The 60,948-nt window shown below is 43.3% G+C and overlaps 1 protein-coding gene across 2 annotated transcripts; it reads right to left on the reverse strand.

Moving 5' to 3' along the window:
* Positions 1-6,369: 6,369 nt before the first annotated feature.
* LOC139530182 (fibulin-1-like) lies at positions 6,370-56,304 on the reverse strand. 2 transcript variants are annotated; one of them, XM_071326352.1, is made up of 17 exons: positions 56,073-56,283; positions 45,834-45,942; positions 43,912-44,044; positions 41,064-41,214; positions 40,642-40,710; positions 40,439-40,531; positions 40,149-40,286; positions 39,605-39,742; positions 38,760-38,903; positions 38,315-38,440; positions 37,505-37,630; positions 34,882-35,001; positions 34,599-34,730; positions 34,202-34,325; positions 24,392-24,537; positions 23,552-23,689; positions 6,370-7,219 (listed from the first exon to the last, which is right to left on the reverse strand). In XM_071326352.1, the coding sequence occupies exons 1-17, from the start codon at positions 56,125-56,127 to the stop codon at positions 7,080-7,082; spliced, it is 2,082 nt and encodes a 693-aa protein (XP_071182453.1). In that variant the 5' UTR covers positions 56,128-56,283; the 3' UTR covers positions 6,370-7,079. The 2 variants fall into 2 exon arrangements, with proteins under 2 accessions (XP_071182453.1, XP_071182454.1); XM_071326353.1 differs by lacking the exons at positions 6,370-7,219; positions 23,552-23,689; positions 24,392-24,537 and adding an exon at positions 27,195-27,953 and having other exon boundaries at positions 56,073-56,304.
* Positions 56,305-60,948: the final 4,644 nt, after the last annotated feature.

Below are 60,948 nucleotides of genomic sequence, written 5' to 3' on the forward strand. Positions count from 1 at the left end.
GGAACAGACTACATCAAAACGAAACGAACATCCAAACAGTCCCGTATGGTGCAAACCTAACACAGATACGGAAGACAATCACCCACAAACAAACAGTGAGAACACCCTACCTAAATATGACTCTTAATTAGAGGAGAACGCAAAACACCTGCCTCTAATTAAGAGCCATACCAGGCAACCACAACCAACATAGAAACAGATAACATAGACTGCCCACCCAAAACACACGCCCTGACCATAAACACATACAAAAACAACAGAAAACAGGTCAGGACCGTTACAGTGGACTAAGTTTTGTAGACTGTACCCTTTGCCAAAATGGCATTGTTTAGGCGTGCAAGCGCGAATTGAGTTATTGCACATGCACATATATACAGTAGGTGTTCCCTAATGTATATATGCAAATACATGCTAGAACGACCCAATAGGATCTCGCTAGTCCGTGCTTGGCTCTGCCCACCTCCTTGCTTGTTCTGGCCACTATGCTTCCCTTTGCTCCCTTTCGGAAATGACAGGCTATGGTGTTTCTTGGGTTAGTTATACAAATCATTGCCTATACCTCTTTAAAAAATCAGGTGCAAATTTTTCTGGCATATGGAGCGCGATAAATTAAGTATTGTGTGTAGACGCAGCTCCGAACACCAGCAATGTCTCCACACACTAACACACAGTTAGCTACAATTTATTTCAAGACATTTTGCTAGATTAGATTGCCTTAAAAGACATCCAGTAATTGTAGCTTAAGCAAGCTTCTCAACTAGATGTCTGGTTAAGTAGCTGGGTAGCCATCTGGCATAGCTAGCAACCTACAAGTGAGCGATGAAGCTAGCTAAGAAAGCCTGCTGAGTGAAAAAAATGACACTAAAACAGAGGACATGTGCAAGAGGCACAGAGGTAGGTCAATTGGCACTTGGTAGCTAGTTATTGGATGTTGTTGTGGGCCAGTGGCGGTTCTAGACCATTTCAACTGGGGGGGCCAAGCTGGGGCAAGTTGAACTGTTAGAGGGGCCAGTTACATTAGACGTTATTGTTGTCATATCGTTTTCTTCACTGCATTGCAGGCATTAGAGGGCAAAATACCATGTTCATAATCATCATCGTTGCCACTGTCTAATAACGGATGTAAAAAAAGAACGATAGCTAATTTTTGCTATGTAAAAATGATTTCATACTCCACAAGGGGGTCCAAAATTGTTTTTACAGGAGCACTGGCCCCCCCTGCCCCCCCCTCCCCAGAACCGCTAGTGTTGTGGGCATAACATTTCCTGCTATGATTTTCAGGAAACCATTTCCTCCTATGTTATATGTGTATTGTGTGTGGGGGGGTCATTCTGCCACTCCCTAACTTTAGCTGCGATGACACCCCTGCTGGGTGAACTTGTGTATAAGCTGAGTATGTGGATAAGTTTGGAACTTGGCTGAAATGAAGTCTTCCCTCTTATTTCGTACTCCCTCATCAGTTATTATTACCATTAGGTTTAGTGAGTGATTTGATAATTCATTACTGGGTGTGATCCCAGTCAGTCAGTGTAAAGTGCTGATTGCCAGTGTCAGGTTCTGTGGGCAGGTGGCCTAAACTGTACAAGTTCAAAATAATTACACGTCTGACAACACTTATCAAAACATACAGTGTACTGGTTTCCTTGTAACCAGATTCCAAAACAGCATGGTGACTCCCAGGTTATGTACGAAATGGCACCCTTCTCCCTATATTGTCCACTACTTTTGACCAGACAGCTCAGTGGGTCTGCAGTGGGAGGACAGTAGGGTGTGTGTACGCAGCCACAGACAAAGCAACACACTCTCACACAGACACAGCAAACTCTCAAGTTGTTTTCACTACAAGAAAAACTCAAACGTTTAGGGTCAAATGGTTGGTGATGTCAGAGGAGTCTTAGTAGAGGCATGGCGGGGCTGTCGCTAATGCGGCTGGTTTTATAAACCCTATTCTCATAGGATTCCTTAACGGGCAAAGTGCAAAAACGTACATAGTAATCTGCTGTAATGGAGCAAACTGTAGTTTCCTCTCAAAAGATTACAGTTGATCAAGACCTATTCAATATATTGAGTCTTGACCTTTAACTCAGCAGACTTGTAAGGTGAGGCCTTGTGATAACTCTACAGTTGTCAAATTGTGAGTTGTTTCTGTGTCACAGATCAATTGAACCAAAGATCAATAGTCGTTTCATTTATATTCATAATTACAAATATACTATGTGGCCTGTTTGACTGTCAACCTCAGAATGGGCCTCCATGCTGCTTGCCTGGACACACACACACAAAAAAGCCTTTCACATTGTAAGAGCTCTGGCTACAGAGAAAAAATACTTTTGAATTCCCATTATTGCCTATTTACAAACCTCGCCGCCAGTATGTCATTTGGCACATGATTATTTTCTTCAATAAACAATGTGCTATTATTCTTATGAAGAACACATTTGTTTTAAATGTCACCCCGAGCAATAAAAGAAGAAAAAATATGTGTCTGTAATGAATAGAGTCATGCTAAAGCCATCCATCCTCTCATCCCATCAACCCATATGAAAAGCGCCACTTTACAACCTGATGTCACTATCTATTTTAGGGTCGTTTGCAACACTATGAGGTACTCAGACCGTCTCCTATCCATCTTTCCCTCCATATGATATGCATCTAGTTAAGCTCTGCGGACGTCACCGTGCGTCTCTCCTCCCAAAATAAGGAGTAGCGGTATGGTGTTCTTTTCAGGAGCTACAACAACAGAGAGACTGTGCTCTGAATTTTCATGAGTACGGCCCGACTCCCTACTCCCCGATGTGATTGATCCAGTGTGTACTCTGGCATCAGGGTGAGTTCAGCACTGGTCATAGGGTGGTTAAGTCTGGAGCAGTAAGTTATGGAGGGTCACAACTTGGGTGTTTTATGTTGTTCTTTGGGGTCAAGGTGGAGCCCGCTGGGTAATTGGTCCACTGTCTCTGCTTCAAAACCACAGAGAGTTTCATTGATCATATGAGAGGGGATATTGGGAGTGCCATGGCCAGGTTCCATGAAGGCCTAAAGAAAGGAATTAGCACAAGTTGTGTTGGGTTGGTTTTCCACCATGGTGAAGCAGTTCAGTCCTTGTTAAAGCAGTCGCAGTAGACAGAGAGCTGTGTAAAGGAAGTGTTGTGTTGTATGTGTCTGCCATCTATTGGACTACTGTGAAACACCAAGTAGAAAACCAAAGAGAAGATGGGTGTAGTGCATGTGCTGTACTGTAAGTTTAGTTAAGAATGTAATTGAAATTGATGTGTTAGATGACTTTTACTCCACTCAGGTCTAATATTTACTGTATGTTACATAAATGATTGCAGGTTTACATACATTTCTGAGTCAATACAACTACAGTGAATAGGGGATCATATCACTCGGTGTCAGTCACTACACAAAAGTTGCGAGGAATAAACATGAATAAGTGTCAACCAAATTTTGACAATTAACCTGTCACCTTCAGAATGGATGAAAAATTACTGTAAGGTCATGTAAATGAAATATATACTACATGACCAAAAGTATGTGGACACCTGCTCGTCGAACATCTCATTCCAAAATCACGGGCATTAATATGGAGTTGGTCCACCCCATTGCTGCTATAACAGCCTCCACTCTTCTGGGAAGGCTTTCCACTAGATGTTGGAACATTGCTGCGGGGACTTGCTTCCATTCAGCCACAAGAGCATTAGTGAGGTCAGGCACTGATGTTGGGTGATTAGGCCTGGCTCGCAGTCGGCGTTCGAAATCATCCCAAAGGTGTTCGATGGGTTTGAGGTCAGGGCTCTGTGCATGCCAGTCCAGTACTTCCACATCAATCTTGACAAACCATTTGTGTATGGACCTCGCTTTGTGCACAGGGGCATTATCTTGCTGAAACAGGAAAGGGCCTTCCCTAAACTGTTGCCACAAAGTTGGAAGCACAGAATTGTCTAGGATGTCATTGTATGCTGTAGCGTTAAGATCTCCCTTCACTGGAACTAAGGTGCCTAGACAGAACCATGAAAAACAGCCCCAGACCATTATTCCTCCTCCACCAAACTTTACAGTTGCCACTATGCAGTCAGGCAGCTAGCGTTTTCCTGGCGTCCGACAAACCCAGATTCATCCGTTGGACTGCCAGATGGTGAAGCGTGATTCATCACTCCAGAGAACGCGTTTCCACTGCTCCAGAGTCCAATGGCTGCAAACTTTATACCCCTCCAGCTGACGCTTGGCATTGCGCATGGTGATTTTAGGCTGAAGTGTGGCTGCTTGGACATGGAAACCCATTTCATGAAGCTCCCGACAGAACAGTTCTTGTGCTGACGTTGCTTCCAGAGGCAGTTTGGAACTCGATAGTGAGTGTTGCAACCGATGACAGACGATTTTTACGCGTTACACGCTTCAGCACTTGGTGGTCCCATTCTGTGAGCTTGTGTGGCCTACCGCTTCGCGGCTGAGTCGTTGTTGCTCTTAGATGTTTCCATTTTACAATCACAGCACTTACAGTTGCCCGGGGCAGCTCTAGCAGGGCCGAAATTTGACGAACTGACTTGTTGGAAAGGTGTCATCCTATGACGGTGCCACGTTGAAAGTAACTGAGCTCTTCAGCAAGGCCATTCAACTGCCAATATTTGTCTATGGAGATTGCATGTCGGTGTGCTCGATTTTATACACCTGTAAGCAACGGGTGTGGCTGAAATAGCAGAATCCACTAATTTGAAGGGATGTCCACATACTTTTGTATATATAGTGCAGATGAGGGTAGGACATTGGCATTCTAGTAGTATCCATCTAACAGCAACATTTTTGTGTTTTCTGTAATGAGAAACAGTGGTTTATAACCTTAAAAAAAAAAAATACCCCAACATTTATTAAAAGAACTCACTTATATCCTATAACATATGTTGCGGTGGTAGCCAGGGTTGGCCGCCAGGAAAAAGCGGGAGCAGGCGAGTGCAGGAGTCAGCCCCAGCACGTGCCTCCGTGGGCCCTGGTGTCTGTCCTGGCTCCTGCCACAGCCTCTCCTCCTCCACTGAGCCCTCCAGGCTGGAGATCAGGTCACCTCAGTCCCCATACCGCTTTCCTTCTTCCCCCAGAGCCAGACACCACCATGACAACTCACACAGAGAGCCCTAACCACCACAGTGCCACAGTAGAGTACATAAACAAACAGGCCAAACCAGTCCACACAGGTCTTCTCTGCTGCTCTGCCATTATGTCGACTCATCAGGCCCACGCTAGCTGGTTAGTCATAGGAGCTTCCAGTGTAAGGCAAGCAGCTCGTCTTGGCTTTGCAGAGGGAATCTGGCGAGAGATGTTTGCTCATTTGTCCCCACACATGTATGTGGTTTTGTAGTGCAGCAGTGCAGGGAGTAGTGACTGCTGCTCCAGCCTTTCCTGAATGTCCATATTATTCAGCTTGTTGGAATCTGTGCTGTCCTCCTACACACTATACTCTGCCCAGTACAGTCTGTACACGCTGTCACACTGTCCATGTTCAGCTATACTTAGCTACTCTCACACGTCGACCCAATGTGTCTGTCCTATGGTCCTTCAAATAATCCCCACGTCAGACAGTTGGTAATGTCCTTCCAGATTGGCTAATTGCCTTTACCTCCGTGGGTATGTCTTTACAGATGCTCGTCTAACCATCATAGTATTGTCATCTATTTCCTTGTTTGCACACACACACACACACACACACACACACACACACACACACACACACACACACACACACACACACATTCCAAATATTCCTTGTTTCCTTTTCACATCTGACCACAGGTCTGACCTCTTGGCCTCTATTTTATCAAATCAAAGTGTATTGGTCTCGTACACAGATTTGCAGATGTTATTTCAGGTGCAGCGAAATGCTTGTGTTTCTAGCTCCAACGGTGCAGTAATTCCTAATAAATACAAAAAATAACAATAATCCAGGGAATGATCTCCTCAGTACCTTTAGAGCCGTCCGTGTAGACAGGCTGGGCTCCTGGTGGATGTCACTCCTTCCTCCATTGTCTGAAGCATTGGAAAGCTCTGCCTGGGCCTCAACCACAGGGATGATTACAGCCCCATCGTTAGAACAGTACTGACATCTGCTCCACTAACAGCGTCTCATGTCCACTAGGCTGACTTAGTGGGAGTAGAGAGAACCGTTCTGGTTCAGTGACTAACCTAATTAGGGCTGTGGTTCCTGGTTCCTAGTGCCTATGTACCCTTTCACTCTCCCCTGACTCACCCTTTTTTCTGCACTCTCAATCACTGTACCAGAAATGACTTCTGTCCCACTTTTCCTCCAAATGAACACAAGTTAAATTCATCAACCAATCTGAAGCTTTCACTCACCCGCACGCAAAGAAAAGGCTTCACAGGTAAAAACAAGATGGTTTATTTAGTACCGTAACACCTTTCGCAGTGTATAAAGTAAGAAAATGAAATGTAATACACACCATGAACCAGGGTAAGTGTTACATTCAACTGTTAAATCCTTCAATGGTTTTTCACATCTCCATGTCTACGCATGCACTTTCAATTCACAATCACATTCTACTGTCTTCAGCATGATAGCATGCTTACATTACATGATACAGTATATGAGTCTTCACATCAAGCTCTGTATGCCAGATGCATGCATCAACTCATGGCTTGGCTTGTTACATCAATTCCTATTACATGTAAACTGACAGGGAAGTGTGCCTTAGTTTCATACAATAAAAAAGCGATTAAGCAGCTTGTGGTCTGTTTATCTTAATGGAAATGGAACGAAAATTAACAAAAGTTAGTTACAATGTGTTGTGTTGGGTTTGTCAGGAATGACTTGTATTACACCTCCCAATGGTGTGCATGCACATCCTTATAGTTAAACACCTAAATAATCTTCCTTTTCTCCTCCACGCACTCAGAATTCAAATTTCTCTTCATGTTAGGACGGTACGTTATAGTACGGTGGTAGTACTGTGTGGTAGTAATGTGTAATTGGTAGTACTTTGTGGCTATTATGTGATGGTGCTGGTAGTACTGTGGTAGAACTGTGTGGATATGTGTGGTGGTGGTGGTGGTGGTGGTGGTGGCGTGTCCTAAACTCAGAACCAGAACTCGGAAACGAAGATGTGGACATTGACGATGTTCCGATGAGACACCACCCCAGAGGTGACATAGTTCATAGCCAGCTTCAACACCATGTTTAGCGAGCCAATCAGGGGCTTCACCTGTCGGACGACACCTAAGGGAGACACAGAGGGATAGTCAGAGAGTGAAGGGTACCAAACGTACTGGGTAAGGAGGGTGTTATGACTGGCCATCAAGTTAGCTTTATTAAAACAGTTTTATTTAGTTAGCAGTCGTCCTTACAGGGGATAGGAAACCTTTCTCTACGTTTTTGCATTCCTACTCGTAACATACTGTATGGAAGTAATAGGCCCATTCTAGTTCTATCTCGGGACATTCTAGAATGAAAAGTGGCAGCAGGGATGGATCGATGTTGTTTTCTTCTCATCATGTGCAGCAATAGTATTACTGGAGCCTGGTGACGTGCTGACCTCATATGATGAGAGGAATGTCAAACTTATTCATGTGAATCGGGTTTTTATTTCTCTCCTTCATCCCTCCCTCCCTCCATCCATCCACCCGTCCCCACCTTCCTCCCTCCAACCGCCAACCTCCCCTGGAGGACAAGCAAAAGAGACACTCTCCTATCACGGTAACAACGTGGGGAAAACACACCACCACTGCTTTAGACCGAGACTCAAGAATGACCGAATGCACATGGAATTTGTTGGAAGCTCTTTTTAAGTGAACATGCGATTACAGGGCGAAAAACGCCAGTGTTTATCCAGGCTGTCAGCAGGCCCTTTCTCTGCGGAGGGCTGGTGACATTTTAGCTCAGTCCTGTTTGAACAGCCATCGCCCAGCGTGCAGCCAGGCAGCACAATCACTGCACTGTCCTTTCACTGTTGTCTTTCTCTCTATCTATCCATCTCTCTGGTTCTCTCTCAACGGTTTCTCACACAGAGAGACAGGTATTAGATGAAGTAGGTATTGGTCTCATAATTCAAAAATATATTCAATTCAATGCGGTAAAGTATATCAAAAGTACAGCATGATGAATTATCTTAAATCAAATCAACAAGATGTCACGCCATCACTCAATGTGACGCATCAAAAGCGTTTGTACCACAATTGTCATAAACCAGTGAGAGACATTTGGTCATGGGTATTTCCATGTTAAAAGCCCCATGAGCACTAACATATGAAGTTCATATGAGCACATCACATTTGATGTCAAAACGAAAGCTAGAGAAACTAAGGCTTTTATAAATTTTTCTACCGTTTCCATCCTAAAAATTTGGAATATGCGAAGGCTTTGACTTCTGGTCAAACAGATGGAAAAGGGGTCTTAGAAAACAGAAAAAGTCTTAAAAGGTATTAGAATACATCAAAACACAATAATGTTGGAGTAAAGACCCTACCAACTAATATCAACATTTTATATTTACTTTTGCAGAAATTATTTGCCATAAGTTTACTAAATATTGCCTATTGTCTTGTCATTACAAAATCAGTAACATAATGACTGCAACTGAATTGGCTACAGTGGGAATTCATTGTAGTAACAAACCACAGTTGGGTCACCTACTACTGTCCTCCCTTCCACTGGCATTCTGTTATGTCCGGTCCGGACTAACCAAATTTGGTCTTGTTTAGAGGTGGAGCTCATTCAAATAATAGCCAGTGTGTATAATAATACCCAAACATGTAAAGGAAGATGTAAAAAAAATTCTACCATGAAGAGAAGGACATTCATAATTATGCATTTCTGTATAGTACAGATCAAAGACCCATGATTTCATTCTGTTACCATCAGTCTGTTAATGGGTGTTAATCCACTTCACTTACAAATGTAGGATCTTAATTTGACCACTCTTTCGTTGCTGAGAATTTTCCTACACAGAAGGAAATGTAAACTTGTAGTGTATTTGAGGTTTAAAAAGGTTTCTAAAGTTTGTAATTTCTACATTGAAATTTCAGACTTGATTTGCCCATTAATTATAATCCACATAATTCACATTTCCAGTTGCTGCAGGATTATTTTCCTGCTGTAGCAAACTGTCTCAAATTAAGATTCTACATCTGTATTATAGTTCAATAACCAAAATAGATTTTTTTCAAACTTAAGGTGTTATATCATAGCTGGCACCCCATTCTTTCTGCAGATATTTAAGAGTTTTTGTTAAACATGGTCACATAAAAAACAGGGAGATTTTACCGTCCATCTGTTACCAAACTTTACATCTGCACTGTTCTTCGAGTAAATGTGATTTTGGAAACTGTTCTGTCTAAATAAAAAGTATTCCTTGTGCATAGAGTTGCATGGTTTGTTTAACTTTGCAATCAATGGTTTTTGTTTGGCATACTTTTAAAGTGAAAAATCGGAGTCTCAGCATCATCCTGTTTCCGTGGAATTGCCCTCATTCTCACCACAGGGCAAACAATGAAGATCAAGGGTGAGCTGGTTGCTGCAAATGTCCTCTGGGGTGGACACTGGCATGGTGTGGGGTTAGAATCTAGACCCTCTCTAAAACGCTAACATTATTTTCTCTTCTCCTCTCTTGCCTTCTCCCTGTCTCATCTTCTCCTCTTCCTAAGGGGGCCTGCCTGATGTTTGTGGCACCCTCATTGAGGCCCGCGAGGGTAAATTAGTCCCATGTGTTGGACGACGGGAAGCGGACTGGTCTGTCACGCGATACAGCCATGAAGGCAGGCAGGCATTCCTTCAGGGATCCATCTTTAGGCGGCAGCAAGAGAAGCTCAACCAGAGTCAGTCTTACTGAGCCTCCCCTCTCGTCCCCTCTCCCCTCATCCTTCTCCCAGTCAGTCTGGATCCCTGCGGCCACACAGAAGATTCCAGAAGATTCCAGCGATAAGCGCCTGAAGAGTGTGGAATAGGGCCCTTCTTACCAGGGTTGCCCCCTTGTTTTGGTGTTTTGGGACTCTGTTGCGTAGTGACACAGGGCTGAGGGGCTGAGGGGAGCGGGGCGGGGGTTTTATTGTTTCCAAACCGTCAGCTCCATCAGAGAGAAGGAACCTCTGTGTGAACTCAACGACAGTGCTGCAGCACTAATGTTCAGAAAAATAAAGGACATGGAAAAACAGATTGGGGCTTTGCGTATATGAAACAATTATTATCATCATCAGCAAATGGAGGTGGCATGCTGTTCAGTTATACAAGTGCCAAATATTCACTCAATACGGAGAGATAATGTAGACATAAAGTTGACTGAGTTTGGGAATTGATCCACTGCATGTGAGTAGTTGACATACAACAAGATATACTACCAATGCAATATGTGCACTGTGTGCAATGCATGAGAAGAAACAGAGTTCATGAAGTTCAAATTTGCTCATGTAACTTCGAAGTCAATCAGTTCACAGGGTTCAATATTGGATGAACTAGAAGACCCAATCAAGGCGAGCGAGAGCGAGACGAGCACAATGAAACATACCATTCATTATAAATACAGTATGGAGCACCACAATACGGCATGGATTTCACTTTCACAATAGCCCTGTTTTATTGGGAGTAGAGCAATTGTCTCAGATCATAAATGTGACCCGAATCCAATGGAGGCTCCAAATGTTTTTCATTACAGAGGTCAGCTGGGGCCAAGTTTGCTGCTGCCGCAAACAAAATGTCTCAAGGACAAATGAAAATCAGAGGGACAAACAAGCGAAATGTTACATTATTTTAAATGTACATGATATAAAAAATACACTAGACAATGTAGGATTCAACTAAATGTTGCCATGAGCATCCACAGTCAAAACTCCTCAATATCTAAATGGCATTGCACAACTATGTTACGTCTGTAGGCGTCTCACGGCTTTCTCAGGTACTGTGCTCAGTTCTACTGTCAGCAGCTTACATGTAGTCACTGATCAGTGAGGTGCAGCAGCTGAGTCCCTTGATTGGCTCAACACAGCTCAGCAAGTGGCAGAGTGATGTAGTGCATGCAGTGTGTGTTCCTCTTAATGATCCCATGTTTTAATTGCGCAGCTAGACCAGCCAGATGTTACCCCTGAAGAGGCTTGTATGAAGCCTTATAAGGGCTCTGTGCTTCAGCATGTTTCACATCCACAGCACACAGAGTACTGTATCCTCCATGAAGACAAGGCATCTACAGTGACAGCTGGAGCTCAACATACTAGCTATGAACCTGAGGTTCAACCAAACCACCACAACCACATAATCATTGCAAACATTTCACTCAGTCACGAGCTGTGGTGAGGTGAAAACCTCAAAGCTACCAGGTTTTACTTTGATGCAATCATATCATCAGTACCTGAGGTGTAGGCCTTTACACATAAACAATAAAAAGACCAGATCTCTCACTGATATCATCTCTCCTCTACTTTGTGTATCTAGTACATTCCAGGATATGATTGTACGCCTACAGTACGTCTGAAAGTGCTCTGCTCTGCTATCCCTGGGAGTGCGTTGTTCTGTTCCTCTGAGGTAGTATATCTGCCGCAGGGTGCAGAGGTGACCCCACCATGTTCCAACCTCCATCAAACACACAGCTGCACAAACCCCCTGTTCCCCAGAACATTCCGCCACACCATAAAATAGCCTGTAAGTAGAAAAAAGCATTAACACTAGAGGCGCAGAGGCAGTCATTTTGACTGCATATGAATTTAAAATTGAAATATCTCTTCAATTTTTTAAAGTCATGCTGCCCTCCTTCCTTGAATTTTCCTAAATAAGTATATTTAACACACATATGTTGTTAGAATTTAGATATCACCATTGGTGATTGTAGCATGTAAATCTTGGTGGGGCAAAATAAAGCCACTACACAACACTAAACAACACATTAACAATGAAAGCTCATACAATATTCAATGATTCCTTTTCTCTAAAAACAGGTTATAGGCAACACCAAGTCAGAACAGTAGGCGAAATTAAGAGGGGAAAATATACCAAATTATTAGGCACATGGGCTACTAACAGCTTACTAGACAACATACTCCTAGTATTATTTTCGTAGCTACAGTATACATAACCCCCCCGGCATATTTCATCATTTATGCAGCAGCATACAAGACATTTTTGGACTCACCTTGTTGTGATGTGCTCACTTGAATTGGAAGGTGGCGAGGCAGTCCTTCGTGGACAGATTTTGTCATTAAACTTTGCCATTGTAACGTCCTGACCAGAGTTATTATGTGTTTTGCTTGTTTAGTGTTGGTCAGGACGTGAGCTGGGTGGGAATTCTATGTTGTGTGTCTAGTTTGTCTGTTTCTGTGTCCAGCCTAATATGGTTCTCAATCAGAGGCAGCTGTCAATCGTTGTCCCTGATTGAGAATCATATATAGGAGGCTTGTTTTGTGTTGGGATTTTGTGGGTGATTGTCTTCTGTCTTTGTGTTCTGCACCAGATAGGACTGTTTTCGGTTTTCACATTTATTGTTTTGTTGTTTGTAGTGTTCACATATTCTTTATTAAATTATGTTGAACACTAGCCGCGCTGCGTTTTGGTCCTCTCCTTCATCCCAGGAAGAAAACCGTGACAGTCATCAAAGTCTGGCATTCTCTGGATTTATGGTGCTATCAAGACCACTGAGAACTCGGAAAAAACAAGGTTGAATCATGATGAAGTCAGTGATCTTCAGGTCGTAGCGCTTGAAAGAGGCCCGAGTTCCCGACTTACAATTCCGATTGGATGATTGTTTTATCCTGAGTTCCCAGTTGTCTTGAACTCACTGAAGTCAGATTTCCCAGTTCCAAGTTTACAGTTGTTTTGAGCGTGGCAAAAATCTTGCTGGATTGACAGTATGGCCAATGTTGAATGTTTATCATTTCAAACTTGGAAAACAGACCCTTAAACCCAGATTTGGGACCACACAGACACTCCACTGAACAGCAGGCTAGTGATTGCTTTGCCATGCTTGCAGTTAGCCACTGATTCCTTCCAAACCACTCATTGTTGAATTTACTATTTCCAACTTATTGTGTAATGTGTATGTCCAATGAGCACCGATATGTTTCATCTACAATTTATTTTCATTATTTCTCTTCATATGACAAGGATTAAAGAAGATTTTCCATAGATTGTCGACTTGATTCATGATGATGACTGTTGGCTAAGATTTTGAAAGTATCAGTCCAATCAAAGCTGCTGTAGATATAACGTGGTGTGACGTAATTTTATCTGTGGCCAATGACCTTGAGCCTTCTTGCATGGGCACTTCTAATGTATCTCTATGGCAGCACCCAAGAGGCTTGAATTTTCAGAGCTCTACCCTTAGATTTGGCGGTGACGTCGTGTCCCCATGAGTGAGAGAGCCAATCAAGGCGCAACTAGAGAACATTACCAGCCCCTACGCTCCGTATTTTCCGCTGGCTGCACCACCACCAGAGAAAGCACTGAGCTGTCTGAAACACCTGCCTTTTGGAGCGACCTTACTCAAGAAAGCAGAAAAGATAACGTTTGTTAACTCAATGATTATTATATCTTTTTTTACATTGTTTGCAAACAAATATTAATAACAAAATAACATGCAAAACAGGCAACCCTGTTTTTTTTTAGCTAAAAATGTGGGGCTCAAAACAGGTGGGGCCCTGCCCTGAATGACTGGTCGCCGCTGGATATCACGAACGGAATTTGTGTTATAAGAAGTTTTAGGAGGACATGTCATATCTTTCCCTGGATTGCCAAAAAGTGACTTTTTCTAATCATCCTATAGAGTCACATGCAGGTAAGACGTTTTGATTTCTATCAGAGGAGCCTGGTGGGAGGAGCTATAGGATGACGGGCTCATTGTAATAGCTGGGATGGAATCAATGGAACGGAGTCAAACATGTGGTTTCCATGTTTGATGTGTTTGAAACATTCCATTTATTCCATTCCAGCCATTACAATGAGCCCGTTCTCATATAGCCCCTCCCACCAGCCTCCTCTGAGTTCTATATAGTATCAGATAGAGCAGATTCTGAGGTTTCCAAAACCCTTAACCTTGCTAAATAAATCTATTTCAAAATGTCACTTTTTCCCATGAATAACCGCTGTTCTTTTGCGCTCCACACGTGAGATCCCCCACAGTAACATAAACTAATAAAAATGTTATGGTGTTCTTTGATTGTTACCCAAGACCTTCATGAACACAACCAAAGGATACTTTTTCTGATAGGATATGTGAAATGTACTTATTAGACAGTTAGAACGTTGCAGTCAAAATGGCTGCTCATTGGCGTAGTAAGGGGGGTAGCGAGGCCCGGTATTTTAAGTGTTAAATACATGGTATCAGAGGAGACACTGCCACAAAACAAAGTGAAGCAAATGTCAGGAGGCTGCGAGGGATACAATATTAAAGGGTTACATGTAAACAGTACAATTTCGGGGTTTTCTGGTTTCTACAACTCGGCGAGGAAGTGTATGACAAAATCCAAAATGAACGGGTTTAACACCAGAAACAAATGAAAAGTATGCGTCGGCCTCACCACAGTATTGTATAATGACACGCTGGCCGTGGTGCGATGCATACTCAGTGCTGTAAAACCATTGGACAAAGGCCAGGCAGAGCACGCTACGGCCCAGGCCCAGTCCGCTCTGAGAGAGGCATAGGATTAGCATGAACCCCCTTGGGGACCGGACCATAGGGCACGGGCCTGACTGGCCTTTCTTGTGTGTTTGGTATAGCTCCTGATCACAACCAACTGACCGACGGTTGGGCAGTCCAGCCAGGCTGTCTAAACAGTCCCTTGACCACTCCAAAGGAGACGTGAGCACTGAACACCCCCAGTCTGAAAGGCCAGCTCGTGTGGTTTGGTATTTCAAGGTCATTTAGCAATGAGTCACAGTTACAGATCAAATGAACCGTTGGACGCATGCAATCATGCTCCACTGTTTGTGACATCATTGAAAAAGTAGCTACAGTAGCTGGAAGGAAAAGATTGCTGCTTTTCTTGGACTTTCTATTTTCGGTGGTTGTTTAATGGATGAGTAGCATTGATGATATAGTAACATTATCTTTATTGTGACCTTCACCTCGTAGTAAAAGTGACCTTGTACAGTAACCTAAACTACCGCTGAGGAGCATAGGACAGATTAGACAAAAGCACTCTATATCTAGAAACATAGCATTAAAACCTACAACAGAAGTTGATGCTGGATTTGGTGGACTTCCTGGAAACATTGATTTCTCAACATGCGCTTTTCCTGGTGAATGTCTTTTGGATCCATATTTGATAAATGGATACAGTATGTCATTATCCCTGGATATCTTTCATTACATTATCTGTATTGGCCAAAAATATATACATAAAGCAGTGGCGGTTGGTGCCATTTAAGATGAAGGAGAACTATTTTTTTTCATGAGACTGGTCTTATTTCTATAACAGCATACTGGATGACTCTCATTCATATTCCATTCACCTAGTTCAATGTAACAGCGATAGGTTTAGGCTACTACATAATGTTCAAATGTTCCCTATACCCATCCTGAGGTTGCTACAACCTAGCCTATGAATGAAAGTTTACAACGTAGGTGTAGACAGGTCGAGAGACAAATATGTGACATTCAATACCGCCTAGCACACTCTTGCCTGCATCAAGCTGATATAGGGTGTAATCATTGGTCCAACATTTGCTAACGCGAGTTTCTATTGGACAAATGAAGGTATGTTAATCCCCGTTTTGTTCCATTTGCTTCCGTTTAAGAAATGTTTTCCAACAGAATTTGCGGAATGAATACACCCATGATCACACGTAAACACAGTTCACTTACATAGCAGCAACGTTGTATTCCTTCTCGCATCGATCCACTCTCCTCCTCTCACCTCTTCCCTTCGCTTGTTGACTTCAATGCACAACACATCAGCTACATGTGACCAGGCGAAAAAACCTTTTCAAGCCAAACTGATACACACAGCCAACATCGTTCTCACCATATTCGCTAATGTAACGTCATAGTCAGCATAGCTAATAGAACTAACGCGTTACTAAACCCGCTACAATCATGCAGTAACATTACAATGTACAGTCAGTAAGCAGTTACACCGGTGGGCCCCAGTGGCAATAAATTCGTAATACCAAAAGCTTACCTTGACTTGGAAAATTTCCAGTGTTGTAATGGAAAGTCATAGCCAGCTAGCTAACATAGCATCCCTCAGTTTGAGCAGGGTGTTTGAGTAGGCTAAACCAGCTAGCTGCATTTGATAGCTAAGTAAGTGTAACTAGAAGTGAAAAAAATGAGGACATCTCTCTCACTATTCCTCTTTTGCTTCTCCTTCATTTTGGAAGAAATTAATTTGTTCAAAACTATTGTCTCTCTCTTTTATACACTGCAGTGCTAGATAGCTGTAGCTTATGCTTTCAATACTAGATTCATTCTCTAATCATTTTATTGGGTGGACAACATGTCTGTTCATACTGCAATAGTTCTAATAGTCTGGAGGGTGTCCTCTGGAAGTTGTGTAAGTCTATAGAAGGCGGTGAGAACCATGAGACTACTAGGTTTTGTATTGAAGTCAATGTACCCAGAGGAGGATGGAAGCTAGCTGTCCTCCGCCTACACCATGGTGCTACCCTACAGAGTGCTGTTTGTATATGTATTTATTATGAATTATGGATCCCCATTAGCTGCTGGCAAAGCAGCTAATGTATTGTAAAAACATTACAATACATTCACAGATTTCACAACATACTGTGTGCCCTCAGGCCACTACCACATAACTATAGTACTAAGTGTGCGTGTGTGTGTGTGTGTGTGTGTGTGTGTGTGTGTGTGTGTGTGTGTGTGTGTGTGTGTGTGTGTGTGTGTGTGTGTGTGTGTGTGTGTGTGTGTGTGTGTGTGTGTGTGTGTGCCAATATTTGTATTGCTTCACAGTCCCCGCTGTTCCATAAGGTGCTATTTTTATCTGTTTTTTAAAACCAATTTTACTGCTTGCGTCACTTACTTGATGTGGAATAGAGTTCCATGTAGTCATGGCTCTATGTAGTACTGTGTGCCTCCCATAGTCTGTTCTGGGGACTTGGGGACTGTAAAGAGACCTCTTGTGGCATGTCTTGTGGGGTATGCATGGGTGTCCGAGGTGTGTACCAGTAGTTTAGACAGACAGCTTGGTGCATTCAGCATGTCAATACCTCTCACAGATAAAAGTAGTGATGAAGTCAATCTCTCCTCCACTTTCAACCAGGAGAGATTGACATGCATGTTATTAAAATCAGCTCTCTGTGTACATCCAAGGGCCAGCCGTGCTGCCCTGTTCTGAGCCAATTGCAATTTTCTGAAGTCCTTTTTTGTAGCACCTGACCACACGACTGAACAGTAGTCAAGGTGCGACAAAACTAGGGCCTGTAGGACCTGCCTTGTTGAAAGTGTTGTTAAGAAGGCAGAGCATCGCTTTATTATAGACAGACTTCTCCCCATCTTAGCTACTACTGCATCAATATGTTTTGACCATGACAGTTTCCAATCTAGGGTTACTCCAAGCAGTTTAGTCATCTCAACTTGCTCAATTTCCACATTATTATTACAAGATTTAGTTGAGGTTTAGGGATTAGTGAGTGTTTTGTCCCAAATACAATGCTTTACGTTTTAGAAATATTTAGGGCTAACTTATTCCTTGCCACCCACTCTAAAACTAACTGCAGCTCTTTGTTGAGTGTTGCAATGGTTTCAGTCGCTGTAGTAGCTGATGTGTATAGTGTTGAGTCATCCGCATACATAGACACTCTGGCTTTACTCAAAGTCAGTGGCATGTCGTTAGTAAAAATTGAAAAAAGCAAGGGGACTAAACAGCTACCCTGGGGAATTCCTGATTCTAACTGGATTATATTTGAGAGGCTTCCATTAAAGAACACCCTCTGTGTTCTGTTAGACAAGTAACTCTTCATCCACATTATTGCAGAGGGTGTAAAGCCATAACACATACGTTTTTCCAGCAGCAGACTATAATGTCAAAAGCTGCACTGAAGTCTAACAAGACAGCACCCACAATCATTTTATCATCAATTTCTGTTGAGGCTACTGTCAACCTTCTTTGCAAAATAGTGTGTTTTAATCAATTATTTGGTGACGTGATTATATTTAGTATTTATATATATTTAGCTTTATCAAAAAAATGATAACTTTTTTAATGTTTTACAATTTCAATTTTTATGAAATTCACTGAGGATGGTGGTCTTCCCCTTCCTCCTCTGAGGAGCCTCCACTGACATGAAGTGGTAATAAATTAGTCAAATATAAATAATCAAAATAAAGCTGAAATAAACAGCTGCGTGGCTGTGGAGATACTAGTAGGGAGTGATGATGAACAACTGTATACAAATCAAGTGGAGCGCAGAGGAGAGGGAGACAAGTACTTAGTTAGCTCTGTCTGGCAAATTATTGTAATACACTTACAGTAAGAATCCATGGTGTCTCAATGTGTGTGGGTACAGTATGTGTGTGAGGATGTGTGTAGGCATACTGTATGTACAGGCGTATGCAGAAGAGTGCAATATTGCATGCAATCTTACATACAGTCTGTGGGCGCATGTGTGTGTGACAATATCTAGCATCAGTGTAGACCAACTCGGGGAAGAGAAGGCGTTGTGTGTTTGGCTGTGCTGTGGGGTTGTCGGGTGGAGAAGACACTGTTTTGATTAGCTGTACTAATCCCCTCAGTGACAGGCAGGCAAGCAGGCAGGGATTCTTCATGGGCTTGGCCCGCTCTTGTGGGGCCTGCTGATGCCATGTCATGATTCATGATCATCCCCTGACAGACAGCCTCTCTCTCTTTCTCTCTCATTCACTCTCTCTTTCTCTTTATCTCCCTCTTTCTCTTGCTCTCCTTTCCCGCTCTCTGCTTATCACCCTACCCTTCACAGTTCTGTCGTCAGCTCCACACGAACCATACAAAGACAACACATCAACTAGATTGCGCCTGAAATGGCAACCTATTGACTAGTATGATTCCTCATGAAACTAGAAGAACCAAAAAGGATCATGATTTTGGGGGGAGTTGTATCCTTAGAAGGTTCCTTTGGAGGAAGGATTGTTGACATGTGTATCTTAAAGCATAATTGAGAAATAATTAATTGGTTTTGGAATATTTGTGACATTTTGGTCTTACCCAGACCTCCTTTAAGACTCCATAATGTTTCATTTGTAGGTGCTAAAAAAGCAATTGTTATTGTCAGATAAAGCTTTTCTGCTTGTTCTGTAATATGAGTGGTATTTCTATTTCAATAAAAAATCTTACATGCATCTATGAATATTGAAAAATATAAACATGAATATTGAAAACATTTTATTTGGCCAATTTTTCTATATACTCTATGGGAATATCAAAGTTCCAGAGTGGGATCTCTGGTACTTTTATGATCCATTACCAACACAGTGAATGTGAAAATGGATTCAAAATGGTCGATGATGGATGAGCACTGATACAAATAAAAGGAGAGCTGTGATTGGTTATATTGCCTACTATGCCAATTTCTCTGTATAAAATGGGCCGTAACTTTAAAACTAGCATAGATCCCACTCGGGAACTTTGATATACATGTAGATTATATTTATTTCAAACACTATATTGAAGAATTAGCCAAATCTGAAATGGTATATTTTCAATATTCATGTTTATATTTTTCAATTTCCATAAATGTACGTAAGAAATGTGTGGTTGAAATAAAAAATAATACTCATATTACATAGCAAGCGCTAAAGTGTCATATGACACCAACAGCTTTGTAGCACCTACCGATTAAACATTATGGAGTTTTAAAGCAGGCCTGGGTAAGGCCAAAATGTCACAAATATTCAAACTTTAATTAACTATTTCTCAATTATGCTTTAAGATACACATGTCAAATAAATGTGAACAATCCTTCCTCCAAAGGACTTTGTGAAATTCAGAAAATCATGGTCTTTTTTTGTTCTAGTTTAGTGAGGAATCACCCTCGTGCACTATACAGTATACGCTGCCATTTCAGACACATTCCTAGACTTAAGCCTCAAGCCCCACTCTTCCACAGTAACACTCTGCTAATATTTGACACACCACGCCCAAATTACACCAGCTACTGTGGAAGACATCTTGACCCATGGCCACATATAGTAGGCTACTTGGCCAGACACAGACAGGTTACTTACTCCATGGTTCCCTTCACAGCCCGCCATCTCCATGCCAATAACATCGAAATTAGGCATTCCAAATTGTTTGGGAAGAATTGAACCACAAGCATTTTTCTACCTGCTCTCTACAATGGTTGGCATCAAGCTGTGGCTTCTGGGCCCTCTGGCCAGTCCAGGGAAGCTTTATAGGGACCATTGTTGGTGGTTTAGACCTACTGTCGGAAGATACTAGCGTCACCAAAGGATGAGGTTTAGGAACTATCCCTGCGATGGTTTGCTCACTTCCCCACTCATGGTGGCCAGAAGGAAAGCTTTGAACCCTTCTGTGGAGAATCTGGAGATGCTACTCCCACCCTCTTTCTTCTCTAATATAGATCACATGTTGCTACTCCAGCCCAGCCCCATCCCTATTCTCATCTTCAGTCCCACCCTCAGTACCAGCCCCAGCCAAGCCATAGCTACCTTTGCCTGCTAACATGAGCATGACGTGAGCTCAGTCCATCCACACCATGCGTTCACTGGGAGTGGTGTTAAAACAATAGTAGTCCCACTGGGAAAGCATGGCCTGGGAGAGGAAGTCAAACAAGGGGAACCACCAACACCATGGAAGACCATTGGAGAGACCACCGTCAATCTGTAGCACACCACACACACACACATATACACACATGGGCACACACATCACTACCATCACCACAAGCTGCAGCAGAGGAAAGCCCCTGATTCTGGACCACCACCTGCTCCCTGTGCTGCAGACCACAGAACCACAAAACCCTTGTTTTTAAATGGAGTAGCTCCGCAGTCCACCTGCTGGCTGCCAGAATCAATCATCCTATCATGTCCCTTCAAACAGACGTCGTCCTCAATCTGACTAAATCAGAAGTGCACGTGTGATAGTGCAAGATCGTCTCAGTAATGCATACCTCTTCCTTCACCGTTTGTCTTTCCGAATATGCGTCATCTGATGTGCCAGTCATGACATACCATCAAGCTGGATCTACTTTATCTCTACCTGTAGTGGCGTAAGACACCACGTACTGCCACGACCACACAGCGTCTGTTGTGCGGTCGTGGCAGTACATGGTGCTGGGCTAGTCGCTGGGCTCCAGGACATTGGATTCGGTGAGTGTTTAATTGGTTGTGATCATGTTTTCCCGAGCGTTGGGGGGTTGATGTGTTTGCACAGATGCGGCTGGCTGTCAAGGCTGTCACCCAGACGTGACAGAGCTGGGAAAACCTCTCCTATGACACTGATAGATGACTAGAGAAGAGTGGTGCGGCTCTCTCGCAGTGTGTGGCTCGTTGTATAGCCAGTGTGTGTGTGTGTGAGAGTGGGTGAGACTGTGCGTCACTGTGTGAAACAGAGCCCCAACTCAGAATCATTTTCCCAAAGTAGCAGTGTACCAAACTTAAATGGTTTTACCCTGGTCAAAGTGGTCAGTCTATTAAAAGCGCTATTGGTGAATACAAAGGAGGACTTTCCTCTCACTCACAAAGTAGATTTATACGCAACTCGTACAGATAGTTTACACGTCAGCTAGCTACAGAGCTAAGCCACAGTCAGTAGCCAAACGAACCAGAGCAGAGCACCACCACTGAGCTGAATAAAGCAAACTCTATAGCTAATCACGGACACGGACACTTCAAAGCAGACGGTCACTGACCCATGCCTTTGTCAGCAGAGCACGTCAACATGGCCGACTAAGGCTAACATGTGAGAGCTGCATCCAATAAGCATCCTAGAGTTTGGGAGAGAAGTGGCTCCTCACAAACAGGCCTTTCATGTGGTAGTCAGTTAAAGAACTCTAATGTTCCGCGAGACACTGAGGGCTAGTGGGGGAAATGAACAATACATTTAACCACATGAATCACAGGGCCTAAGATTACTTCTGCACACATTGGGCACGCACGCACATACATACACACACACACACACACACATTCACACATACGCAAGTCACACACATTCTCTCGCATACATGCACGCAGTTTAACTTCTGAGGAGTGGTGAAGTAAGTCCCAAATACCAAAGGATAGTTCATTTATACCCCCAAAAGCAATGACACGATAACCACTGAACTACGTATCTGTACTCTATTGCGTGGTTGTTCGAGTTATGTTCGTGTACGCTTGTGTGTGGGCACCTGTGTGTCTGTGTGACTATACACATATGTATGTGTGCAATGTGAGACCTTGCGTGCGCCCATAGCCTATGAGCTGATGACTGCTTGGCAGACTCTCTCCGTTATTTCCCTGCTCAGTTCTGGGAAGAGACAGATGTATGTAGTGACAGGCCATCCCTTCATCCATCAGCACAGTGTGTATCTCTCACTCTCTCTCCCACTGTCCCCATCCCGCCATCCTCCCATCGCAGAGCCAAAACATCCAAGACGGCCAAACTATGTGTCACCGGTACACCCCCGTCCTCTTGGGTCCAGGCTTCGGTTCATCTCCCCCAGAGTCAGTGAGCAGCGCTGGATCCTCACCAGACCAGTGGAGGCCACAGTAGAGGGATGGGCTCCTAAACTACAGAGGCTCCACATGTAGTCACACCCATTAGGGCTCCTCTCCTCTCTGTTTTACATAAACAGACTTAGATCTGAGCCTTGATTGCCACTAGTGTCCATGACTGCCTCAAGGCCTGTATAAGGACTGATATTAGTCATAGACATGTACACACGCACATGGAAATATATTATGCACATCCAGACTGCTTGATATGCAAAAGTATAAGGCCATCTCTGTACATCGTAGCCACAATAATCTGTCAGGGAGAAGAAGGGCTTTGTTGCTTAAGAGGAGTGGAAAAAACATGGCGGTCAATAAGTTCATTAAATGGTGCCTTCCCACAAGAGTGGGACAAACTGACGCCAAATGTTTGGTGGAGAAAGAAGAGAAAGCCGTCCTTCATTGGTCTCCGAGGACAACCCAAAGGACAGCTCTCTAGAGGGAGACATAAAGGCCCACGGAAGACGCTGACAGCTCCCAAATGCCACCAGAGTGCAAATGTTATTAGAAGTGCGTGTCAGATGTACTTATGTCACAGGAGCATCCTTATGACGGAGAATTTCATGCTTTTCAATCCAAGGCTTCTCTTTCTTCTCCTCCCCACTCTGCTCTCACATGGAGACACATATGCGTTTGGTTAAAAAAAAGAAGGAGAAAAAAAGAAGCCTTTTCGTAATGCGAAATTAGGTCAGAAAACCACACATTTTTGGGGGGTCTCAGAGCAAATTAAATATCCATCCGTCCAGGACTCGGGACTAGGGAGAACCCATAGTGGTCTCCTGCTATTGTTATTTGTCCCTAGTCATTTGAGGAGTTACGTATACCGTAATACCCAAGTCAAGCGACGTATGGCCTAGCTAGCTGCATCCCTTCGCTCCACTCACCCACAATCTGTTCCTAGCCACCTTCCCTCCTTCTTTCTTTCCACTCACCCACAATCATGCCATGCTCCTGTCGCTTGACGATGTCGAAGGAGTTCTGGACGTTCCCCTCCAGAATGTCGAAGACAATGTCAGAGCTGAGTTGGGGGGAGGAGTGCGCCGGCGACATGGTTCTCAGGAAAACGATCTCTGTTGGAAGAAGATAACCATTAGAGACAAAAGAGCTTTGCAGAGCTTTAAACCCTCATAATCAGGCTGGGATTGAAACAGCCAAGCTCGTGCCAACTTCTCCTCGGGGGAAGACAATTAAATGGGAGGCGGCTGAGCTCTGGGTTTATTGTGTGCAGAGGAGGTTATGACGGGGCAAATGGGTGTTCAGTGCTGTTGTTCAGTTGGAGGCCTGCAATTCCTAAACACCCCGACGAGGAGCTCATGAGAAACAACAAGGATTTAACTTCCCATGAAGTTGAGGATGAGTGTGTCTGAAACATGCACCACATGTAGGTCTAAGTTTGTCTCGGTTTGTCTGTGTGTGATTACAGTGGTCAGTCAGTCAGATCCATCCTAAGTGACACTTAGTCATTGGTTTTGGGCTAGCGGCTAGCCAATACTTGATAGTGTTACCAGTACATTAACCTCATCCCCAGGCTTTGAATGAACACAGCTCAAATATATACTGAGTTTGGGAGGACGTGTCTGGTGCACGACATTACAAGTACACTGTCAACAACACTCTTAAGCATTGGCTGATTTTGGGCAAGAGGTAACATAAAAAGGACTACACTTGCAAGTATTTTTTTTATATATAACATGCAGTGAAAAAAACCCACTGGGTATGAAGAAAAAAAAGTTAGCTGTAATCCAAATGAGTGTCTGAGATTGCGCCCCTACCTTCTGGCTTGGTGAACTCCCTGAAGGTGGGCAGGGAGATGACGGTGTGGGAGACGGAGTGTACGGGGTCCAGGACACAGCCGATGTCGTTGGGCTGGCAGGACTTCACACAGCGGATGGTGTCGGAGCGCTCAACCCTCGCCCTGCTAAGAGAAGAAAAACACACACACCCTCTGACCTTTAGGGGTGAGACTATAAAAAGCCTTTAGGCACCAACCGCCTTCAGTTCCTCCCCTGGTGATCACAATGACAGGGCATCCTCTTCAAAAGGGAGAAGTACAACCGCACAATCAAGAACTCAGCAGGGCCTGTGAAACGGCCGCTACACAAACACGATCTGTCCGACTACAGCGGGGGATGCTGGGTATAGTGTTCGACATCAAAAAACCAATGGTACTGAATGTGGCTAGCAAGAATAATAAAACAATGACGGCCAAAGATCACATAGCAGGCAGATTGTAGCTGCCTGCTGGAGGCTTTGGTAGACGTTGATGGTTTCGTTTCTGATGCCACCGGTTGTGTTTTGTTGCGGTGAGAAGAGGAGTGAAATATGAAATACTAAGAGGAGATGGGAGAATGATGCACGACCTGCTCGCGGGAAAATATTTTGGATTTGTTGAGCGTGTGTCCCCGGCTTCGTATCTGATAATCTCCTGTGGAGAATTTATGGTACGAGGGGGGTTCTAAAAGTCTCCTAAATTGTGAAGAACATGACTAGACAACTCCCAAGCGCTCCAAGCTGCTCTCATCCCATTATTTAAGACTGTTTATTTCACAGTCTAATCAGTGGCAGCTCAAGGGGAGACCCCGCTGAAACAAACGCCACCCACCAGCATACCTACAACTACAGGGCCGCTACACTGCCAGGAACCTGTACTGGAATCTGAGAGGAACTGCTTCTTCACCACCAAGCACCAGGGACAGAGCCCCGTCTTTAAATCATCAATGCCCTGGAGACGACGAGAGAGGTCCTGGTTACGAAACATATCAAAACAAATTCTACAACTCAACGTCAGCTGTTATCTCCTCAGCTTGGTGGAGTGTGAGGATGTATCATGCTCTTCCCAATGAACTCAGCTTCTCCATGAACCTAGTCTAAACAGCCAAAATACCCTGTATGCCGCTTATATAGTCTCGTGTGGATGGGCTTCAAACAGAAGTTTATGCAATGTAAGTCACCCTGTAAGTAGCTGGCCAGTGCCTACATGATTTGGCTCTGGTTTCCAAGAGTAACATGTATAGGTCCAGTGAACGTCCACCACTGCTCCAGTATAATATATAATGTAGCTACATAGTGGTTCATTATCTCTCCTCGTGGGACCTATAGGCTGCAGCTCAACCCCAGGCCAGAACCTGGCTCGGGTTGCACGGCTCCTTACATGGAGAGAGGGGAAAAGCCCCTGACAAAAAGTAAAGCCGCCACTGGGTAGGGGCTTGTAATTAGCAATTAGCGGCTGGGTCCAAGTTTTGCTTTGGTCCAGGCCAAAGCCACAAAATGTTCTCCAAGTTTATAATACTTCGGCCTGCAGCAGCGAGAGGAGAGAGCAGGCCCTGGAGGACAGGGCGAATGCTCTGCTCCGCTGGGCCACAAAGTAAATTGACGAGATTATAATGACCCAGGGTGAACTGCCCCTCGCACAGAGCGGGGTACATCAAAGACAAGACAGCAAGTGGAGAAGAGTGCTAATTATGGCCTCTGTGTGTGTGTGTGTGTGTGTGTGTGTGTGTGTGTGTGTGTGTGTGTGTGTGTGTGTGTGTGTGTGTGTGTGTGTGTGTGTGTGTGTGTGTGTGTGTGTGTGTGTGTGTGTGTGTGTGCCACAGGAAGGCCCTTGCATCCCCGTCCTCTCATCTCTCTCTACAGCTCACGTGGCCCGGAGAGACCCAGCCCTACAGAAAAACCCCAATACTTCAAGACCAGAAAGGAAAACAGACTGTTGGATGGGATGGAAGTCCTCTGGTCAAGCGCTGCAAAGTTTTCTGGGTAATTATTATTTATAGTCAGTAGATTGATAACGCCCCAACACAAATACAGCAGGGCATCATTCATTCTCCGAGCGGTGATGTTGCTCCACCACAAATTGTTCAGACCACCGGCCAGAACCCAGATCCCCATAACTCAGTGTCAGAGTAAAGAAGAAAATCTAGTGTTCTGTAGCTGTGTCCCGACCGCCATGTTTTTTTTATTTGAAGGATATCCCCAATAGAGAGGTGCATCCTTACTGCTCTGACAGGTCAGGAGGAACCTGGTACCCACACATGAATTTACAGTTATTTTAAGCCACAGCCCAGGGAGACTCTGACTAGTGGCCTAACGGCACGTCAGGCTATTTATACTGTGTGCTGGACATATTTCCCTGTCTTCCACGACTGCATCCCATCACCTGTCACTTACCCTGCCTTGTATTTGATTCACTGTGTGCTTGGTTTTATACACGCAGTACGCAGTAGAATCTATCTGTGCATTTCACATTATTCCTAAAATATCAATAGGCTAGTGCAGGATGTGAGACCGGTTTAGAAGTATGTACATCCAACAATTAACTGCTTCCACCAAATCAACCATGACTTGACAGTGCTAATACGCCATATAAAACATTGATAATCACCTACTGGAATATCACAGTTCAATCAAACAGATGTGCCACTGAAAATATGTGTTTACAAATCACATACTCTTGCCCCATACATTAACTGCATACTTACGTTACAGGTCATAGAGCCCCCAGCTATGTAATTCTCCTATTCAAAATGAGATATCTGATGCTGTCCACAAACATACTGTATGTTAGAAAATAGATACGGATTGAACGTCTGATTCAATTTATTCAACAAATCAACAATAAAATATTAGGACTACACCATGTAAATGATCATTCACAATACTGTACAGTAATCAATAGGCATCCCCAGGCAACTACCTCAATACCCTGCCCTAGAGTGCCACCTAGTGGCTATTCAAACGCCATACCTCCAACAGAGTACATTACATTTGGCCTGTCTTGCTGGGGAATACATGGAATAAGCTACAGTAATCACAAAAACACAACAGGAACAAAAACAAGGAGACAAATGACAGCTATGCGGCTTTAGGTCTACGTCAGCTGTGTTGGTGTTTGCTTATCGTGGCAGTGTTTGCTCTGTTTTTGCTGTTGTCGTTACAGACCTATTTTTGTTGCTATGCTACTACTCTCTACTCTGGAACGGCATTATAGGGTGCTCCTGGACAACAAACACAAGGACTTTGGCTAGGTAGGTGCTGGTGATGCCGTAACGCAGCAGTCTCATCTCCAGAGACAGCTCAAAGTCCTGCGGCACGGTGATGGGCTGCACCACAGCCATCACGCCACCAGAGGGTACTCTCTGAGCGCTGAAGAAGCTGCCCTCGTTGCCGCCGACGATGGCAATCTGGACGTGGTCTCCGGGCACGGTGTTGGACGGGCCCATGCGAAAGACGTTAGTTGGCACAGGGATGTTGGTGGGAAAGGTGAGGTGGTAGTAGGTTATTCTCAGAGGCGAGACCAGGCACTCGCTAGTCTGATTGCAAAGCAAGCGTTCACAACGACTGTAAGGAAAGACAAGGGACAGGTAAAGAACAAGACAAGACAAAGATGGACAGATAGAACAAACAGAGAAACAGAGAAAATAGAGAGGTATAAGTTTGATTTGCCGTGCATGGCATGCTGCTAGCTGGGTGGGGCTAGGTTGGTAGGGACAAAGTCACATCAGAATCAGCAGCCTCGTGTTTCTGTGGAACGGCAAGTGTCACTCTGCCCCCTGTAGGGTCATGCAAGAACATATCAAAGCAAAGTATTACATTTCGTCATTCAACTGCCTGCATTAACACGGAATATAACAGCACATGCTTTAACTGAATCCTAACTGATTGTGCATCAACATTGGGCATGCACAGCTTCCATACAGAGGTAGGGGTTGGAGATGGGGTTGAGGTTGTGTATACACTATAGAGCAGTGGCCATAAAATAACTGATGCCTGATCCACACTATACCGATCCAACCATGCCGTGCTCTACTGGATTTAACCCTGAACAGAGTGATACGCTCGCGGGAGTTAGTGTTGATAACTGGAGTTAATTGGGACTGAGTACTTTCAACTCCATTAACAGTAACCAGAGACAGGGAGTTAAAACTAGTGATGCAGAACAAAGCTTCATGAAGCATTGAGGTTTTCCAGACAATTCTGTTGAAAATAGGTTCTTTACTCAATGCTTTGATCAACACAGTGTACACTAGTGGCACCTGCTGGTCAAAATAATTTAGAGCAGCCAAATTATTATAGATGACATCCCACACACTGTTGTGCATACACAGCATAACCTTTTTGTCTATTTTCAACACAATTGTCTGGAAAACCTCAATACTTCAGAAAGCTTTGTTTCCCCATCACTAGATAAAACTATGTTAGATGTGGGAGGGGTGTTATTGTCATTATTGTCATATTGACATTTTTTTTAATTGATTGTTTCAATATCTGTGTTTTCACAATAATTGATTTTGATCTTATGCTACACAATGATATATGTAACATACATTTTCCTAAACTAATGTAATCTGTAAGTGGTTGGATTTATTGCAACTCTTACTGAGAAGGCTTTTCCTGTTTACTTTATGTAGGTAGTCTCTAACAACAGTACTCTCCTCCCTGCTCTGACATGCATTCTGAATGTAAGCCAAATCAAATCAAATGTTATTTGTCACATGTGCTGAATACAACAGGTGTAGACCTTAAAGTAAAAAATAAAAAATAAAAAAATAATAAAAAAATAAGAAGTTGTGGGTGATGTGAAATTGCTGGACAATCCTCCCTTTAAAATATATACCAACAAAGAATGGATGTCACATTGCAAGCTACCTTAATATGACACATTAATATCACACCCTTAAATGTGACCATGTAAACCTCCAAATAGTGTTGAGTTTGACGACACAGGATTTGAATTAACTCTTACGATTATATTGTGAGAATGAACATTACTCAAAATAATTAACTCTAGAATACCGAACACCCCTGCAGAGAGTTAAAAAAGTAACCAATTTATTTTCAATTAATACTGTACAAAGTGAAACGCAATGACGTAGAGTTAAATATCTACGTTAAATTCAGCATATACAACTGTGAAAAAATAACTGTTGCCAGAGTACCTTTTACTCTTTCAGACTGGTACCAAATGTTATATGTGGCAGAGTAAATTTTTCTTCAATTACAGTTAACTTTACTCTGTCATTTAAACTGTGTATGTACTCATCGTTACATACTATTTAGCACATAATGTTTAGTAAAAAGTATGCAGTATGACACGGCCGCAACGCAGTAGTAGCTCCTGACTGGCTGAGCAGGTGGGGCGGGGCCGAGTGTGGGTGGATTTTTCCAAATTCAACAGACATGCATCGCATTAACCATCCTGATAATAACCATCCTGATAATAACCAGCCTGATAATAACCATCCTGATAATAACCAGCCTGATAATAACCAGCCTGATAATAACCAGCCTGATAATAGCTAAATTCCAATTAGATTAATTTCTCTAAGCTCTGAATAGACTAAGAATGCGTTATAGGCCTATTCAGGCTGGTTATAGGCAGACTATCACATTCGACCTATACCGTAGCCCATATAGCCCATCTAAAAAGGACTGAAGACAGAAACCGATAATTTGGATTCATGTCAACATATTTATTAGTGAAACCAAAGTGCTGTAACACGTATAAATGAAATTAAACAGCCTAGAACACACCTCAAACGTTTCATATGTTCAAATCAAAAGGCTATTGGACCGAAAAACGTGGACAGTCGGGTGCATTGCAAATTCAGAACCCCTGGACAGCAACATAATAAACTAAAGCACTGATCATTGGGAACGAGATCAGAATGACTGCTAAGGCTTGAATAATCAAATAGGTAGCCTAGCCTACAAAAACAATCCAGACGTTCAAATCAAAAGGCCTGATTAACATGACATCAGTACCGCAGCCACATCCCGATTACCCGGTGCTGACACATTCAGAAATAAAATAAAATGCAATTGTATTGGTCACATGCGTCAAATACAACAGGTTACCTTGGAATGCTTACTTACAAGCCCTTAACCAACAATGCAGTTCAAGAAATAAAAACGTACAATAAAATTACAATAACGAGGCTATAAATAGGGGGTGCCGGTACCGAGTCAATGTGCGGGGATACAGGTTAGTCGAGTTAATTTGTACATGTAGGTAGCGGTAAAGTGATAATGCATAGATAATAAACAGCGAGTAGCAGCAGTGTAAAAACAAAGGGGGGGGGGGGGAGGTGTCAATATGTAAATAGTCCTGGTGGCCATTTGATTAATTGTTCAGCAGTAATATGGCTTGGGGGTAGAAGCTGTTAAGGAGTCCTTTGGACCTAGACTTGGCGCTCTGGTACCGCTTGCCTTGCGGTAGCAGAGAGAACAGTCTATGACTTGGGTGACTGGAGTCTTTGACATTATTTTGGGCCCTTTGACACAGCCTAGTATATAGGTCCGGGATGGCAGGAAGCTTGGCCCCAGTGATGTACTGGGCTGTACGTACTACCCTCTGTAGCGCCGTACGGTCGGATGCCGAGCAGTTACCATACCAGGTGGTGATGCAACCGGTCAGGATGCTCTCGATGGTGCAGCTGTAGAACTTTTTGAGAATCTGGGGACCCATGCAAAATCTTTTCAGCCTCCGGAGGGGGAAAAGGTGTTGTCGTGCCCTCTTCACAACTGTCTTGGTGTGTTTGGAACATGATAGTTTGTTGGTGATGTGGACACCAAGGAACTTGAAACTCTCGACCCGCTCCATTACAGTCCCGTCGATGTTAATGGGGACCTGTTCGGCCCTCCATTTCCTGTAATCCACGATCAGCTCCTTTGTCTTGCTCACATTCAGGGAGAGGTTGTTGTCCTGGTACCACACAGCCAGTTCTCTGAGCTCCTCCCTATAGGCTGTCTCATCGTTGTCGGTGATCAGGCCTACCACTGTTGTGTTGTCAGCAAACTTAATGATTGTGTTGGAGTCGTGCTTGGCCACGCAGTTGTGGATGAACAGGGAGTACAGGAGGGGCCCCGGTGTTGAGGATCAGCGTGGCACATGTGTTGTTGCCTACCCTTACCACCTGTAGGCGGCCCGTCAAGAAGTACAGGATCGAGTTGCAGAGGGAGGTGTTTAGTCCCAGGGTCCTTAGCTTAGTGATGAGCTATGTGGGCACTATGGTGTTGAACGCTGAGCTGTAGTCAATGAACAGCATTCTCACATAGGTGTTCCTTTTGTCCAGGTGGGAAATGGCAATGTGGAGTACGATAGAGAGTGCATCATCTGTGGATCTGTTGGGGTGGTATTTGAATTGGAGTGGGTCTAGGGTTTTCGGGATGATGGTCTTGATGTGAGCCATGACCAGCCTTTTAAAGCACTTCAAGGCTACTGACGTAAGTGCTATGGGTGGTAGTCATTTAGTCAGGTTACCTTCACCTTCTTAGGCACAGGGACTATGGTGATCTGCTTGAAACATGTAAGTATTACAGACTCAGTCAGGAAAAAGTTGAAAATGTCAGTGAAGACACTTGCCAGTTGGTCCACGCATGCTCTGAGTACACGTCCTGATAACACAGTCATCAGGAACAGCTGGTGCTCTCATGCATGAGCATTCAGCTCATCTGCTAGGCTTGCATCACTGTGCAATCAGCGGCTGGGTTTACCTTTGTAGTCGGTAATAGTTTCCAAGCCCTACCACATCTGACGAGCGTCAGAACCGGGGTTGTAGGATTCCATCTTAGTCCTGTATTGATGCTTTGCCTGTTTGATGGTTAGTCTGAGGGCATAGCGCAATTTCTTCTAAGCGTCCGGATTACTGTCCCGCTCCTTGAAAGCGGCAGCCCTAGCCTTTAGCTCAGCGCGGATGTTGCCTTTAATCTATGGCTTCTGGTTTGGATATGTACGTACGGTCACTGTGGGGACGACATCGTTGATGCACTTATTGATGAAGCCGGTGGCTGAGGTGGTATACTGCTCAATGCCAATGGATGAATCCCAGAACATATTCCATATTGATTAGTCTGTGCTAATCAAAACAGTCCTGTAGTGTAGAATCCGCGTCATCTGACCACTTCCGTATTGAGCGAGTCAATGGTACTTCCTGCTTTAGTTTTTGCTTGTAAGCAGGAATCAGGAGGATATAATTATGGTCAGATTTAACAAATTAAGGGTGAGGGAGAGCTTTTTTGTATGCGTCTCTGTGTGTGGAGTAAAGGTGGTCTAGAGTTTTTTCCCTCTGGTTGCACATGTGACATGCTGGTGGAAATTTGGTAAAACTGATTTGAGTTAGCCTGCATTAAAGTCCTTGGCCACTAGGAGCGCCACCTCTAGATGAGCATTTTCTTGTTTGCTTATGACCTTATACAGCTTCTTGAGTGCGGTCTTAGTGCCAGCATCGGTTTGTAGTAACAAATAGATGGCTACGAATAATATAGACGAAAACTCTCTTGGTAGATAGTGTAGTCTACAGCTTATCATGAGGTGCTCTACTTCAGGCGAGGAATACCTCGAGACTTCTTAAATATTAGACATCGCGCACCAGCTATTATTGACAGATAGGCACACACACCACCCCTCGTCAAACCAGACGTAGCTGCTTTGTCCTCCCGATGCACGGAAAACCCAGCCAGCTCTATATTATCTGTGTCGTCGTTCAGCCACAACTCAGTGAAACACAAGATATTCCCATTTTTAATGTCCTGTTGGTAGGATAGTCTCGATCGTAGATCATCCAGTTTATTTTCCATTGATTGCACGTTTGCCAATAGAACGGATTGTAGAAGTGGTTTACCCACTCGCCGACGAATTCTCACAAGGCACCCCGACCTCCACACTCTGTATTTCCATCTTTTCTTCACGTGAATGACGAGGATTTGGGCCTGGTCTCAGGGAAGCAGTATATCCTTCGAGTCGGACTCATTAAAGAAGAAATCTTCATCCAGTTCGATGTGAGTAATCGCTGTTCTGATATCGAGAAGCTATTTTCGGTCATAAGAGATGGTAGCAGCAACATTACATACAAAATAAATGCGAAAAAACTAACAAAATAGCACAGTTGGTTAGGAGCCCGTAAAACGGCGGCCATCCCCTCCAGAACTGCTGGACAGCAAAAGATGGTTTAGTATTTAGTTTAAAAGCTCTGACGGAGGCCAAGAGCTCTGACAAGCTCTGACGAAGGCCAAGAGAACAAAACAAATGTTCAATTAGGAAACAGAAATCCACTTTCAAAAAAAAGAAAAATACTTCTGTTTTCAAAGATGTAGCTTACAATGCGATACTCGTGATCATTTTAAAGAGGACAAAAACTACTTTTCCTACATTTGAACACCACCGCAGAAGCTTCGCTATTCGGCATCTTCCCAATTATGTAGCCTAGTTTTGTTGTCTGGCTACTTCAAGAGAACTACGGCCTATCACTCGCAGCCCACCTCTTCCAATGCATTGTGGAAAAGAGTGCTTTGAACTTTACTAGACGAAGAGACAAAATTAGTATAACATCCTGGCATTTAAACCATACTCGATTTTAAAAAATGCAATACTATAACTCATCCAATTTTCGCACACTGAGAATGCATCATGCACGATTGCTTTGTTTCCCGCTATTTGTTGATTTTGGTAGCGCATCACCATATCTAATTGATCAGCTGTTGTCAAAGTCAAAATGAGCCTACTATTTAGGACACAAGCACGGGTATGTGAACTTAAAACAGATATCCCCAGTATTTGAGAAAGAGCCCTCAGGTAGGTAGGTACTCACATCTCCCCTGCTTGGCGGTAGTTGGGCGGACACTCGAATGACAGGCATCTGAATCCACCCTGCACGTTGAAGCAGCTCTCTGTCACAGAGCATGTGTGTGTTCCTGTCACACACTCATCAACATCTGGACAGGAAGAGAAACAAATAAACTCAGAACCACAAAAATGGAAAATCCTTTATATCAAACATAAAACCCTGGGTTCAAACCTTGAATGTGTTAGACCGCTAATCTAAAGCCTAGGCATTAGCTCAGGGAGCTAGCATACGTTTTCAGGTCTCAGGCAAGGTTACTCATGTACCCCGAATCATCACTGTTACAATATGTCTTCTGATATGAAGTATGACCATGACCCCCATGCTGTGGATTCCTGCACCCCCCTGAGGAGTGAGGCCTTACCCTGGCAGCTGCGTCCATTGGGAGCCAGGGTGTAGCCGGTGGCGGGGCAGGTGCAGTAGAAACTCCCAGGGGTGTTGTTGCAGCGGTAAGAGCAGATGTGACCCCCGGTGGGCAGGGCACACTCATCAATGTCTGGAAAGGTCAGAGGTTAAAGATCAGAGGTCAAACATGGTGGATGTAAAGGGTACAGGAAGTAAAGACAAGAAATACCTCAGTAATGGGGCTCCTGATTGGGTTTAACAGTAGGCTATGGCTCATCGGATACCGTTTTAGCATCTCCTACCTTCACAGTTGATGCCATCTATGTCACTGAGCTGGTAGCCACGGCGACAGTAGCACTGGTAGGAGCCGTACACGTTGGCACATTCTTGACTGCAGGGGCTGCTCTCACATTCATTTAGATCTACACCCAACAATATAACTCAGTTAGAGATAACACTAGTGATCTATACACAATGTATCTGATGATTTATGCATATGTACAGTCGCTAGTGAAAGTCTACACACACTCCTTACACAGACTTCACATTTTCTGCCTTAAAAGGGAATTAATTTGACTATTTTCCTACTGATCTACACAACCTACTCCACATTTTCCTAATGAATTAAAAATAAAGAAATTAAGATGTCTTAATTGTGTATGTCTTCACACCCCAGAGTTAATACTTGGTGGAAGCATGTTTGGCAGCCATTATTGTTGTGAATAATTTTGAATACGATTGTACCAACTTTGCACAACTCTTAGGGTAACATGTACCAATTGTTTTTGTCAAAATTGCACAAGCTCAGTAAATTTGGTTGGGAGTCATTGATGGACAGCAATATTCAAATCTTGTCTCTGATTTTCAAGCAAATATATGTCAGGATTGAGACTGGACCACTCAGGAACACTCAACACCTCTTGGAAAGCCATTATGGTGTGTCTTTGGCATACACTTTCTTGTAATTGTCCTGCTGAAAAATACAACTTTATCAAATTGTTCGGTTTTCAGAAGACTGAGGTGGGTTTTCCTCTAACTTTATATCTGGGCTTTGCTCCTTTCATATTTATTTTGATCCTGACAAACTCCATAGTCCCTGCTGGTGACAAGCATACCCATAACATAATGCTGCTACAGCAATACTTGAAAATACAGGGTTTCACTCTATGTTTTGCTGTATTGGATTTGACCCAAGCCTGTAGTTTTTCATTTAGGCCAAGAAAGTGTATTTATTTGCTGTGTTGTCTTGCAGTATTACTAAACAGCCTTGTTGAAAACATCATTGATGATTTGGAGTGGATTTTTTAACACAGAGTTAATTATTTTCACTTTGTCACACGGGCCGGTAATGTGGAGTGAATGCAATGTTGTTGATCTGTATCTTCAAGTATTGTGGTGGCAGCATTATTTATGGGTATGATCGTCACCGGCAGGGACTGGTGATTTTGTCAGGATCAAAAGAAATATGAACGAAGCAAAAAGTTTGAGGAAACCCTGACTCAGTCTTCTGAATACATAACCCTGGGATAAAGTTATATTTTTCAGCGGGATAATTACACAAATGTTAATTCCAAAGACACACCATAATGGATTTTCAATAGGTGTTGAGTGTTCCTGAGTGGTCCAGTCTTAGTCCTGACTTAAATCTGCTTGAAAATCAGAGACAAGGTTTGAATATTGTTGCTCATCAATGACTCCCAACAAAATGTATTGCGCTTGAGCAATTTTGACAAAAACAATGGATATACGTTGCCCTAAGAGTTGTGCAAAGTTAGTAGAGTCTTATTCAAAATGATTCACAACTGTAATGGCTGCCAAAGGTGTTTCCACAAAGTATTAACTCTTGGGTGTGAAGATATATGCAATCAAGACATCTTTGTTTTGTATTTGTTATTAATTTGGAAAATGTTCAGAAAATGTTCTTGCACTTTGAAAATGTGAAGTATGTTGTGTACACCGATAGAAAATGTATCAATTTTGGAATTTTATTTTAAGACCGCAAAATGTGAAAACTGTGCAAAGGGAGAGTAAACTTTCTCTAGGCCCACATTGATCGTGTCCCTGCTTCTAAATATCTGAGTATCTGGATTGACAAAAAGCTCACTTTCAAAAAGCATATGGATGAGTTGGTTATTAAGAACTTAAGAAATAAAATGGTATTTATTTATAGGAATATGGCATGCCTTCTGTTAAATAACAGAAAACAAATCATTCAGTCGACAGTATAGATTATGGTGATATCGGCAATATGAACGCAGCTGCCACTGTATTGGAGCCATTGGACGCAGTTTATCACAGCGCACTATGCTTTATTAAGGGCGACAAGTTCAGTACACCTCACTGCATTCTGTATCAGGAAGTAGGCTGGCCCTCTGAGGTCTCGTAGACCGATGCATTGCACTCTTTCTGTTTATAAAGCCCTCTTACACAAACTTCCACCGTACCTTACTTCATTGTTAACCTACAGACGTACGAGCTACCAGACCCGGTCTCAGGGATGGCTAACTTTGGAGATCCCTTCCATTTCCACTGAGTTAGGTAAATCTGCTTTTAGTTTTTTAGCACCTTACTTTTGGTATAATCTCAAAAACTCTCTAAAATGTGATGTTTTGGTGCCTCCAGATTTCCATATCTTCACACCGTTCCTGTACCATACCGGGGTATACGGTATTACCGGCAGTGCACACAGGAGGTGCTATTTCCTTCCAAGTGTTAATCAAAATGCTGACAAATGCTAACAAAGTGTTTTGTATCTCTGTTCTGCTTTTCGTAGTGTATTGATGTGTATATCTTTAAAAAAAAAGATGCTGCACATGATCTTGAGAAAAAGACATGACCACAAACTTCAGTAAGGCAAAACAAGAGATGGCCAATGAGAGAAGCCCAGATTTAAACACCTCTGTTATCTTTGGAACGCTGCCTTACCGTCACAGTTCCTGCCGTCGCTGGCCAGCTTGAAGCCTTGGGTGCAGCTGCACTTGTAGGACCCCAGGACATTCTCACACTTGTGGGCACAGAGGCGTCCAGGGTAGTGCCTGCACTCGTTGATATCTAAGACACAGAAGAAAACGACACTAACTTGAACATCTACAGTTTGAGCAAGCACAGATGACTGTATCCAGTATCCTGGTCCTGTATGACACATCTACAAACCCAAGCACAGAGGACAGTATCCTGGTCTTGTATGACTCAGTTGACCGAGTATGGCGCTTGCAACGCCAGGATTATGGGTTCGATTCCCGAAGCCACCAATACGTAAAAAAATATATGCATGCATGATTGTCAGTCGCTTTGGATATAAGCATCTGCTAAATGGCATATATTCGATTATTTTATAAACTGCGTGGTTTGAGAACTGCTCGAATTACGTTGGTAACCAGTTTATAATAGCAATAGGACACCTCAGGAGTTTGTGATATATGGCCAATATACCACAGCTAAGGGCTGTATCCAGGCACACCAGGTTGCGTCGTGCATACGAACATCCCTCAGCTGTGGTATATTGGCCGTATATCACAACCCCTCGGGCCTTATTTTTAAAAATAATATTATTGTATAACAGCCACCCAGTCTTGCGTGACCCTTAACTTGAACCCTTTGTCATAAGACCTACATAACACTGTGATAACAATGACATAACAGATGTCATAAACAGTCATGACTGTTGGCGTCCTGCTTACGCCAACTGACATTACACTGTCATGTAACTACTAGGAGGATTAAGTCAGTGCGTACCTTCGCAGACGCGGCTGATGCTGTTGAAGATGAAGCCAGCCTGACACTCACAACGGAACGATCCTACCAGGTTGATACAGCCGTGGCCTGCACACGCTCCATCAGGACCCTTACACTCATCGATATCTGCACCAGGGGGGAGCGAGACAGCAAGATATTACAGGAAGAAACAAGCACATTCTTAAGCAAAAGAATGCATTCCAAAGGATAGCGAGGCCACAGGAAATACATGGAAATGTAGGCTACAGTATCCGGTTGCTGATGCTAATCAATGGAGGTGAACGTGGTAGAGATCCATTCTAGCAGTGCTGCAGTGTACACAGGGCATGTTGAGGCTCCCTTGGACAGAGGTGTCCAATATAGCCCAGGAGAGGGACCTTATGGAGGCCTTATCCCCAACTGACACGATGAGGTCTAAGTATGCAAGTGAGGCAGCTGTACGTACCCACGCAGCGGTTGCCGCCGTCGTTGAGGTGGTATCCCCGGCCACAGTTGATAGAGTTCCTCTGGCAGGTGAAGGAGCCCATCGTGTTCATACATAACTGGCCAGGGCGGCACGGCTCTGTCTGGGCCAGACACTCATTGATGTCTGGGATAGAGGTCAGAGGTTATACTGTACATACAGGCAATGCTTATCTATATATTGACAAGATATTGGACTGTCTGCTCTAACAATGGGAATGAATGTTCGCAAATGCGGAAGGCAGGCGGGAGGAGGAGGAGCTGGTGTGAACATTCTAGCCAATGAGAGGGCAGATACTCATGTGAACAACATGCCCAACTCTTATATAGAATAGTTTTTTCAAAGTTGCCGGGATACCACGTGAGTCCACTTAAATCAGTACATTCGTAACAACCTAAACATTATGAAACTTCTATTCTATTTGATCAAATAAGCCTCACTTAGAAAATGTGCAATTAAATTTTATGCTGACCGAATTCGACACTCTCTCATTGACCTTCATACAAAAAATTCCCACTTGGTCTGCTTTACGCTTATTTTTCGCAAGGACAGATTTTGTGGCGCAGTCAGCCCTCTCGCTTCGCCTCCTCAACTCTGATATGGTTCACATAGGGCACCACAGGGTCATATCACCGAACCCCTTGTGCCCCTTCCTCCCCGCCACCACTACGATGATGAGTTCCTAAAATATGCCATGTATGTCAGAGAACACTGTGAACTGTACTTTGAAGATACTGGGTTTGGGGGTACATGTGGGATGGATGGGGTTATGTGTTGCCTTGATCATAGGTTGCCATGGTAACGTCTGTCAGGGTCCTGATGCTTACCGATGCAGCTGCCCATGGCGTCCTGGATGTATCCGTCGCCACACTGGTTCTTGGGCAGACAGCGGAACGACCCCTGAGTGTTGTGACACTCAAAGTCCGGGGAGCAGTTGTGGGTGCCCGACTCACACTCGTCAATGTCTGGGGAAAGAAGGCATGTTGTACGAGGAAAATCAAACTATATGTGATTCAAATCTATTCTCATAAATATTCAACAATAGCTTCATTGCAAGTCAAATTCTACCAGCTCTTGGGAATAGATAGAAAGAAAGAAAGAAAGAAAGAAAGAAAGAAAGAAAGAAAGAAAGAAAGAAAGAAAGAAAGAAAGAAAGAAAGAAAGAAAGAAAGAAAGAAAGAAAGAAAGAAAGAAACGGACGGACGGACGGACGGGCGGGCGGGCGGGCGGCCGCCGACCGACCGACCGACCGACCGGACCGACCGACCGACCGACCCAGTTTATCATGGATGTATGAATCATGAATCATACATATTGATCCTTCATTATTCCCTTGCCCCCTGTAGGAGGCATTGTGTTGTGACCTCTGACCTTTGCAGTTGTTGCTGTCCGTGAGCTCGTAGCCAGTACCACAGCTGACCTCTCTCTGGCAACGGAATGACCCCACTGTGTTGATGCAGTGCTCGCCTCCTCTGCAGTTACTGGCCCCCAGCAGACACTCGTTTATATCTGGGAGATGGAGGGAGGAAGAGGGGAGGATAGTATCGAAGCCGTATCTAAGAGGTAAGAAATCCTAGTCCTGGAGAGCTACTAGATGTTTTATTCCAGCTCACTAACTTTTCAACAAGATATGGCTGGTCCTGTACCTCCAGTCTACTCACCCTCACAGTTCTTCCCATCTGGTTTGAGTTTGTAACCTTTGAAGCAGGCACAGGTGCTGTTGCCCACACATTCCTGTGCACACTTCGCTAATCCTGTGCACATTATAAACAAACAGAAAATAAATGACTTATGTTCCTGACTTTCTCTGTGAGGACACAGTCTATTACTAACATGTGAACGTCATGTGTGGAGGGGTTGTTACCGCTGCTGCACATGTTATTCGGTAAGGGATTCTCCTTCTCAGTGAGGGTCTCGTTGTCTTTGTCAGAAACTGTGGGGAAAGAAAAGAGAAGATTGACCAGTATAGGCCAAAACTAAGTTCGCAAACAAAGAGTGTTGAAACCAATGAATGCATCAGGACAATGGAGTTCTTTACTGAAACTACAGTAAGACCCCTGTCTCCTAATGACCACCAGAGGGCAGAGTAGCATTGGACATATACTAGAAAGAATAACGTTCCATAAATCCTTCCACTCTCCACTCTCTCCACCTCTCTACTCCAGCGTTCACCTCCTCCCACCGCTCCACTCGCTTGACTTCTCCACCTCTCTTCCCTCGATCACTCCACCGTCTCTTCACCCTCTACCATTAGTCCTTCCCTCGTCTTAGAGTTGATTCTCTTACCCAGGGAGTTGCTGGACTCCACATCAGGGGCTCCGTCATCGCAGCAGGCCCGGGACACCAGGCCACACTGATAGCCCAGAGACAGGCTGTGGTCACAGGTCAGACCATGCTCGCGAGCAGCCCGGCCCAGCAGACAACAGTCACAGCACATCTGGAGGGGTCAGACCAGAGATATACGATTACTCAATGTGTTTATATGCATAATTTGGCCAGAATGACAGACGGACGGATGGACGGGGGGAAATTACATCATCATCACCACCACTTTACAACTTCACCACCATCATCTATCACCATTATCTGAAGGGGATCCATCAGGGCTTGTCTAGCGGGAGGAATCTAGTTTGAGTGTGTCTGTCTGGTCTGTCAATCATCTCTGTCCTTGCGGTGTTGAGTGGTGCGGTTGTGGCAGGCAGCCTAGTGGTTACGAGCGTTGGCCCAGTAACCGAACGGTCACTGGTTCGAATAACCGAGCTGACTCTTTTTTTTTTAAATACCTACAGTGGGGAGAACAAGTATTTGATACACTGCCGATTTTGCAGGTTTTCCTACTTACAAAGCATGTAGAGGTCTGTCATTTTTATCATAGGTACACTTCAACTGTGAGAGACGGAATCTAAAACAAAAATCCAGAAAATCACATTGTATGATTTTTAAGTAATTAATTTGCATTTTATTGCATGACATAAGTATTTGATCACCTACCAACCAGTAAGAATTCCGGCTCTCACAGACCTGTTAGTTTTTCTTTAAGAAGCCCTCCTGTTCTCCACTCATTACCTGTATTAACTGCACCTGTTTGAACTCGTTACCTGTATAAAAGGCACCTGTCCACACACTCAATCAAACAGATTCCAACCTCTCCACAATGGCCAAGACCAGAGAGCTGTGTAAGGACATCAGGGATAAAATTGTAGACCTGCACAAGGCTGGGATGGGCTACAGGACAATAGGCAAGCAGCTTGGTGAGAAGGAAACAACTGTTGGCGCAATTATTAGAAAATGGAAGAAGTTCAAGATGACGGTCAATCACCCTCGGTCTGGGGCTCCATGCAAGATTTCACCTCGTGGGGCATCAATGATCAAGAGGAAGGTGAGGGATCAGCCCAGAACTACACGGCAGGACCTGGTCAATGACCTGAAGAGAGCTGGGACCACAGTCTCAAAGAAAACCATTAGTAACACACTACGCCGTCATGGATTAAAATCCTGCAGCGCACGCAAGGTCCCCCTGCTTAAGCCAGTGCATGTCCAGGCCTGTCTGAAGTTTGCCAATGACCATCTGGATGATCCAGAGGAGGAATGGGAGAAGGTCATGTGGTCTGATGAGACAAAAATAGAGCTTTTTGGTCTAACTCCACTCGCCGTGTTTGGAGGAAGAAGAAGTATGAGTACAACCCCAAGAACACCATCCCAACCGTGAAGCATGGAGGTGGAAACATCATTCTTTGGGGATGCTTTTCTGCAAAGGGGACAGGACGACTGCACCGTATTGAGGGGAGGATGGATGGGGCCATGTATCGCGAGATCTTGGCCAACAACCTCCTTCCCTCAGTAAGAGCATTGAAGATGGGTCGTGGCTGGGTCTTCCAGCATGACAACGACACAAAGCACACAGCCATGGCAACTAAGGAGTGGCTCCGTAAGAAGCATCTCAAGATCCTGGAGTGGCCTAGCCAGTCTCCAGACCTGAACCCAATAGAAAATCTTTGGAGGGAGCCGAAAGTCCGTATTGCCCAGCGACAGCCCCGAAACCTGAAGGATCTGGAGAAGGTCTGTATGGAGGAGTGGGCCAAAATCCCTGCTGCAGTGTGTGCAAACCTGGTCAAGAACTACAGGAAACGTATGATCTCTGTAATTGCAAACTAAGGTTTCTGTACCAAATATTCAGTTCTGCTTTTCTGATGTATCAAATACTTATGTCATGCAATAAAATGCAAATTAATTACTTAAAAATCATACAATGTGATTTTCTGGATTTTTGTTTTAGATTCCGTCTCTCACAGTTGAAGTGTACCTATGATAAAAATTACAGACCTCTACATGCTTTGTAAGTAGGAAAACCTGCAAAATTGTCAGTGTATCAAATACTTGTTCTCCCCACTGTATGTGCCCTTGAGCAAGGCACTTAACCCATAATTGCTCCTGTAAGTCGCTCCGAGTAAGAGCGTCTGCTAAATTACAAAGAAAATAAAGTGGTAGTGTACTGAGAGGTTTTAGGGGGAGCTTAAAAATGACCACGGTATGCTATGGTTCTTCCCCCATTCTAAACTCCCATTCATCAAACGCAGCACACCTCAATGCAATCAGCCGACACCTGCAATTCAGGGGCGGATCAAGTAAAGACGTGTTGCTGGCTGCACTAACAACCACCTCATTCTCCTGGGCAAATGTACTGTGGCTCACTTGGCAAAGTGCTTCAAGGACCTTGACTGATGCCATGGTGTGCAGCGGGATGGGGGCATAGAGGGTTGTGTAGGATCCTGAGGAAGAGGACAGCCAGGTGTAGAGAGCCTACCTTGGCAGAGAGTATCTGAGTGGAATTGATCATCTACCTGCCAGCAACAAGCTCCATTCCTCACTCCTCCCCAAAGTGACATGTTTTAACCTGCTCAACAGGCACACACACTGACACTCAATCTCATTCACTCTCCTGCAAAAATTGCACGTCCAGTGGAGTGATGTACGGTGATCAGCGTGAGGTTCTTGAAGCAGTCAAGGATTACTTCCCCGACACACTTTTTATACACGCACGTACACACGCATGTAAACACAAGTATTTGGCTGTATGCGCACACGCGGACAGTCTTTCACACACACTCTCAAAGACACACACACACACACAAACCTTGGCAGTCTTGGTCTCGCAGGTGCTTCCAGTGAACTGTGTGTCACAGGCCCCCTGGTCTTTGGCCATGTTGATGCCGCTGGTGCAGATATTGTCCTCCAGAACCGCAGCGCAGCACTGCTCCTGCACTATCCTGTCAGACAGGAACAGGAAAGACACAGGGAACACAGTTACTTCTTTAACTTTATCACTGTGCTCCTTAGTGGAATAGAGCGCTGTCTCAAAGTGCTTCCTGTTAAAAGAGCCCCGGGCATGCCTACAAGGGATCTGCTAATAGTCCTGGTTGGTGCAGCTGCTGTATGTGGGTTGAGTGAAGAAGGAAAGCCCTGTGTAAACTCAAGGTGGATTAAAACGTTGTTTTGTGTATATAATCTTCCCTTTACCAGAGTTGGGTCAATGCACCACTGTCTCCAATTGGCTAACCACACTAACTCTTATGGGTACAGTGAAGCTAACTTAAGAATCCATTATTTACAGTCACTGTTTTAACCCTCCCACATCCCATTGGATGTCCCTCCTCTGATGGACACAGAAGGCTGCAGGGCGGCAACACTTCCTAGATAGAGTTGCAAAATTCCGGTAACCTTCCCAAAATTCCCAGGTTTTCCAGAAATCCTGCTTGGATTTTGTAACCCGATTTCCTGGACAACATTACTGGAATACATCCCTCTCTGAGTCTGGATCGGCCTGGGAGAACTTCCTGACAGCAGGATGACCAGTGATATCCACCTATCTGACCTGTCTCTCCAGCTGGAGTGGCTTCATGAATCTTTTACAGTAAAACCAGAAACCGTTACAGTACCGTAAGACTTCCAAGGAGAAAACGGAGGTAGACAAAGAGCTGTGTGAGTCTGTTGTAAATAATCCGATCTGAAGTGAGAGTGAGAGCAGGCAGTACTCCTCTTTATCATACCATCAACTGAGACTTGGGTTACTGTGCTTTGCCTCAAATGGTTTGCTACTCTGAGGAAGTGCAATAAGTTCAGGGGTGCTTGTGTCTGTCTGTCTGAAGGGAGTCTGTCTGTCTGTCTGCCTGCCCGTTTCTGTCTGTCTGTCTGAAGGGAGTGAAACCCATTGTCTGTTTTACGAGATTGGGTACAGTGCAGCACTTAGATCCCCTCTCCACTCCACTCCTCTACCAACTAGCCTGTCTTTATCAACCCTCTTACCAGAAGTTCTCTCTTTCCATATAATCTAGATCTGTCCCCACGACAACTGCACTCACGTCACCTCCGCAGAACCTTTAAAGGGCACAGCAGTGCTCCTGTCTGTCATTTCTCTTCTTGTCTTTTTTTTGGTGTCTGAAATAAGCTCTCTGATTTCCTGTTCTTCCCCCTCTCTAGTCCTTTCCAGTCCTCTCTCTATAGTTTCACCTCAGTGGTATTTCCTGGATTTGGCAATACCCCCTCTCTCTAAACCCTAAACCCAATCCCCCCCCTCAACCAAAAACCATCACCCTTCCACCCTTACTCTATAATTTGAACAAATTCTGGATCACTTGGGTAGCCAAGGTCAATACATTTGCCATCAGAGAGAAGATTGAGCAACAGATCTCCTCATTATTGGCCTTGAACCTGTGGCAGAACACCTTCTACTCTTACTACCAGAGCTGTTATTACACTGTTATTATTACTAGTGTAATGTCTCCTGCTCTCACGTCAATTCAAGAATGTGGCTGGGGATTTACGACCGGGGGTAAGGTAAAGTCATCTCACACTATGGCCTACCACCATACATATTGCACCATAGTCTATCTACACAGTTTACAGTTAACCCCATGGGACTAATACTGAGGTAAGCAGTCCCCCCTATGGGCACAGAGGTTAAGACCATAGAAATATAATCTATTTTCTATAGTCACTGTACTTGTCTGGGTAAGGCTGTTCAGTCAGATAGTACTACTGTAAAAAGGCCCCACTCACCTGCATGTGGTGGACTCAGAGATGAGAGGGATGGCTGTGCAGTCCTGGTTGTCAATGCCCCGAACCCGACCATCCTTACAGCACTCATCTATGGAGATCTGTTTTCCACCTGTGGATGGACACAACCACAAACAAACAGCGTGTGTTATTCATAGGCTTACGCTGAATGCTGTGGCTTGGCCTACTGAAGCGATTGCAACAGTATCCGTGTGGGAGATCTAGAGACCCCAAATGGAGTGTGACTCATCAGTCCTCTAAAACAGCTAGAGACCCATGAGAGCTGTCAACATCTGCATCAAATCTCCCGTGATAGGGGTGTTAGCCTGCTGAGCTAAAGCCCAGGCATTAGTGCCGTGAGCTAACGCTAGCCTTCAGGGCTCAGGTTACTCATAATGCACAGAACCACCTTCTATGTTACATAAGGTGACAGTCAATCCAAGGGATAAGAAACACTCTCACATTAATTAGAAACTAAACTGTTAGAACAGAATAAATTGAGGTTTCAAGCCATGCCTTGCATACAATGGAGTCTATTTTGCCGGGTGAGTAAAATATGAGGATTGACATGTTTAGAACGATTATGCAGAGTCTGTTTACAAAAAAGTGCAACAACAAAAAAGTCCAAAGCACAAGTATATTGTTGTTACCCAATGCCACTCACACTTTCACACTATTAGCTATTTGTCTTCCAAGTGATTGAAAAACAAATTCAAAGCTGTTTGGAATGTTTCTATATGCCTGTAAGCCTTTCGCCAGCAATAGTGAATGATGGATATGTTGTGTAGAAATAAGAGATAAGGACCAGAGTTGGACCAACTCCGTGGCGCTCCGTCTGCTTCTTCATGTGGATTAAAGAGCTCGGAATGCCTCCACTCTGTAAACAATTCAGCCATCGCAATCAGATCAAATACATTAATTTCCTTGTGGTTAGTGTATTCTGCCAAACGTGAAATAGCTTTGGCAGGTTGGCTGGTCCTTTCTTGCTTTAGGCTTAAACAAAGGCCTGTCTGCCAAATTGGTTTTATTAATATAAGTAATCCTAAAGGACTCCTAAAATTCCTCTGTAACTCACTTGGTAGAGCATTGTGCTTGCAATGCCAGGATAGTGGGTTCGATTCCCGGGGCCACCCATACATAAAAATGCATGCATGCACGACTGTAAGTTGCCGTAGATAAAAGTGTCTGCTAAATGGCATATGTCATTATTAAAGAACACTCAAAAGTAAAATCATATTTGTTCATCTAATAAACCAGTTGTTGGAACAAGGAACAATAGCGTATAATAACACATATCATAGTGGATCAGGGGATGTCTAACTGCTAAATCTAGCGTGGCAGACGAGCCAACGAAACAGGATCAGAGGTTTCAAGTAAAGGAGGACAACTGTCTGGAGATTTTATCTTAAATCTATCTATTTTATCTTTTATCTTTCTTTTACAGTTCCATAAAAAAGTATACAAATATATATTTTTAGTTCCAATTATTTCTGCCAGATGAGGGAACTTGGTGTACAGTGCATTCGGAAAGTATTCAGACCTCTTGACTTTTTCCACATTTTGTTACGTTACAGCCTTAATCTAAAATGGATTAAATTCATATTTTTCTTCATCAATGTACATACAATACCCCATAATGACAAAGTGAAAAACAGGTTTTTAGAAAATTGTGCAAATGCATTACAAATAAGAAACAGAAATATCTTATTTAGATAAGTATTCAGACCCTTTGCTATGAGACTCAAAATTTACCTCATGTGCATCCTGTTTCCATTGATCATCCTTGTGATCTTTCTACAACTTGACTGGAGTCCACCTGTGGAAAATTCAATTGATTGGACATGATTTGGAAAGGCACACACCTTCCTATATAAGGTCCCACCATTGTCTGTAGAGCTCCAAGACAGGATTGTGTCGAGGCACAGATCTAGGGAAGGGCACCAAAACGTTTCTGCAACATTGAATGTCTCCAAGAACACAGTGGCCTCCATCATTCTTAAATGGAAGAAGTTAAGAACCACCAAGACTCTTCCTAGAGCTGGCTGCCCGGCAAACCTGAGCAATCGGGGGAGAAGGGCCTTGGTCAGGGAGGCGACCAAGAACTCGATGGTCACTCTGACACAGCTCCAGAGTTCCTCTGTGGAGGTGGGAGAACCTTCCAGAAGGACAACCATCTCTGCAGCACTCCACCAATCAGGCCTTTATGGTAGAGTGGCCAGACCGAAGCAACTCCTCAGTAAAAGTCACGACAGCCCACTTGGAATTGTCCTTGAGTGACCCAGCCAGAGGCCGGACTTGAACCCGATCGAACAACTCTGGAGAGACCTGATAATAGCTGAGCAGCAACGCTCCCCATCCAACCTGACAGAGCTTGAGAGGATCTGCAGAGAAGAATGGGAGAAACTCCCCAAATACAGGTGTGCCAAGCTTGTAGCGTCATACCCAAGAAGATTCAAGGCTATAATCGCTGCCAAAGGTGCTTCAACATAGTACTGAGTAAAGGGTCTGAATACTTATGTAAATGTGATATTTCAGTTGTATTTTTATACACTTGCAAAAAACAAATCCTAAAAAATGTTTTTGCTTTGTCATTGTGGGTTGTGTGCAGATTGATGAGGAAAAATAACAATTGAATCCATTTTAGAATAAGGCTGGAATGTAACAAAATGTGGAAAGAGTCAAGCAGTCTGAATACTTTCCAAATGCACTGAACAGTATATCCTTGAATATGGTAACTGTAGGCAGGGGCCAAAGGTGTGAACAAATTAACTTAATATAAAAATAATATGGTCATTTAGCCAAAGCAAATTAGAGAACTGTCAACATTAACTGTGAGAAATCCCAATGAAAAAATGTGGACAGATTAATATAAAGCACTTTCTTTATACAACAACCATGCTGCTAACTGCTCCTGCAAGTGAAAGTAATTCTCATTGTAAATCAATGGCAGAGTGTATAATCAAACAACAACGTAATAGGTAGTATAATAGATGCATTACCAAGCCAAGAAACACTATTTTGCTGACTCACTGAACTAGCTTGTTGTGGCCAGCCAGACTCCTTGTCCCCCCGTGAACTGAGGAATAAAGCTCTTAGCAACAGGGGGTGATGAGAGGGCATTTTAACAGGCCCCATAACCAGCCTTCATTGGGCCTCAGTCTGACTAGAGCCACAATCTTCAACAGTGATAAGGTCTATCTCTGCTTTCATCTGAGGGCAGAAACCAACACCAGGATGCTCTTGGAAAGGGTCAAAAGTGTTGCTCAGAGAGAGAACAGTTACACACGTAAAAAAGTAAAGAAAATATATTTGCTGGAAGACTAGGGAATGGTCGGAATTTGTTAACACCTCCTGTGGTGAACAATTCTCCTTGCTTGGCTGCCCCCCAGGCCAGTTTTTGCCAGTCTGAACTTTCTTTTTCTTGACCATTACCACTGCCATTAACTAACATCCCCTTGCCAAAACACCCTAGAATCTGGAAGCCTCAGTATGTCTTTAGAAACATCAGACAAACCCCCAGGGCACAACTACCATGAAGCACAAAGCTCTAGAATGTTCCCTTCCAAGCTCAGAGGAGGCATAGAACGAGAATGTCATACAATGTCTCACTTTCAGTCTCAACTGACGGAAAGCGGTGGTCACGTGACTCACTCCCTGGTGTGTTCTGGTGTTTTCACACTACTCTCTCTCTCTCTCAACATTACGAGAGCGAGGCGTTCACACCTCTCAACACCAGCCCGTTGAGCTGCTGAGCGGATTGCTGGCATTTACACACCTAATTATCACCCTCTTTTCTCATACCATAAAGAGAATCTGGGATTAGAGCCTGAGTGATGTGTGTGGTTTGGGGATTGTTCTAGAGGTAGTTGTAGTATGAATAGTGGGGGAAGATAAATAAATAGATATACAGCACCAGTCAAAAGTTTGGACAAACCTACTCATTCCAGGGTTTTTATTTATTTAGACTATTTTCCACATTGTAGAATAATAGTGAAGGCATTAAAACTAGGAAATAGCACATATGGAATCATATAATAACCAAAAAAGTGTTAAACAAATCAAAATATATTTTATATTTGAGAGTCTTCAAAGTAGCCACACTTTGCCTTGATGACCGCTTTGCACGCTCTTGGCCTTCTCTCAACCAGCTTCATGAGGTAATCACCTGGATTGCATTTCAATTAACAGATGTGCCTTGTTAAAAGTTCATTTGTGGAATTTCTTTCCTTCTTATTGCGTTTGAGCCAATCATTTGTGTCGTGACAAGGTATTTTTATTTAACCAGGCAAGTCAGTTAAGAACAAATTCTTATTTACAATGACGGCCTATGAACCGTGGGTTAACTGCCTTGTTCAGGGGCAGAACAACAGATTTTTACCTTGTCAACTCAGGGATTTGATCTAGCAACTTTTCAGTTACAGGCCCAACGCGCTAACCACTAGGCTACCTGCCGCACCAAAGGTAGGGGTGGTATACAGAAGATAGCCCTATTTGGTAAAAGAACAGCTCAAATAAGCAAAGAGAAACGACAGTCTTTCATTACTTTAAGACATACGGAAAATGTCAAAAGCTTTGAAAGATTCTTCAAGAGCAGTCGGCAAAAAAAATGAAGCGCTATGATGAAACTGGCTCTCATGAGGACCGCCACAGGAAAGGAAGACCCAGAGTTTTCTCTGCTGCAGAAGATACGTTCATTAGAGTTAACTGCACCTCAGATTGCAGCCCAAATAAATGCTTCACAGAGTTCAAGTAACAGACACATCTCAGCATCAACTGTTCAGAGGAGACTGCGTGAATCAGGCCCTCAACCCAATTGAGATGGTTTGGGATGAGTTGGACTGCAGAGTGAAGGAAAAGCAGCCAACAAGTGCTCAGCATATGTGGGAAATCCTTCAAGACTGTTGGAAAAGCATTCCTCGTGAAGCTGGTTGAGAGAATGACAAGAGTTTGCAAAGCTGTCATCAAGGCAAAGGGTGGCTACTTCAAAGAATATTTTGATGCCATCACTATTATTCTACAATGTAATAAATAGAAAAAATATAGAAAAACCCTGGAATGTGTAGGTGTGTCCAAACTTTTGACTGGTACTGTATATATGTTTATTTATCTTCCCCCACTATTCATACTACAACTATTTGTAAATGTTTTATTTTTGCTTATTGTTTATTTCACTTGCTTTGGCAATGTAAACATATGTTTCCCATGCCAATAAAGCCCCACTGAATTGCATAGAGAGAGAGAGAGAGAGAGAGAGAGAGAGAGAGAGAGAGAGAGAGAGAGAGAGAGAGAGAGAGAGAGAGAGAGAGAGAGAGAGAGAGAGAGAGAGAGAGAGAGAGAGAGAGAGAGAGAGAGAGAGAGAGAGAGAGAGAGAGAGAGAGAGAGAGAGAGAGAGAGAGAGAGAGAGAGAGAGAGAGAACATGGCTGGCCCATGTCTAGACTTATCATGTAAACACTGCTTAATGAGCCCAGTGGAGCTCTAGTCCCTCAGCCTAAGCCCAAAGCAAAGGCCTCTCGGAGACAGACCCAGACATCACAGCAGCACAGTCCACTTCCATGGGTCACATCCTTTATCTAACACGCTTCAGTCAGCTTACCCTATTGTCATCATCGTGACACAAATTACCTTATAATGTAAGTGCTTAAAATCTTTAGCATTTGTAATTTGACTAACGATCTGAATAGCCTGTAGCAATGCATTTGTTGGCCATATTATAACATTCGATTTGCAGGTACGTATTTGTCTGACTGTGTCGAGTAAGTTTGAGTTCATACAAAAATATGTGAATAAGTGATTCATGTACATGGACAGTTTATAACCTGATTCTATGGGACCAGCTTCAGATCTTCAATCCTCCCTGACACCATACCTAACGGAAGTGATACACCACCCTGACCCTTGACACTCTCCCGTGTAGCATTGAAGCAGAGAAGAGGAGCAAGGGGCGCTGATGGGTGTTGGAGGGAGGGTATGGCCCCTGTGAGACATGCCCAATAACATTGAATTCAATGGAGGAGGGGGGATGTCAAATTCTTTCCTTGGACCCAATTACATTAAAGTCAATGGGCCAGAATTCCTTAGCACACCACCGACAGGAGCCCCGCAGACTGTGAAATTGGCCCCATGTGTGTCCAGGGGACCCTGATCTGGGGTATATACAGTGCATGTATTCAGAGTATTCAAAGTATTCAGACTCCTTGACTTTTTCCACATTTTGTAACGTTACAGTCTTATTCTAAAATCGATTAAATGGTTTGTTTCCCTCATCAATCTACACACAATACCCCATAATGACAAAGTAAAAACAGGCTTTTGAATTTTTTGCTAATTTATTACAAATAAAAAATTGAAATATTACATTTAGATAAGTATTCAGACAGTTTACTCAGAACTTCGTTGAAGAACCTTTGGCAGCGATTACAGCCTTGAGTCTTCTAGGGTATGATGCTACAAGCTTGGCACACCTGTATTTGGGGAGTTTCTCCCAGTCTTCTCTGCAGATCCTCTCAAGCTCTGTCAGGTTGGACGGGGAACGTCGCTGCACAGCTATTTTCAGGTCTCTCCAGAGATGTTCGATCGGGTTCAAGTCCGGGCTCTGGCTGGGCCACTCAAGGACATTCAGAGACTTGTCCCGAAGCCACTCCTGCATTGACTTGGCTGTGTGCTTAGGATCATTGTCCTGTTTGAAGGTGAATCTTCATCCCAGTCTGAGGTCCTAAGCACTCTGGAGCAGGTTTTCATCAAGGATCTCTCTGTACTTTGCTCCGTTCATCTTTCTATTGATCCGGAAAGATCAAGGGAAAGCCTGAAAAACATGCCCACAGCATGATGCTGCCAACACCATGCTGCCATGTTTCCTCCAGAAGTGACGCTTGGCATTCAGGCCAAAGAGTTCAATCTTGGTTTCATCAAACCAGAGAATCTTGTTTCTCATGGTCTGAGAGTCTTTAGGTGCCTTTTGGCAAACTCCAAGCGGACTGTCATGTGCCTTTTACTGAGGAGTGGCTTCAGTCTGGCCACTCTACCATAAAGGCCTGATTGGTGGAGTGCTGCAGAAATGGTTGTCTTTCTGGAAGTTTCTCCCATCTCCACAGAGGAACTCTGGAGCTGTGTCAGTGACCATCGAGTTCTTGGTCACCTCCCTGACCAAGGCCCTTCTCCCCCGATTGCTCAGTTTGGCTGGGCGGCCAGCTCTAGAAAGAGTCTTGGTGGATCTAAATATCTTCCATTTAAGAATGATGGATGCCACTGTGTTCTTGGGGACCTTCAATTATATAACTTGATTGGAGTCCACCTCTGGTAAATTCAATTGATTCACCATGATTTGGAGGCCATCATTCTTAAAGGGAAGATGTTTGGATCCACCAAGACTGCTACCCTTCCTCAGATCTGTGCCTCGACACAATCCTGTCTCAGAGCTCTACAGACAATTTCTTTGACCTCATGGCTTGATTTTTGCTTTAACATGCACTGTCAACTGTGGTACCTTATATAGACAGGTGTGTGCCTTTTCAGATCATGTTGAATCAATGGAATTTACCACAGGTGGACTCCAATCAAGTTGTAGAATCATCTCAAGGATGAGTCTCATAGAAAAAAGCCTGAATACTTATGTAAATGTTTATTTATTTAATCTTTATTTAACTAGGCAAGTCAGTTAAGAACAAATTCTTATTTTACAAATCTGGCCTACCCTGGCCAAACCCTTCCTTAACCCAGACGACGCTGGGCCAATTGTGCGCCGCCCGATCACGGCCGGTTGTGACACAGCCCGGGATCGAACCAGGGTCTGTAGTGACGCCTCTAGCACTGAGATGCAGTACTTTAGACCGCTGCACCACTCGGGAACCCCAAGGTATTTCTGATTTAAATTTTGTATAAATTTGCAAACATTTCTAAAAACCTTTTTTTGCTTTGTCATGATGGGGTATTGTGTGTAGATTGATGAGGGGAAAACATTATTTAATACATTTTTTAATAAGCCTGAAATGTAACAAAATGTGGAAAACGGGAAGGGGTCTGAATACTTTCCGAATGCACTGTAGGTCGTCCCATGCCTCTGTGACCCATGGATGGTCCCCCTCTTAAGGATCCACCCCTTTTTTTCAATTTTCGCCTAAAATGACATACCCAAATCTAACTGCCTGTAGCTCAGGACCTGAAGCAAGGATATGCATATTCGTGATACCATTTGAAAGGAAACACTTTTTAGTTTGTGGAAATGTTAAATTAATGTACGAGAATATAACACATCATGCATTTTTTTGTATATTTTTTGTACCGTCATCTTTGAAATGCAAGACAAAGGCCATAATGTATTATGCCAGTCCAGGAGCAATTTTGATTTTGTCCACTAGATGGCAGCAGTGTATGTGCAAAGTTTAACACTGATCCAATTAACCATTCCATTTCTGTTCAACATTTTGTATCAAGACTGCCCAAATGTGTCTAATTGGTTTATTAATACATTTTCAAGTTCATAACTGTGCACTCTCCTCAAACAATAACATGGCATTCTTTCACTGTAATAGCTACTGTAAAGTGGACAGTGCAGTTAGATTAACAAGAATTTAAGCTTTCTGCCAATATCCGATATGTCTATGTCCTGGGAAATGTTCTTGTTACTTACAACCTCATGCTAATCACATTTGCCTACGTTAGCTCAACCATCCTGTGGGGGACCCACCGATCCTGTAGAGGTTTAAATCAGGACTATGCTCCCTTTCCAGACCAGCCACCGCTCAGTGTTTCCAGACTCATTTGACACACCCTCATAGTGTAAAGAATGAAACCCACCGTGAATCTCACTTCTGATAAGTACTTATTATAGTGGGAGGCCGTTCCTTCTCTTGCTAGAACAAAAGCGATACCTGCTGCGTAGTGACGAACCTACCTATTCTACTTGTAGAATCGTAATGCTCACAAGTGGCCAATGACTTTGAGCCAGTCAGAGAGCACAAAAACCCCAAGTGGGGGAGCCTACAACAACAAAAAAGGGAAAAGGGAGGCATTTGTTCGAACATCCATGGATGAGACAGTCACACTTCATATGCAATATAGGCTATGGGAAGGTAGCTAGTTAAGTGCACAGACACAATTCCCACAACACTAAATACTGCGTTCAAACTAGTTAACCACTTTAACTAGTATTGACGTGATAATTAAATCACAACGGATTAGCTAGTTTGAAGTAGTTTCCATGAAACGGCTGCCTGTGTTAGCTGCTGAGTTAGTGCAGTGTCCTTAACTAGCTAGCTAGATATGATAACGTTACCTAGCTAGCTAAACATTTGGCTGTGGGCTGGCACTGGCAGTATGGGATGGATTAACTTGTTTCTTTGTCATTTTGCTAGCTAGTTGTCTAGTTGTAGCCACCTAGCAAGTATCAACAAGGGCGTTCTACAAAATAGCAACATTAGCGCAGATAGCTTGGATTCTAGACCATAAGCAATACGCACTGATATGCGCTGTCAAACGCTACTGCCACCTTCTGGTTTGGAGTAGTTTAACAAGGCTGAGTGGCTGACGACATCCACGTCTTTGCTGTGTGAGCACACAAGAGATTGACAATCCTACTGGTGTGTCTGAGTTTTAAGGAGAGACCTGCCCTGCATCTGGTTGGCTGGTTGAGCAGCAATCATTTTGGGCACATCGCCGTACTCTAAACTTTAAAACCTTGTTACTGTTTCAGCTTGGAAAATAATTTCCAGTAGTCTGAGAAATTTCTACTGGTGAAATTAGTCCATATTTTACACAACGCAAAATACATTTCATCCCTGTCAAATCACCTTAGGACAAATTGGGAATGTTGAAATCTTCCTTTAAACTGGTAATCATGGACAGATGTTTTACTGGCAACAAGACACATACACACACACACACACACACACACACACAAATCAAAGCAAACCAAAATCAAAATGACACACACACTGAACAGCATGTAACACAGTAGGCTACTACTGTAATATAACTGCCTTAAAGTGTTTATGAAATCACATGTAACACTTTATGGGAACTTTTGAACTCCAGTGATACAGACCTTATACAGACCTTATCTCTGCCTATACAGTGATAGTGCAGTAGCCTATTTAGGGTGATACGTTTGAAATATCTAACATGCCTGAGTGAATTTATATGGTAGTCCGACCATATGCATCACGCATGGGCATGGATTGATTCTCATGGGAAGAATTACATCTTGAAACAGTAGGTTACTATCCTGAAGTAAAACGGTAACTGACCTTGTCCGTTGAGAACTCCGAACAGAGAGAAAAGTATAACTATCCCGGGACCCATTGGATAAAGAATATACTTTTTTTGCAAACCCCCAAAAAGTGTCAAACAGTCAGATCTGTAATATGCTGCACTAAGAGCGTGAACCAACCGTACAGTTTCTCACGGACACGCAGATTTTCAAGCGAAAGGTAGAAAAACGGTGAGCTCACGCTGGACAGGAGTAGTCTATACGAGTGTGTGTGTGATGGGGCTAGTGAATCGCAGCGTCACCGTGTCTGTCTCGGAACGCAACCTCGGAACGAGCGTCTATCTTGCCCCTAGGGGCGGGTGAAGCAACAAAAAAAATCTAAACTCCAGAAACCCTAACTGGAGTGTATTGATTTCCACTTTACAGTAGTATACGTCCAATGTCTTATAGGACACACTAATTTAATTCACGCCGTTTCATTGACTTCCAATTATGACAGATAAATAAGTAGACTAAAATATAAATGTATTATTTTGACTGAAAATCTGTAATGATGACATTATTTGACACTGTCCTCCAACTTCGATTACTTTCATCCAGACATCTCTGTCTGTGACAGAATGATCCCACTGTTTTAACTGAATAACATCTGCACTCCACTATGGAGTGGTTCTGTGGTTATATAAAAATCTGTTGTGGCCATAGCCAGACTTCAATACATCAAATCCTTAGAATTTGTCGGTTACGGCAAATTTTAGAAAATGTAATGCATATTCCATATTTTGGAACATTTACGACCATCCTCCTCGGTAGACAGACTGGTGTAATTATTCGCCACCACAGTATTTGAGGTTGACAAAATTGCCCTTCAGGAAAATGATTGATTTAATTGAAGCATATGCTATTTGGTCTGTCTGTCTGGTTATTTCATCCTCTCAGACTGTGACAGACAGACTTTCGGTTTCTTTTTCACCAAATGGTGAAACAAAGCACATTCCGATGTGGGAGAGATATAGGCCTATAAACCATTTCCTCTCAATTCGAGATACACAACTACACTGAATGCATGCATGTGGGCCTATCTACCTCACCGACAGCGTCATTGCGTTTTGGTACACCAGAAAGAAGCATATTAATTAATGAATGCTGCGCTTGCCTTGCAGCATTGCGTTGCGGAGGCAGTTGCAGTGGGTTCAGTGTTCTGTGTGGGCATAAATTGGATTTATCCAACCTATGTATTAAATTGTATGCATAGGTTTGACAGAAATACTATCAACAGTTGAATGTTCTACTTTTGTTGCACACATAGGGTGAGTATTGGTAAAGTGGGACACTTTCTGAAAATGTGCTTTCCTTGGAGAATCATCCAATTGTCTTAACCCCAACAAGATACCATTCTAAATAGCTTAAGAACTCTACTCAGTGGAGGTTCTAGGCTCCCTGGGCGAACCCCCCCCCCCCCCCCCCCCCTCCCCCTTCAGCGTCCCCAGCACCCTCCAGCACCATTCTGCATTAAATGTAATTTTTTATTCAGAAATTTGGAACAACACAAATACATAATCATAACATTTAAAACTATATAAATATAAAAATCTATTCAAAAATAAGACTGATAAATATCAAAAAGAAGTAACAAAGACAAATAGAAACAAATTTGTGTTGATTTGGCACTCGAGTGTCAATACATTACCCATCCCCCAACACTGTCAACCAAGAGTCAAGACTAAACCAATTCATTTTGGGGGTGTACAGACTGGTTTTATATTATTCTTAACGATTTTGCACAAACCGGAAAAAAATGCAACAATGTGTCTGTGAAACTATGTATTCATAATATTATGAATGTGTGCTTGTGGTTTATTTGGTAGCATTTCGTAGTGTGACTGATTTGATTAATTGCATTAGTACTGTACAAAGTTAGAGGTTTGATAGATTCCCCCGCTCTCCATACCTCGGGCTTCCAGTGGAGAGACCTTAGGTCAACCTCGCCCCCCTCCCCATCTGTACTTCTAAGTGGGAGACCTTCCCAGTCAGTAGCCTGCTTAGCTCACAAACTAGAATCAGGGCGCCCTCTCCGTCAAGATTAACTGACCCACAGTCCCACACGGTGACATGACATCATTGACGTGACGTGCAAATGAGCGATAGAAAACCAATCGCGCAAATGTCACTATTCCGATTTCTTATGTGCGGGCGCCCAATGCCGCCCCGGCAAGATGTCGCCCAGGGTGGCTGCCCATGTCGCCTATACCTAAATCCGCCACTGAATCTACAACACTATACAAAGACATTTTTTATAAATATTAAACACAGAATGGATGACTCTTCTTCAAACACAAATTGTCCTGACACCATTTTTTTTCTCAGTTTATAACACCAAATTGGGACACCTTGATTGGCAAAGTGGGACACTTAATTCTTTATTGTAAAACATGATAAATTAGAGAGTATATGAGTAATTTCAATATTTTTATGATAAACTTCAATTATTCATACTAATGAAATGTATTAAAATATTCTTTAGATATTTATATGGAACATTAAGAATTATAATTTATTATTACCATTATGATTATTATTATCATCATACTTGATTATAATTATATGATGTAGCCTATATGTACTATGAATAAAATAAAATAAAATGTTCTGCATTACAATGGCCTAGAGGAGTGTCCCAGTTTGACAGTAACAGGGTGTCCCAGTTTGACAGTAGGCGATTGGCATGCCAGGACACTGTCAAAATGTAAATATTCTAAAAAGGTGAGAGTAGTAAGAAAACCATTTACAGTCATTTTGATTTACAGTACATGCCATTACAAAATATGTTGTAATGAAACACAAAATATCCTTTCTTAGTTTTGTATAACCTTAGCATTATTTACCTCAGAATCTTATATAATTGTACTGACCATTATGACTCGAGAGACACGCGTCATTACAGGGGATGCCAAGCCCACAATGATGGCGTCATAGCAATTGAACCCATTTTTTATTGTCACATTCACTACCAGTCAAAAGTTTTAGAGCACAAACTCATTCAAGGGTTTTTCTTTATTTTTTAAAATTTTCTACATTGTAGAATCATAGTGAAGACATCAAAACTATGAAATAACACATATGGAATCATGTAGTAACAAAAAAAGTGTGAAACGAATCAAAACATATATTATATTTGAGATTATTCAAATAGCCACCATTTGCCTTGATAACAGTTTTGCACACCCTTGGCATTCTCTCAACCAGCTACACCTGGAATACTTTTCCAACATTCTTGAAGGAGTTCCCACATATGCTGAGCACTTGTTTACTGCTTTTCCTTCACTTTGCGGTCCGACTCATCCCAAACCATCTCAATTGGGTTGAGGTTGGGGGATTGTGGAGGCCAGGTGTGTTGGTCAAATAGCCCTTACACGGCCTGGAGGTGTGTTTTGGGTCATTGTCCATTTGAAAAACAAATGAAGCCCTAACCAGATGGGATGGCGTATCGCTGCAGAATGCTGTGGTAGACGTGCTGGTTAAGTGTGCATTGAATTCTAAATAAATCACAGACAGTGTCACCAGCAAAGAACCCCCACACCATAACACCTCCTCCTCCATGCTTTACGGTGCGGAGATCATCCGTTCACCCACACCGCGTCTCACAAAGACACGGTGGTTGGAATGAAAATCTCCAATTTGGACTCCAGACCAAGGGACAAATTTCCACCGGTAAAATGTCCATTGCTCATGTTTATTGGTGTCCTTTCGTAGTGGTTTCTTTGCAGCAATTTGACCATGAAGGCCTAATTCACACAGTTTCCTCTGAACAGTTGATGTTGAGATGTGTCTGTTACTTGAACTCTGTGAAGCATTTATTTGGGCTGCAATATCTGAGGCTGGTAACTCTAATGAACCTATCCTCTGCAGCAGAGGTAACTCTGGGTCTTCCATTCCTGTGGCAGTCCTCATGAGAGCCAGATTCATCATAGCGCTTGATGGTTATTGTGACTGCACAAATTTTCCGTATTGACTGACCTTCATGTCTTAAAGTATTGACGGACTGTCATTTCTCTTCGCTTATTTGAGCTGTTCTTGCCGTAATATCGACTTGGTCTTTTACCAAATAAGGCTATCTTCTGTTAACCTGTTAATTTAAATGCATTCCAGGTGACTATATTATGAAACTAGTTGATAGTGCCAAGAGTGTGCAAAGCTGTCATCAAGGCAAAGGGTGTGTCACGACTTCTACCGAAGTCGATGCCTCTCCTTGTTCGGGCGGTGCTCGGTGGTCGACGAGCACCTGACTTCCCTGCCACCTATACACACGACTCTGACAGGGTGGCTATTTGAAGAATCTCAAATAGAAAATATATTTTGATTTGTTTAACACTTTTTTGGTTACTACATGATTCCATATGTGTTATTTCATAGTTTTGATGTCTTCACTATTATTCTACAATTAAGAAAATTGTAAAAAATAAAGAAACCCTTGAATGAGTGTAACGATCGTTGTTGGAAGGATGGTCGGACCAAGATGCAGCGTGGGGTAATCTCTAAAGTCAGGGTGTGACAATGAGTAGGTGTTCTATAACTTTTTGACCGGTAGTGTACTTCCTCGCTAGCACACAGACATTGGTTGTTATGTTATTTTACACATTTAAAGATATCCATTACAAAACATAGGTGTGCCACTTAACCAATACTCACCCTATCCACTAAAACATGTGTATTACGTAATGCAAGAAGTTTGACTGCAAAATGTATTACACAGCATTGATAAAATGACGCTTTCGGTCTGATATATCATACCATTTGATGCATATGTTGGATATATTCGATGTCTGCATCACACAGAACGCACAGCAACTGCCTCTGCAACACACGGAATGAATGCACTGCAAATACCTCTGCAATGCAATGATGCAAGGCAA

This window comes from Salvelinus alpinus, chromosome 9 (assembly GCF_045679555.1).
Source record: "Salvelinus alpinus chromosome 9, SLU_Salpinus.1, whole genome shotgun sequence".
NCBI classification, from domain to species: domain Eukaryota; kingdom Metazoa; phylum Chordata; class Actinopteri; order Salmoniformes; family Salmonidae; genus Salvelinus; species Salvelinus alpinus.

Coding starts and splice junctions, on each gene's coding strand:
- LOC139530182 (XM_071326352.1), bottom strand. CDS start 56,127: ATGGGTCCCGGGATAGTTATACTTTTCTCTCTGTTCGGAGTTCTCAAC. Junction 38,904..39,604: donor CGCCATGGGCAGCTGCATCG/GTAAGCATCAGG, acceptor CCTCTATCCCAG/ACATCAATGAGTGTCTGGCC. Junction 34,731..34,881: donor AGATGGCATCAACTGTGAAG/GTAGGAGATGCT, acceptor TGACCTTTCCAG/ACATTGATGAGTGTGCCCTG.